At 49.7% G+C, this 70,568-nt stretch overlaps 1 protein-coding gene across 2 annotated transcripts; it reads left to right on the top strand.

Annotated features, from left to right (window-relative positions):
• Positions 1-320: 320 nt before the first annotated feature.
• TBX3 (T-box transcription factor 3) lies at positions 321-15,270 on the top strand. Of its 2 annotated transcripts, XM_082698249.1 has the most exons (8): positions 321-2,958; positions 4,578-4,845; positions 5,828-5,887; positions 6,166-6,312; positions 8,126-8,202; positions 9,299-9,456; positions 10,687-11,360; positions 13,138-15,270. In XM_082698249.1, exons 1-8 carry the CDS (start codon positions 2,570-2,572, stop codon positions 13,597-13,599), a joined length of 2,235 nt encoding a protein of 744 aa, XP_082554375.1. In that variant the 5' UTR covers positions 321-2,569; the 3' UTR covers positions 13,600-15,270. The 2 variants fall into 2 exon arrangements, with proteins under 2 accessions (XP_082554375.1, XP_082554376.1); XM_082698250.1 differs by lacking the exon at positions 5,828-5,887.
• Positions 15,271-70,568: the final 55,298 nt, after the last annotated feature.

Consider the following 70,568-nt stretch of genomic DNA (forward strand, 5'->3'; position numbering starts at 1 on the left):
GGGCCTAACTCACTGCACCTCCCCCCCCCCCAAGCGAGAAATGCGGGTTTGGGGACTCCTCTGACCCAGACAGGGACCTGCCTGCGGTAACAGATATCCGTTCCGCGACAGGTCTGATTCGTGAGTGACCTCCCTCCACTCCACCCTCGCTGACGCCCCCACCCTACCTGAACTGGAACAGCCACCTCGCCTCTGGGGTGGGGGCGTATCACGGTTTGTTTTACAAATTCACCCCCGACTTCTGGTGAGATAAGTCCCCGGGTGCCCGGAGAGATAAGTGGGATGCCTGGAGAAGATACAAAGAGGACGTACCTCCCCCTACCAGCTCGCCCGCGGCCTGGGAGGTGAGGGCAGCGGCTCCGCGGGGGCAGGCCCAGAGCCCAGTAGCTTGCTGCGCTCCTTCTGTCCGGGTCTCCATTCTCTGCTCTACACTCAAGCACACATTCAGGTGGAACTCCCGGGGAGCCCGGATTCAGATAGAAGAGAGACCTAAAAGGGCTGGTAAATCCATTCCAAAAAACCCCCGAGTCCGCCTCCCCGGGGGAGGGGGGAGCGCAGCCAGGGCCAGCGGCGCAGGCTGTGTACGTGTTTGCGTGTACGTGTTTTCCCGCGGGTGGCTGGGTCCCAGGGTGCTGGCGCGAGTCCGCGTGCAGGAGTGCCGGGGTGTTCGGGTCTCCGCCCAGAGTTTCGGGTGGGGACGGGGGAAGAGGGAGCCCCTCCCCCAGCAAGCCTGTGTCCCGGAACCCCACGAGCCCAGATGCCGGGAGCCCGGCGCCGAGAGCCACCCGAGCTCGGGAGCCCTTCAGCGGCGGCCGGGCGGAGCTTGGCTCCACGTGGGGCTAGGGAGCACGCAAGCCCGGAGTCTCGGCGCTCGCCTCTCCGCCGCTGCCGCCTTTTGTGGCGCCCGGCGGCGGAATGGCAGCTCGCGGGGGACTCAGCCGCCCGCCTGGCTCTCCCCGGGCCGCCGTGAGCGGGTGAGCCGCACGCAGAAACGGCGGTGCCGGCCGGGAGAGGAGAGGCGAGCCTTGCGCGCGAGAGGCGAGCGCCCCTGCCCGGCGCCCGGCGCGCTCTCCGCCTTCCTGGCCTGGCTCGCTCGCTCGCTCGCTCGCGCACTCACTCCCTCCTCCTCCCCCTTCCTCCGGGGCCCTGCCTCCTCCCTCGATCCCGGGCTGGATGACTGAGGCATTTCAGACGTGGGCTGAGCCAGCGCCGGCGAGCGAGCTCCGGGGCTGCAGCGATCTCTCGATAAGCCACCTAGAGGCGACTTTGCGCGCGCTCCCCTGTGGCTCCCCGCCCTCCCTCTGATCATGTTGACATATTCACAGGACAGGCAGTAGTACCGATGCGGCGCTGCGACGTTACAGTTTCCGACACCTTCTTTTTATAACTCGGCTCTATCCCCCAGCACTCGACCTGTGAAAACCACGCCTATGCAGCAACACAATTGGTCCGAAAGCGTCAAAGAGCCAATCAAGAGGCCTCCGGCTCCCCGCAGCCCACAGCAGAGCCCGACCTTCTAGAGCCGCCGAGCAGACGCCCGGGGAATTCTAGAGGCGGAGGAGGGTGGCGCGGAGCTCTCGCTCGCTCGCTCTCGCTCCCTCCCTCTGCTCGCGCTCCCTCTCCCACTCCGTCCCCCGCTCTCCACTCTGTTTCTCTCTCTCTCTCTCCCTCTCTCTCTCCCCCTCTCCCCCTTCATTCCCTCCACTAAATCCTCCCTGCCCTGCGCGTCTGGACGCAGATTTAGGAAGCGATTTCGCTCACGTTTTAGGACAAGGAAGACAGGCGCGGGAGGAGAGCACGGCAGGACTCCGATTGCAACCCAGACACCCTCCGGAGGCTCCGGAGCAGAGGAAGGAGGAGGAGGGCGAACGGAAGCCAGTTTGCTGTTCAAGTTTTGATAGCGCTGGTAGAAGAGAGCTTAAATCAGAGAGTTGTTGTTGTTGGCTTTTTTTTTTTTTTTTTTTTTTTTTAAGGCGAGAGACTTTTCCGCTCTCTCGCTCGCTGGGGAAGCCGGGTGTAGCGCAACTGCGGGCGCCTCCAGCGAGAAAAGAGGGAGAGGAAGACAGACAGGGGGGCGGGGAAGAAGAAGGAGAAGACAAGGTAAAAAGTCTCCGAGCGGAGCGGTTCGCATTTGCAACAAAGAACTGGGGGCTGGGGAGCCATTCCCGGGACCTGGGGCTGCGGTGTCTCTTTCGGCGAAGCCGCGGGCTCGGGCGCGGGTGAGACCCTGCTCGCTCCCCTCGCCCCGTGAAACCGACTTCCAGGAGCGGCTTTTTAAAAAAACGCCAGGCACAAGGACAGTCACCCAAGCGACTATGTCTCCTGACTTCTCGCCTTGTCCTCTTTGAAAGCGGCATCCCCCTCCCCAAAAGACACTTTTCCTCCCTCTTCCCTAGAGTGCTAGAGTGGTGGTCCCCCCCGTTTCTTCTTTCTTTTTCTTTTCTTTTCTTTCTTTCTTCTTCTTTTTTTTTTTTTTCAAACTATGTGCTGCTGTTAAAAACCAAAAACAAAACCAAACAGCAGCTGAGGACTTGTCCCCGGCTGGAGCCCAGCGCCCCGCCTGGAGTGGATGAGCCTCTCCATGAGAGATCCGGTCATTCCTGGGACAAGCATGGCCTACCATCCGTTCCTACCTCACCGGGCGCCGGACTTCGCCATGAGCGCGGTGCTGGGTCACCAGCCGCCCTTCTTCCCCGCGCTGACGCTGCCTCCCAACGGCGCGGCGGCGCTCTCGCTGCCGGGCGCCCTGGCCAAGCCGATCATGGATCAATTGGTGGGGGCGGCTGAGACTGGCATCCCTTTCTCGTCCCTGGGGCCCCAGGCGCATCTGAGGCCTCTGAAGACCATGGAGCCCGAAGAAGAAGTGGAGGATGACCCCAAGGTGCACCTCGAGGCCAAAGAACTTTGGGATCAGTTCCACAAGCGGGGCACGGAGATGGTCATTACCAAGTCGGGAAGGTAAGCAAGTGGCAGACCCCCCCCAAACTATTGCACTTCCCCCTCCCTTCCCACCCCTTCCCTTTATCTGTTCCCAGCACGATTGGTTTGCCAGTTAATTTGGGCTTAAAGAAAAACTTAGGTCCTCCGAACTGTGTGTAGACATTCTCCGGCCCTGTTTCTGTGGCAGGAAATTTCGGCTTACCTGGACGTCTGCAGGGGGGGTCGTTTCTCCTACCTAGCTCTGCTCCTGGATTTCCCAACAGGCTGGATAGACTCTCTTCAAGGGAGCACAGACACGATTGCAGGAAGAAAGAAACCCACCCCACTCCAGGAAATTCACTGTGGCAAACCTTTCTATGCCTATATTTTTGTTGATGTTCTGTTTGGTTTGTCTCATTTTGTTCTCAGAGAGAACAACTGGACACCCTTTTCTTTAGTGTGGTCGTGGGAGACCTGACACTAGGCTCTCTACTTGCCCTTTCTGCCCTCCAGCCAGCCTCTGGGTCTGCAGGGGCACCTGAGTGTGCCTCTGGAAGGGTCACAGAGAAATTTGGGTTTGTGTGTCCACACCGATTCACGTGTCTGTAATCCGAGGGAGAGTTGAGGCAATTTTGGATCATTAAGATTATGTTCGCAGATTCAAGGAGCCAGTGGAGACACACATGCTGGTTTTTTACGTGTGAATCTTATCAACCATATTTCATATAACTTTCACAAGGTCCTTGCCTGACCGAAACCTGCCTGTCCCTTAAAATCACTGATTCTTTTTTTATGGCCTTGAAGCCCATATGAAGGCTCAATATTACAAGAATAAAAACAAAATTCCTCTCTTCGTGTCTTGAGCTTTCAGTGTCTATCCTAGCTAAAAAGGAGGCCAGCGTTTGGCAGAAAATTTCTCAAACCCAGGAGACGTTTCCTCAGTTTCACATCAAAGTGCTTCCTTTTCAGCCGAGACTCTAGAAGGCCAACACTCCTGGGAAGTAAAAGTCAGTTTGGGGCCGATCTGAGCCATGGGAGAAACGCGGTTAGCCCGCGTGTTAGGCGAATTAGTTATCAGGCCCAGGAGTCCAGCCCGCGCTACAAAATTCGTTTTGAGAACTCACGAAGGCCGCTTTCATTTTGCCAGCGGCGGGATTCCTGTTCCGTAGGGGAGGGTGGCGGTATATTTCCTTGATAAGTTTAACATATTCTCATCAGTGGAGTGGTGGAAAATTCTAGCCTTGACTGACCTCAACTTTACTAAAATGCTACTCCAAGCTGTTTAGAAGTAGACACTCAAAGGGGAGGAGCACAGGCAAGAATTTGTCTGCAAAGAGGGCCATCTGTGAAGTCCTACAAGAGGAAAAAATTGTGGAGAAAGTATTAGACACTGCAAAGAATTGTAGGGCAATATTCACTTGTTTTGAACCTTGGGGCATTCCCGGATAGAGAAACTGGGCATATGCAATGCTTGGGACGTGGAAGGGATACGATTCTGCACTGAGTAGCCCTCCTCTGACACCAAAGCCTCATCAGTCAATCACAATAGAAAAGTTTTAAGTTTGATTTAAACATTTTAGGGTAAATAAGGAATCTGACCCCAGAGTCTGAGTGATTTCTTTTTCTTTTCTCTTGTTTTCTCTTCCCTCCAATTGTAGGCGAATGTTTCCTCCATTTAAAGTAAGATGTTCTGGGTTGGATAAAAAGGCCAAATATATCTTGTTGATGGACATTATAGCTGCTGATGACTGTCGATATAAATTTCATAATTCTCGGTGGATGGTGGCGGGTAAGGCTGACCCTGAAATGCCAAAGAGAATGTACATTCACCCAGACAGCCCTGCTACGGGGGAACAGTGGATGTCCAAAGTTGTCACTTTCCACAAACTGAAACTCACCAACAACATTTCGGACAAACACGGATTTGTAAGTTTTCACCGCTCCCGCTCTTGTCAGTAAAATTTCCTCTTTCCTCACCCTAGCAAAGGCAGTGCTTCCCCTCTCCTTGCAAAAATCACCAGTTTCTGCTCAGACCTCTCCCTTGCTCTCTGTTGCTAAGCATAGCAAAGTTGTTCGATCCGAAACAGCCAGAGAGAGGATTCCCGAGTGTTTCTCTTCGGATAATGGAAGGCCTGGCGTTCCTTTAAAAAAAAAAAAAAAGAAAAGAAAAGAAAGAAAGAATAGAGGGCCAGAACACTGACGTTCTGTGGTAGTCCCAGATCTCGGTAAATGGCTGACAGTGAAGTTAAAAACCAGTTAAGATAACAAAATCCATTTTAAAGTTCCGTGTTCTCCAGGGATTGGTGCTGAGCTCTCTGAAAACTTCTGTTTTGAACCCAGCCATATTATTTCTCGTGGGAGTTTTAAGGTTAAGGAGTTTTAACCAAGGGCTACAATTGTTAAAGGGGTGACTGCATTTTTTGAGAGATTTCTTTCTTTTGTGAAAAAAAGTATATGGGCCTGAGGTGGAAGTCAGGTTTACTAGAAATGAGGCTGGAGTTCTCCAGGATGAAAATTGCTGTGCGTGTCTGTGTGTATTGGGAGTGTATAGAAACCGATTCCGTGGGAGAGTCCTTAGAAACTTTTAGGAGACCAGAATTGCTTATAAAAATCAAAACACCTTTTGCCCCCAGCCCCCTACCTCTCCCCAACATTTCAGTAAAATAAAGCTGAGTGATAAGGGAGGAATCAGCAGAGAGATTAGGCCCCAGAAGAGTGAATGGCACGGAAGTATCTTCAGCGGGCCAGGATTGCCTTTGAAGCCCTTGATTTGATTAAGGCATAAATATTCCCTCTCTAGAGTTCAACCTTTCAGGGCTTTAAGTGGATTGGGCTCGTCAATTAGTGGGCGCTTAAAGGACTGAATCATTTTGTAAATTAAAATGCATGTTTTTCTCTATCTTTTAAGACTTTGGCCTTCCCAAGTGATCACGCAACGTGGCAGGGGAATTATAGTTTTGGTACTCAGGTAGGCTAGGGTTCAAGGTATGAACGGACCTTAGGTGGTGAGGGTGGGGGGTACCCTTTGGAAATTGAAGAGCAATTTGGATTCTCCAGAAGAGGATGTCTGTGGAGCGGAATGTGCCCAAAGAGGTGCTCCGAGGAGGTGGGCTTGGCCTAAGCCGTCGGTGGGGTAGACGTCAGCCTGGCAGGGGTCCTGAGGTCCCGTTGGTCCTACTAAACCACCCCCCCCTTTTTTTTTCTGATGTCTCCCCTCGTCCCTGCCTCCCCGCTTCCTCCCCGCAGACAATATTGAATTCCATGCACAAATACCAGCCTCGATTCCACATTGTGAGAGCCAATGACATCTTGAAACTTCCTTATAGTACATTTCGGACTTACTTGTTCCCCGAAACCGAATTCATCGCTGTGACGGCATACCAGAACGATAAGGTAACCAAAGGCGCTTTTCTTTTTAAGGGTGGTATTTTTCCCCTCCCGCCAAAGGCCGCTCCGGGGTGAGGTGGAGAAAGTTAGGAAAGATTAGGGATAGCAGTCCGAGGTTTTTCTTCTGTGATTTGGCTCTTCCATGGAGCTTTTGGGGAAAGGGGGTCTGGGCCATCCCAAGAGGCAGGGAAGAAACAGAACAAAGCAAAACAAAAAACTTGACCAGCTAGGAATCCCACACGGAGCGAAAAGAGGTCAGACTAACTTTGCTCCTCTGGGCTGACATCCGCTCCCCCAGGGGGGGGCTTTCTCTTGTTTTGAGGCTCAGCCCCTTCTCCTCCAGGAGGAAGGATCAAATATCAGGTTCCAGGTTCTAAAGGAACCCCTCTAAAAATTGAAGGTAAAAGCCATTTGGGATCTTGGAAGGAGAATCCCATTGGAGAGCAGCTTTTCTCCCCTAGCCAGAAATCCCGAGTAGCTGGTCTGGTTTTTATTACCTTTTATGCTGCTGTGTTTTTTATGGTGTGTGTGTGTGTGTGTGTGTTTGGAAAAACCTCCTCTGATCACCGGGGTCATGCTAATCGAGTTGTCTGAGGCTTTTGAGATGAGATGACCAAAGTCAAAATCACTTCATTGGAAGGCTTTTCCTCCCTTGGGCCTCAGACCCGGGATTAGGAGTACCCCCAAATGGAACAGCAGGCAGCCCCTGGTATATAAAGTTATGGTGGTTTGAAGGTCATGGGCATGTGCACAGAGACACACAGAGAAAGTGACTCTTGGTTATCTGACAACACCTTGTATCTTGAACTCAGGGTCACCGTGGGTGGGTCCTCTGGCTGGCCCTGTGGGGATATTCAGGTATGTTTCCTTAATCCGGAGACTGAGACACCAGCAGTCTTAAATACAGGAGTTTATTCCAAGAAACAAGAATCCATCCAAGGGGCCTTTTTCCCACCTCTGGGGAAATCTGTGTATATCATGTGTTTTTTGACCCCCCCTCAAAGGGAAGGGCTTTGAAAGATTACATACTATGGCATTTTGCCCCAGCATGCAAACAAAATAACATGCTTCCTCTAGACCCAGAACCCTGTGAATGTAAGTTGTTAATGTAATAATAAAATGTACCATTTCTGATCAGACAGAGAAGCCAGAGGCCTTCTCCAACCTAATGGTGGTGGCAGAGCAGATAAATGAAAACAAATGTTTTCAGTGGTCATTCAGTCCTTCGACATCTGTAATTGTCAATATTGTAATTCCTCAACCCTCCCCCCTCCCCACAAAACCCAGCAAAAAAATCAAACCCATTCTGGCACAAGGGTAGTGAAAACCCCATAAATCATTTAATTAGATTTCATAGAAAAAGTTGGTGTGCGTGCTGTGGGATGTGTGTGGGGGGGGTAGGAAATATGCCATAACCTATTTTATGATTAATTGTGCTATATTAAAAAAAAATGAAAGCACAATTTTAAGATCTACAGGTTGTCCTGTGGACAGCTTTTGACAATCTTTCCATTTCTCAGTGCATGCTCTCAAGGCTGCTACAGAACAGAATGAGGCATTTCCTAGACAGTCTCATTTCAGTCTGGAATCCCTGGTTTGGCTTCCTATGGGAGATGCAAGCCATTGGTACAGTTGCTTTGATTTTTCTCTTGGTCCCCTCTGACTGGCAGACTGTGATGTCCTCTTTCTTGTCTTCAGCCCGGCATAGCCGGGTGAGTTCTTCGGGCCGTCAGATCTCTAGTAGAAAGAGTTGGGGGGCAACACCACATTCTGGAAAATGAGGCCAATGTCTCTTGCTTGCTTGTGTCTCCTTCTCTAGATAACCCAGCTAAAAATAGACAACAACCCTTTTGCAAAAGGTTTCCGGGACACTGGAAATGGCAGGAGAGAAAAAAGGTGAGTGGAGACACTCTGTATTATTTTCTCAGATAATTTGGAGAATCACTTTTCTGGGGCCCAGATCTCATCCGTTAGAAGTGGAATTGCAGGCACATCTGTAGTAGTTGGAGGGGTGGGGGCAGTGGGAAATAATTTACTCCCACCCTTCCCCCTGCCTGTGGACCTCAAGACACTGTACTTTTTCCTGCCTCCTACTGGTTACCTTAAAGGAGATGAACTAGGCCACGCCATTCTCGTCTCTGGAAAGAAAAGTGTCAGGGATAACAAATTATATAGAGATGCCTGTTAATTCCTAATTAATTGAGGTTCATCCCAGGCAGGTCCCAGGAAAGGACTAAACCATTCACAAAATACTTGGGAATTTTTGCAGTCTTGTCTTGCAAATACCATCAGACAGAACTGAGGTCCCTTGAGAAGTCTGTGGCTCCCTCCTTCATGGGTTTTTGTATCATTTTGCGTGAAGCAGACAGCTGGAGAGTGTATGGAAGACGCTCTCCCCTCCCCCACCGGCTTTCAAAGAATTTCTAAAATCCAGTAAATCAGTCTAGATCTTTAACCTATCCCCTTGCGGGGTGGGGGTGAGCATGGCAAAAAGAATTTCTAACATCTAAATGGATTTTTTTTTTTTTTTTACTCTGGTTACGATTAATTAATGCGCTGGTAAAACAATTAACGTGCACCATGAAGGAAGCCACTTCCTCCCAGTCTTAGCAAGGAGTCGAGTCAGGAGTGTGTAGGCTCCTGGTGCTCACCAGTTTGGGCACCCAGGTCCCCTCCTTCTCTGTAAGGCCTGCCATTCACCTGTCTCTGGCCCATGGCTTTTCCCTAAAAAAAAGGCACCTTCCTCCAACCCCCACCCCTCCCCATCCTGTGCTACACTCTTCAGCCTAGTTACAGCGTCAAGAACCATGCTTGGGTCTCTGTGGCTGCCTTGGAGCAAGCAGGTGTCCGAGACCACTTGATGTGTTGTCCACAGGTGGTGGGCAGGGTGAGGTGAGCCCAGGCCGGGTCTTTGGAGAGGGTGAGGCAAACAAAGGGGAGGGGTCTAGATGTACCTTTGGTCTGTAATGACGGGTGTGGGCTTCTGCCACAGAAAACAGCTCACCCTACAGTCCATGAGAGTGTTCGATGACAGACACAAAAAGGAGAATGGCACCTCAGACGAGTCCTCCAGCGAACAGGCAGCCTTCAACTGCTTTGCTCAGTCCTCATCTCCCGCTGTCTCCACTGTAGGGACTTCGAACCTCAAAGGTAGGCCTGGTCACCTCTGGTTTCTTCTCCACTCCAGGTCTGTGAGGGGAGGTGCTGGAGTGAGGGGTGGGTATCTGGGAGAGTTGGGGGCAGGGCGCCCACCAGGGAACCGGCCCTTCAAAAATGCCAGGTGCTTCTAGAAGCTTCTAAGCAAGAGCCAAAGTTCCAAAAATGTGGCCAGGTATGTCCCCCTCTGGAAATTGTATACAGGAGAGCTCAGAACCCCTTCCCCCAAACCTTGATTTGGCTGAGGGTGGGGTGTCTGCATGTTTCAACTCTGTGGAGCCAGCCTTGAAAACTTGTGTCAAGCACTTAGGTCTCTGTCCCTCCACTGTCTCCAACCAAGCAACTGCTGACGTCTTGACTATCTTTGAGCTCTAGATTTAAATGTGTTGGGGGGCACATAGGGGGAGAGGCAAGGGATTCTTTGTGCCACCTGGAACAAGGAAGGTGGCTGAGAAAACATCCAGCCCCAGAGCAGCAGTGGGCACTGGGAGAGCAATCAGAGCCCTAGGGATCTGAGGGGGGGGGGGGGGGGACAAGAAGGTTCAAATCCCCAGTTAGTTCCTGTGTTTAAAGAGCAAGCACTATTTATTTCTCTCCCTCTCAAGGGGAGGAAACCTGTTTTTAAGTTAATCAAAATGAAAGCCCATTATGACTGCCATTCTTTTAAACTTTACACATAAAATTGGATCCCTTTTTCTTTCTTTCTTTTCTTTTTTTATTTTTTTTTAATTTTTTTTTCTGGTAGGACACCCACAGAGGGTGTGGTGACAGCAAAAGAGAATCTGTGATTGTGTCTGGGCAGTGAGCAGCAGGCTGCTCCCATCTCTGTCTGCGGGGACAGGGGCACACAGAAGGCTCCGCAGAGTGTGTTAAGAAAAGGAAATACAATGGAGTCGGGAAAGACGGGGGTGGGCGGGGAAGCTTTGACACAGGAGGAGCTCAATGGATGATTGTAAAAAATAGTAAAATCCACTAGCGGTTGGGAGAAGAGGTTCATTCGACCTAAATATTTTAAACTCATTCATTGCTAGTTTATTGATACATCCCACTAAAGTTGGGAGCTATCATCGCTCCCACTTTGCAGATGAGGAAACTGAGGCACAGAGAGCTTAAGGGGTGTGCGGAGGGACCACCCAGCTTGTAAATGGCCGGGCTGGAGTTCCACTAGCCCCGATTGGAGCTCACGTCCTTCCGCTTGGCTTTTGTTCCCGTGTCCTCTGGTAGATCTGTGTCCCAGCGAGGGTGAGAGCGACGCCGAGGCCGACAGCAAAGAGGAGCACGGCCCGGAGGCCTGCGACGCGGCCAAGATCTCCACGACCACGTCGGAGGAGCCTTGCCGCGACAAGGGCAGCCCCGCGGTCAAGGCGCACCTCTTCGCCGCCGAGCCCGGCGGCCGGCCTCGGGACGCCGGGCGGCTGGACAAGGCGTCGCCCGACTCGCGCCACAGCCCGGCCACCATCTCGTCCAGCACACGCGGCCTGGGCGCGGAGGAGCGCCGGAGCCCCGGCCGCGAGGGCGCGGCCACGTCCAAGGCCGAGGAGGCGCGCGCGCTGCCGGGCAAAGAGGCCTTTGCGCCGCTCACGGTGCAGACGGACGCGGCCGCCGCACACCTGGGCCAGGGCCCCCTGCCGGGCCTCGGCTTCGCCCCGGGCCTGGCCGGCCAGCAGTTCTTCAACGGGCACCCGCTCTTCCTGCACCCCGGCCAGTTCGCCATGGGGGGCGCCTTCTCCAGCATGGCAGCGGGCATGGGGCCCCTGCTGGCCACCGTGTCCGGGGCCTCCACCGGCGTCTCGGGCCTGGATTCCACGGCCATGGCCTCCGCCGCGGCGCAGGGACTGTCGGGGGCGTCGGCGGCCACCCTGCCTTTCCACCTCCAGCAGCATGTCCTGGCCTCCCAGGTAATAATGAGGGCTCTACCCCCGCTCTCCATGGTTTCCCAGACCCTCACCCAGAGCCCCTCGGTGAGGAGCTTTGAAGAAGAACAATGATAATACTAGTAATAATTGTTAAGGCCAAGAGTTAACCTCATGGCCTCGGCATAATCTCACACTTTCCCCAAAAGCTTAAAAAAATTCTTTCCTAAGTTCAGGACTGTTTACGGTAGAGTAGCTGGGTAGTAGTAATGATAGTGAAGCTGTACCTAGCACTGAGGTCACATTTGGTCTATTCTGACTTCAGTGGCCCTACCGTCACCTCCACTTAATAGAGGAGGTGGCGGAGGCCCAGAGATGTTGGGTAACTTATCCAAAGTCACACAGCTGGTAAGTGCTGGAGCAGAGACTCTACCCCAGGGCTTTTTTCAGGGTCTCTGATTCTAGCTTCAAAGTGGGAATGTCTCTTATCTCTTAAATGGCTCCTAGCCAACCAGCCACCAGGAATCAGACAAGGGGGGGACCATGGCCTGGGGAGGGGAGCTGACTCTCCTGGGGTGGGAGTTGAGTCCTGAACCTTTCCTGCCAGTGGGAACCTTGTCCCCTGTCCCCCAAAGGGTTAACAGTTTGTGCCTAGTGGGAAATGTCAGGATAGGGGCAGGCCTGGCAGCCTCTGTGTGGTTCAGACAGCTGTGCTGGGGTGCAGGGCAGCTGGGGAAAAGTCCTGGGCCTCTGGAAACGCTCTGAACCCAGCGACGAGGTTCTGTGGGGTTTTCTGCACGTCCTTTCCTTTGTTTTGTCTGAGTACATTCGTCTCCCTTCTCTGAGCCAAGAAGCAATGTTGTCCTCCCCTCTTGGGGGGGATGAGGGAACTGAGAACAGGGTTGGCTGGCTTCTGGCCTTTTCCCATTGCTCTCCTGTCTGTGAGCCCCTCCTGGGTCACCTTGTCCTAAGTGGGCTGTGGACAGGTGGGCGAGAGGCTGCCTGGGCACACAAGTATTAATGGTACCCCAAGGCCAGGGTCAGAGAGAACTAGCCCAGCCCAGGCTGGGGTGCCTACATTTTAAATTCTGCTTCTGCCACCGAGGGAGGGACTTTCTGCTCCTCTGGGGCTCACCTCAGTTTCTCCATCTGAAACACCAATATCAGGCTGGGTGATTTCTTAGTCTTTAGAGCAAATGCCTTTTGCACCCTCGACCCCCAATTTCCTTTAGCTTAACGATCATCTCTAGATTTTTTTTTTCCCCTCATTTGAGAAACTTCTGGAATTAGAGTGGGATGGCTGTGTTGGAGGTGGGGGAGGAAGAATGAAGGAAATGTATGTTCCATAATGTATGCCCTGTGGCAGTTTTCAGTCAGCTACCTTAGCTGTGGCTGACCTAGACTGCCGCCCCATTTAACAGGTGCAACAGCTGACCCCCCAGTGGGAGAATTTCTAGCAGTTCTATTGGCCAGGTGCCCCGTGGAGCACATTGCAGGCCTCAGCTCATTTAATATCCAGAGTCCCAATCACTGCATGAACTATTTAGTATTGCTCTGGATTCCACACCCCCCCCCCCACACCAAGAACGCTGAGGCCTAGGGAGGCAGGTGGACCTAGAGAAGGAAGTTTGAGTGTCCCCCCCCCCCCCACCACCACCACCGTGCAAGAGATCAAGGATTTGCCAGAGGTCCCAGGGTGGAGGTGGTGGGGTTGGGGGTGGGTAGATGGACGGAGGAGATTGGCGATTGGCTCCTCCCCGTCGCGCAACCCCTGCTCACCGCCTGCGTTTCTCTCCTGCCTCCTCCCCACCCTTCCCCGCAGGGCCTGGCCATGTCGCCCTTCGGAAGCCTGTTCCCTTACCCCTACACGTACATGGCAGCCGCCGCGGCTGCGTCTTCGGCCGCGGCCTCCAGCTCCGTGCACCGTCACCCCTTCCTCAACCTGAACACCATGCGCCCGCGGCTGCGCTACAGCCCCTACTCCATCCCCATGCCGGTCCCGGACAGCAGCAGCCTGCTCGCCACCGCCCTGCCGTCCATGGCCGCGGCCGCGGGGCCCCTGGACGGCAAAGCCGCCGCGCTGGCCGCCAGCCCGGCCTCGGTGGCCGTGGACTCAGGCTCAGAACTCAACAGCCGCTCCTCCACGCTCTCCTCCAGCTCTGTGTCCTTGTCGCCCAAACTCTGCCCCGAGAAGGAGGCGGCCACCAGCGAACTGCAGAACATCCAGCGGTTGGTCAGCGGCTTGGAAGCCAAGCCGGACAGGTCCCGCAGCGGGTCCCCGTAAACCCCTCCCTAGAAAAATCTCTTCATTCCAGCCCAGTCCAGTCTGCCGTGCACTTTGTTGGATGTAAAATAAACCACGGGGCGCTCAGGGGGGTTGGCCGCTTCTTTGTGCAGTCCTGCCTGGGAAGGGGTGCCGGACTCCCTCTAGAGAATGTGCTAGAAACAGGCCCTGTCGTCTTGGCGTGGTTTATATATCCGGGATCTGGTTCAGATTCTGGGGCTCAGAAATGTCTGTTTCGTGGAGCTGTTTGGGGTGGGAGCAAAAGCGTTTTATGACCAGAGCACCTCCAGCCAGGCTGGTCTGGGAGCTATGGGAAGGAAGCAAAAGGTAGCCAGGCCCACCAGGAGGGGAGGTGTTGAAAGGCTTCTCCCCCAGTGCAGATTTATATATTTTTTTCCTTCACCGTGTCAAGTAGAAACAAAAAGAAAATTTAAAAAATATATATATAGATATATATACTGGGGACAAATGAATACATAAACATGATTCTGTTTGTGAAGATTAAAAACTTTATAGTGACTTGCGTATCAGTTCTAAATAAATGACTGAGCAGCGTTGTGTGGGGAGGGAAGTCATTGCCACCTTGTTTGGTCTCTATTAAGGAAATCTGTGTCTTTTTAATATTCTTGTGATGTTTAAAGAGCCGCTATAGGTCTCTCCTTGCATGTTCCACAGTAATGTATTTGTGGGTTTTATTTTGAAATGCTTGCTTTTAGAGAGAAAACATGACCCCACACCTTTCTCCCCTCCCCCCCTTCTCTGCCCTCCCAACGGCAACCCCAAGGGGGAGGATTTAAAGGGAAGGGGTGGGGAAAACACAAAAAATGAATTTATTTTATCTAAGCTATGTAGCAGGATTTATGTCCTCTGTCAGTTCGTTCTCTTTCCTGTATATGCAATAACAAGGTTTTAAGAAAAATAATAAAGAAGAAGCGAGACTATTAGACAAAGTATTTATGTAATTATTTGATAACTCTTGTAAATAGGTAGAATATGAATGCTCGGAAAATTAAACCTTTAATTTATTGACGTTGTACATAGCTCTATGTAAATAGGGTCGCAGCTGTCAGGTTTTGTCGTCCTGTTTTGCTTTCGTCAATTTTATTTCAAGGTAAAGGATCGCTTTTAAAACCAGAAAACACTTTCCTGCACCGACACCAACACACTTTCAAGAGTTGCCTGCAAAAAAAAAAAAAAAAAAAAAGGAAAAAAAAGCTGTTTTTTTTTTTTTAAATGTCCAAGAGTGATGGAAGGTGCCATTGCCTATGTCATCCCAAACTGGGGAGGTGATGCCACATCCCAGCTCACCTTAAATTCCTTAAAACACCCCAAGTGTGGTTCTGAGATTGCTTAGGGGTGGGTTTGGGGGGGGGTAGGGAGTGCAGAGGCTGTGGTTTGACTTTCTAATTTTTCTTTTGTATTTGTATTTGCTAGTCTGATTTCTTCAAAACGGAGTGGGATTGACTACTGTCTTCAGTATTGGTGGTGTTTTGAATTGGTGCCTATAGAGAGTCACAGTTCACAAGTCAGGTGCTGAGAGATGGTTTAAAGACAAAAATTCATGAAGGTATATTTTGTGTTATAATTGTGGATGAGTTCTTTGGTTTTCTGTATTTCTTCTTCCCTCTTTAAAACATCATTGAAATTTCAATAAATTTTTATTGAAATGTCTGTGGGCCTCGTGTTAAGTGTTTTCTTGAGAAAACTTTGCTGCTAGAGGAGTCTTTCTGTCGGTGCTTGCTTCGTCTCTCCCCCCTTGCTTTGCCTTTAAGTCATTAAGACCGCCCCCACGGAACCCAAATGAGCTGTCACTCAAGTGGCAAAGCTAAAAACAAAAGTCCCTTACTGGGGCGAAGGGAGCCGCTCCAATCTGAAATTACTTTTCCTTTAAATTAGGGAGCAAAACGAGAGACGGAAAGAGGGCTGATTAGAATTGGGTAGAACAGCAATTTCAGATACTTAAGTTCTAATGGAAAAAGAATGCTCTGCTCCCCTAAGTCCGTGGTTCCCACACGAATCCGACCAAGAATAAGTTTTGAGGACTCTGGACGATTTCGTTTTGGGCTCGCTCTCCCTTCGCACGTCGGTATGGGAAACGCAAGGCAAAGCTATCTTGAACCAGTGTGCAAAAAAAGAAAAAAAAAAAAAAATCTTTTCGCTGCCAGACCTGGCTTGGCAAGGCAGGGACCCTCCGGGTTGTGGGAGAAACGGCCGGGCCCGAACGCCCCCCGAGGTCCCCGGTGTCGGGACTTGGACCCCGCTGACCCTAGGCGCCCCGGCGTGCCTGCGGAGTGCGGTCGGCTCCGCGCAGACTTAGCTGTGTCACGCGAGAGAGGAGGCAAGTTTTCCCCGCAAGGGAAAAGTATAGTTGACACCCCCTCCCAGGGACAAGGCACCCTCCTGCAGCCCTCCAGGCTGTTTGGGCAGTTGCCTTTTGAAGCTCAATTTATTTTTGAAACATTCAATAAAGAAGAGCGCGGCCGTGACCGTCTTTTGGTTTCCTAGCGTCCCCACCCCCGGCGGAGGTGTATTTGTGCGGGGGGAGGGGGCAAGGGAAGGTTCTCGCGGCCTTTTCTGGCCCTGGGGGCCGTGACGTGAGGACCCAGCCGGAGCCTGCCTGGCGGCTGCCTCCCTCCCCCCCCTCCCTGGAGCCCGCCAGCCCGGCCCCAAGTCCCTGTCACCTTCGGGCCTCTTGAATGGCCTGCGAGGAGGATCGCCCTCCCCTCCCTATTCCTGTACTTGGAAGCGGATCGAGGTCGGGACCTTTTGGAGAGGGGGGCCGAGCCCCTTGCTTCTGCATCCAGGCACATGGGGAGCCCCACACCCTCTCCAGGGCTGTCCCCCGGGGTGAGAGGGCAACCAACCAGGGTCGGAGCTGGAGGGTGGGGTTCTTGCAGGAACCGGGGACCTTTGGGACGCTAGGTCCCCCGAGAGCCGGCAGAATGGCAGGGCGCGGGCCCACTGGGGCGGGCCGGGCCCAGGGGTTCCGGGCGGAGCCTGGGGCCCTGAAAGGTGGCCGGGGGCAGGATGGGCCCAGCGCGCTCTGCCTCTGGGGGAGGGGAGCAGAAGCAGAGAGCCTCGGCCTGGGAGAGGGAGGGAAGGCTTTTCTCTAAGCCCATATCTGCTCCCCCCACCCCGAAATTCTCGGACAGTGCTCAGACGTGTGGCGAGCCTTGTCCCCCGCCCCTTAATCTCCTGTGTATCTTATTTGTATGTAGTGATGTTAATGAATAACTCTTGTGGCGCTGATGGACCGGGGGTGAACCGCTCGCAATCTCTCTGGATTTCGTTGCCTATTACTCACCTGGCGCCGGTCGCAATCTCGCCGCGGGCTTTATGGTGGCGGCGGCCGCCACGGAGGCCACTCGGGGCCGGCGCCTTCGGCTTTTTTCCGGGCTTCGAGTGCCACCTATCTGTCTGGCCCACGAATGCGCCCAGGCCGCCGCCGCCGCTGGCTCGGCATTCCAGCGCCTCCCGGGCTCCGGAACTTGGGCTTTTCACCTTTGCCCCTTCTCATCCTCCCCACCCCAGCCGGCGCTCTCCTCCTTCTCGGACCCCTGCTCCCCAGCCCCCCGCATCGGAAGAAGCCGGGCTGTCTTTCCTGGGTATCACTTTCACTCTTCTTTGGGCCCCAGATGAGAAAAACAGTCCTTCCCGTCTTTGGGTTTCCAAACAGTCAGGAAATTCCGGGAGGGGGACCTTCTCATCATTTTCTGGCCAAGCACCCTGCTTCTTGGCGTAGAAATCCCCCGCAGTCCGCCCGGACCCAGCCGGGCGGGGGATAACCTGTGCGATCTCGGTGGGCAGATGGAGCGAGCAAGGACTCCCGCCTCCCCCAAATTACATAATTCACATTCTACCCTGGATGCGGCTTCCCTTTGCCTGGATGCGCTTTCTTTCTTTCTTACTTTAGAACTCTGGAATGTTTCGGTTTTTACCCTGGCCGCGTCTACAGGGACAAAGGCCGCGGCTCGAGGGAGCAGCAGTCCGTAAGGGGCCCGCGCGGGGGTCAGCTGCGGCAGCCTGCAGGGCCGAGCGACTTCGTGATTTGTAGATTTAAGGTGACAAATGCGGGTGCTGGCCGGAGCCCTCCGGCCCCAGCCCCTGGGGGAGGTCGGCTCCAAGCCCGGCTGCGCCCTGGCGTCTGAGGCCGGCCGAGGGGCGGGGGTGGGGTCGCCTTTGCTGTGCTTTGAGCCGCGGGTAAAGGCGTCCGGGTTCCTGCTGACCTCCCGGCGCTAATTGCAAGGGCCGAAGGGCGCGCTCCGGCAGAGGCAGGGGTCACGACCCTGTGCGCTCCCTCCTCCCGGATCGGGCAAGCCTGAAGGAGCGAGGTGTGTGCAAGCGGGCGTGTGTGTCTGTGCACGCGCGCGCGCGCACACACAGCCTCCCTCTGGGTCTCCGCGGTCCGGAACCCACTCTTTCTTTGTGGGGTAAGTTCCCGCGCGTGGGCCCTCAAAAAAAAACAAAACAAACAAACAAAAAAAAACCCACCACCACAACAAAAAAACCTCCATCCAAGAAGGAAAACCCTTGTTCTGACCTTTCCCCTAAGCCAGCAGACAGGCAGCCGCCTTCGGGCGCTGCAAGAGGCTTGACACGCTTGGCGTCCGCGCGCTTTCTGCCTCGCTGGTTTCCAAATTCGACCTCGCGGCAACCAGCCAAGAGAGAGGCCGCGGGGGTGTGGGTGCCGGGCCGCGTCGTGGGCTCTACTATACAGAGCCGTAGATGTGCGTCCCCAGGGGTAGCTCTTTGGGTGCTGGCGCTTCAGGGCGAGGACCTGCAGGTGTGTGTGTGCGTGTGTGCGTGCACTTGTGCGTGCTCCGTCTGCAGACGTCTCTTCCAATTTAGCCCTAGAAGTGCACGCGCCAGACAGTTCCGGATGTCGATGCATTTGGTTGTTTTACAATCAAGATGCGTATAATCAAGATGTATATGTTGCAGATGTCGGCGTTCAAAGTACACGTAACAACGATAATAAAAAGAGCTGGCGTGAAAGAGGCGCGTGCGCGTGCCAGGCACTCGGTTAAGCACCCCACAAAGGTGACCTCTTTTCATGCTCACAATTCACCGGACTTTTATCCCTGTTTGACAGAGGAGGAAACTGAGGCACCGGATCGTTAAGGCGCTTAACCGAGATCAGCCGGGGGAAACCCGGAACCAGAATTCCAGCCGAGATGGGCGCCAAGAAGCCACTTGACCATCGCCATACGTAATTCAGGTGGCGGCGTACGTACCTGTAGTAGGTATGTCCCGGATGTAGAGAAATCTAAGGGCGTGTTCCGGGTTTTTGTGTGTGTCTCGAGCGCTCTGCAAAAGACAACACTGTACTTTCCCGGCCACCCCGGTCGTGCCCTAGAAGAGCGCCGCTCCTATTTTGGCGACCCCGTTCTGGGGCCTTTTCTCCCCCGGAGGACCCGTCGGGGCGAGGACCCAAGGCTTGGGGCCTTTGTTCCCAAGCAGATGAAACTGAGAGGTGGCCTGGGGACAATATGCCAGCGGCGGGACGCTGAGGCCAAGACCGCGTTCTCCTTCGGGATCTGAGTCGGGAGGGAGCGGGAATGACAAAAGGGGCTAGCGCCTGCCAGGGTGGGCAAGGCGACCCCAGCTAACTCCAGAGGGTCCCTTTCCCGCGGGATGGGAGAGCCCCCTTTCCCACCCCACCCCACCCCACCCCACTCCCGGCCTCGGATCCTTCCCCACGTCCCTCCACTCTCGGTGTTCCATCTGTCCAGGAGCAAAGGCCCCGCGGGCAGTGGGGACTCTGCCCGCACAAGGACCATTCATTCTCTCCTCCTTCCACCCTGCCCAGCTTCCAGGACTCTAAGCAAATTTATTTTTTCCTGCCCTCTTCCTCTCAACTGTCTGGCCTCAGCTGGGAGCTGGGCCAGTGGGGAGCCAGATTCTGCTGGGAAGCGGGAAGAAGGGGTGTGGAGAGCACAGCCCTGCGTAGGAAAGGGGATGCCGCTTCTGGTTCGCGGCCCAGTTTCCCGCGGCCTGGGCAGCTGTAGGCCCCACGCACCTGGAGAGCCAAGGCCGGGGTCGGGAGGCAGGCCGGGCAGCGGTGGCACAACGCGCTGCCTGGTGAGGAGCAGGGACCCTTCTTCTCTGCCCCACGCGCTTTCTGCCCGGCCCCCGAGAGGCAGTCAAACTGCCTTTGGGTGTTGCATCGCTCAGCTTGAGCGCGATCCCTGGAACGGGGGACCGGTGAAGGTTTAGCGAGGGGGATATTGGTACCATCCGAGCTGTCCGGTTCTCCTCTCCGCGCCCCCCCCCCACTCCCGCCCAGTCCAACGTCCCCGGTCAGCTAGACTATTGGAGCGTTTGAAATGCGATCCCCGGACCACTTCGGGTTTCCCGCTAATGACCCGGGCTCCGGTTTCGGGTTGGGGAGTCGCATCAGGAGATGAAGATTGCTTCCTCACGCCCCGAGCCAGCCAGCCCTCCCCTAGGCGCTCTTCCCGCTGGCGCTGTGGGCCCAGGAGAGTGCGCCCCTTCACACCGCCCCCGCGAGGTCCCCAAAGCGTCAAGGACACCCAGGCACGGAACTGACGCGCGTGCGCCGACTTCCTTTTCGCCCCTTTGCGGTGCGGTTCGCCCCAGTCCCCAGCGCCGGCACCTTGGCGGTAGCACCCGGACAGCGCCGGCCGTCTTGGGGCTGTTACTTTAGTCCTCCCAATGCCGAGGCTGAGAGCGAAGGCGTGAGCCTGTTAGGGGACCCAGCCGAAAAGTGTCCCCATCATCCCAGTCACCTCCCGGCCTCCAGGCCTTCAGCGTGGCGCCCCACTTGGATAGTCTCTAGGGTGGATGCCCTTAACCGAGGCCAGACCTTCTGGCTTCAGTGAATCGGCAGAAATCCCACACAGAAGTTTGTTACTGTGCATACATTTGGATCTGGGGACAGTGGGGGGAACCCTACAGTTACGCTCAGGTTCTCAGAGATGCGTGAGCCCCACCAGATGAGGGACCTGTCCCTGCTCTGGGGACAAAAAGAAATGACAGGAAGTTCTGGGGTGGTCTCTGGAGACCCTTGTTTTGGCCAGGCCGAATTTAGCTTAGGGACTAACTCCATTTCTCTCACCTTCTAGAAGGACACTGTTTCCTTGATTACTTTGAATCGAAGCTTCCAGACCCCCAGGGTCACAGCCGGATATTGTCTAATTAGTGGACTAATTAATGATATTAACTCATCAGGCAAATGATTATGAACAATCATTATCACCCCTAATGAAGTCTGTGTTCATCTCCTGTTGATAGGCTTACCCCCACTCCATGGGCTCACAGGCAATAAAAGGAAACCACTTTTCATAAAACGATTAGCTTTTACTACATTCCTCCCACCTGGAGATCTAGGGTGGGGGAGCAGTGGGGGGTGCCCTTTGTGGACAGGCTGCTGGGGTCCAGGCTGGGGGCTCCTGGATCTCTGTACCCCCTCCACAGACATCACAATGATACGGAGATATATATATATATATATATATAGTCAGGTTTCATCTTTGTAGGATTTAGTTAGTTTTTCCATTAAAGTCCCATCTGGTGGAATCAGGGGCTTGAATTTTGGAATACAGATGTGTATGTGTTGTTAGGGGGCTCTGGAATCTGAGGGTCCCCTGGACCTTTTTCTCAGGGCAAACATTAACAAGGTGAAGGCTGGGACTTTGGTGGATGCTGAGAATTCTTTTGAACTTGACTGCCCAGCTCAGCCTAGAACAAGGTGGACAGCTACCCAAATCATGTATGCGGGTCAAGTCTAAAGGTGCTCAGGAACCCCACTAGCTTGGAAGGCAGAGGTGGGAGTGGGTCTGTTTTGAAAGCCCCCTGCCTCTCTACCGCGCTTCCCTCTCATGTCTTTCAGTTTTTACTCAGGCAGACGCCTCCACAGCCTGGGAAAATTCACAAGCACTCAAAGGGACATCCTAGACTTCACAAAATCTTCAAGGGGAGAGGGAACCGTCCCTCCTTCCTCTCCTCTGATAAAATGGGATGGGGGGGAAGCCCCCTGTCACCCCTAGTCCTGCCTAAATAAGTCCTCTTTGGTTGACCTTGGCCACTTAGGGAGGGACTTCTTCCTGGCGTCAAGACAAGATTGATTTCAAACAAGATGTTGTAAGCTGAGGCTCCCTACTTCTCTGCGTCGCCACCATCTGGGGGAGGGGGCCCAAATCAGCAAAGCCTCTGCCGGCCTCTACTTCATCCGGACCCCCCCCCCCCACACACACACCCAGGGCTTTCGCAGGCACATCACAAGACAGACGGGAGGATGATGAGGCCCGTGTTTGACCACAACCTGGGTCTGTCTCAGGGACCCGCGGACGTGGCGCTTTTTCTCTGTTTGCTGATAAATGGGCCATTTCTGTGCTGGTTTTATTTGACATGAAAGCCCTTCTGGCCTTATTTCCCGGATTTCTTGATCCATCCTGGTCTCTGAGGTGAGAGAGCGTAAACAGGAAGGGGGAACTGCAGTCCGTCAACAGTAACGCTAGGTTCCTCGCGGGGCGGGGGGGGGGGGGGGGAGTGCAGGGAGGGGGGAGTCAAGCTACCTGTTTTGCAGAGCTCGGGGAAGGGAGGATCCATCCATAAACGCAGCTAAACCCCAACATCCTCCTGCGCCTTTGCTTGGCCGTTCCTTTGCCGCCATCTGCTGGTTGTTCGAGGAAGTGCATGCGCTTTGCAAGATTTCTTTCTCTTTCTTTCTTTCTTTCTTTCTTTCTTTCTTTCTTTCTTTCTTTCTTTCTTTCTTTCTTTCTTTCTTTCTTTCTTTCTTTTTCTTTCTTTCTTCCTTCCTTCCTTCCTTCCTTCCTTCCTTCCTTCCTTCCTTCCTTTCTTTCTTTCTTTCTTTCTTTCTTTCTTTTTCTTTCTTTCTTCCTTCCTTTCTTTCTTTCTTTCTTTATTTCTTTTTCTTTCTTTCTTCCTTTCTTTCTTTCTTTCTTTCTTTCTTTCTTTATTTATTTATTTTTCTTTCTTTCTTTCTTTCTTTCTTTCTTTCTTTCTTTCTTTCTTTCTTTCTTTCTTCTTGCCTTTCTTCCTTTCTTCTTGCCTTCCTGCCTTCCTCTCTTCCTGCCTCTCTCTCTCTTTTTCCTTCCTTCCTTCCCTCCATCCTTCCTTCCTTTGTTCCTTTCTCTCTAATTCGTTCAGCAAATAGTCGTGGCTGAGGTCTCGGTTCTCCTGAGGTTTACATTCCAGTAAAGCGAGCTTCGTGGCCATCCCTTGAAAGTAAGATACAGAGGGAGTGAGGTGTCAGAGAAAAGAGCTGGAATTCAGAGGCGGAGAAGTGGGACTTCTCAGAATTCTGAATTTGCCCTCTATTCGCTAGGTGCCTCTTGGCCAGGCAGCTTAACTTTTCTGAGTCTCAGTTCCTCCAAGTAAAACTGGAATAATGATATGCACAAACAGGTGTGCTGGGCAGAGCAAAGGATCAATCATTTTTGTAAAGCACCTGCTCCACTCATATTCCCATTCTCTTCCCTTTTTGGAATCATGTGACTAAATTTCAACAAAAGCAGGGTTTATTTATATACTTTTTCTCTCTTCTGGGTTGTTCCAGAATACTACTTCCTTACCTCTGCTACATGATCACCAGCAATGGAATTCAACGAGTGTTGACTGAGTGGGGATTCGGGTCTGGGTTTAAAAGAGTCTAAAGGGAATGAGATGAAGCTGGTCTTCCAGCTCCCCATCCTCCTTGTGAGCCCTCCTGCGGGTCACACAGGTATGGAGAGTTGTCCCCAGTGATTATGACAGACCCAGCTGTGGTTTCCATCCTTTCTCACCTGGTGGTAATCCTTATGTCTGCTCCTGCCTGCCTCTCCTCAAATCCACTGGCCACAGGGTCGCAGGACTCATCTCGTGAATGACGCTCAGCAGCTTCAGATTCAGTGACGCCAAGAGGCATGTCTGCCCTGACCCCTACTCATCTCCCCAACTTCACTTTGCCCTGTTCTTGAAAATCAAGCCACACAGGGCCCCTGGGTGGCTCAGTGGGTTAAGCCTCTGCCTTTGGCTCAGGTCATGATCTCAGAGTCCTGGGATCGAAACCTGCATTGGGCTCTCTGCTCAGCAGGGAGCCTGCTTCCTCCTCTCTCTCTGCCTGCCTCTCTGCCTACTTGCAATCCCGTTCTCTGTCAAATAAATAAATAAAATCTTTAGAAAAGAAAATCAAGCTATAATGGTCAAGCCACTCTACTCCTTCTACCCGACTGAAGGTCTTTGCATATACTGTTCCCTAATAGGGAATTCTCTGTTCACTACTGACATTTTTTTTAAAGATTTTATTTATTTATTTGAGAGAGAGAGAGAGCCTGAGCCAGGGTAGGGGTGGGAGGAGGGGCACAGGGAGAGGGAGAAGCAGAGTCCCTGCTGAGCAGGGAGCCCAAAGCCACATGGGGGTCCCATCCCAGGACCCTGGGATCATGACCTGAGCCAAAGGCAGACGCTGAACCGACTGAGCCCCCCAGGCACTCCTCACTACTGACATTTTGAATTGGATAATTCTCTTTCATGGTGGGGGGCTGTCCTGCGCCTTCTGGGATGTCTAGCTGCGTGTGTCCCCAGAGTCTAACCACTAGAAGCTAATAGCATGTCCTCCAGTTGTAACAGTCAAACCACGCAAAAATGTCTCCAGGTGTTGCTAGGTGACCTGGGGGGTGGGTGGTAGGGAGGAAATCACCTCTTGCCAGACACAGCTGCCTTCTCCTGAATGCCTTGGCCCATCTGTCTCCTTGGTTCCTTTTCTTGATACTCAGATCAGTGCCCCTCCTTCCAAAAGCCTTTCCTGACCTCCCACCAGACTAGCCCCCCCACCCCATTGCAGGCGCTCAGAGCCCTTAAGCCCTCTTCCATGGAGCAGAAAACAACGTAGATCACGGATTTTATTTTCCTACTTCTCTCCCCTAAGAGAATGTAAGCAATCAGAGGGGGACCTGGGGGGCCTTACTCACGGAGCTCCTCAGCCCCGTGGAAGCCTTGAAAATGGTAGGCGATTAAAAAAGGCTTTCTGGTACAATCGTGTGCTACTGATAAAGGCTGGCTGGCCTCGAGGTTTGTGTTTGCAGAGTTTCACCTGCTGGGCAATTGGGACCTTTTCCACTTGTCACTCCAGCCTCTCTCTGATGTCCTTTGAGGCTTTGAGGCTTCGATGGTCTAAAGCTGATGTCACCAAGGTCCACAGACTGTGGCCTGCAGGCCCTGTCCAGCCTGCCACCTGTTTTCATACTGCCTGTAAGCATGGAAAGGCATATATATATACACACACACATATATATAATTTATATATATTATACATATAAATAACAGGAAATATATAGAGGAATAATAATATAGGAAATATATATTTATATATATTATATATATATCTTTTAAAGGCATGTGTGTATATATTTATTTATTTTAAGGTTTTATGTTTTTAAATGGTTAGGAGAAAAAATCAGAGGTTTATGACATGTGAAAATGACCTGCTGAGCAAATTTTGGTGTTCATAAATGTAGTTTTATCGGAATCTCTACCCCCGTTCCCACACATAGAAGCCACGGCTTTCTCGCTAGGATGCTGGAGTCAGCGGCGGGAGCTGCAGAAACCAACATGCTTCCTGTCGTCCTTAGGCAGAACAGCTTTCCCCACCCCAAGCCCACGGAGAGGCGTGGCTACTGCGCCCAGTTCTCTGAATGGAGAAGAGCCACCCATCCCCAGAAAGTCTGGGGTCCAGTTTCTGTTCTATGGAGGGGGAAAAGAAAGTAGAGACGGGGGCCCAGTTTCTTGAGGGCTGGACTCCAAACGCATTAAATGAAGCCAATGATCATTGAGAAGTTGCTCTGAAATGCAGACAGCTCCAGGATGCGAAGACATCCAGCGCTCAGTAAAATAGGTGTCCAGGGGTGCCTGGGTGGCTCAGTCGTTTAAGAGTCTGCCTTCCGCTCCGGTGAATCCCATGTCGGGGTCCCTCCTGGGCGGGGAGCCTGCTTCTCCCTGTGTCCCTCCCCCTGCTTGTGTTCCCTCTCTCTCTGACAAATAAATACATAAAATATTTTTTTAAAAATTAAAAAAAAAAAAAAAAAGTTGTTCATTCACAAAAGGTCGCCTCTGAGGGCAGAAGCCCAGGATCTTGAAGAAAAGGCAAGACAGAGGCAGTTTCCATTTAAAATGCCTCCGCCCAAGGTTAAAAAGGACAGACTGCCAGAGTCAGGGGACAGTGAATGGGGGTGGTTCGCCCACGCTCAAGAGGAAGGCAGCTTTGTGCTGGACCCCATTCTCCGCGAAGTAAAAGCAGAAAGCCTAAAGGTGCAGGACGAGGAGGAAAGCAAGCCAAGCCCTCAGGGATGTCGCTCTGGGGGATTCGCTTTTCTTTTGGATGAAAGAAAACATAAAAGTTGTGTTTATTTATTTATTTCCTTTTTTTTTTTTAAGATATTTATTTATTTATTTATTTATTTATTTATTTATTTGACAGACAGAGATCACAAGTAGGCAGAGAGAGAGAGAGAGAGAGAGAGAGGAGGAAGCAGGCTCCCTGCTGAGCAGAGAGCCCGACGTGGGGGGCTCGATCCCAGGACCCCGGGATCATGATCTGAGCCCGGGGCAGAGGTATTTCTTTACTAATGCTTTAGCAATTCACAACACAAAGGAGGCTACAACTATGTTCTTAAATTTTTTTTCTTTTCTCTCTTCCTCCCCACCCCCCCTTCCTTCCTTTCTTCCCTTCCTAGTCCAGATAACTGGCCATCACTCCAGGGAGCTCAGAGAACAGAAGGACTGGCCCAAGGCTCTGCGTCCAAGACGACTGCGTCACAAAGCGGGGTCTCCCCTTCTGTGTCCTTTCTCTAATAATGATGCTTCGCCTCCCTCTCTGCTTCAGCCTACACAAGAGCCTCCTTATTTATCGTCCGAAGCCCCAGGATTTCCAGAGCCGAAATCCAAGCTGAAAATGCAGGCAATTACCCAGATAATTTAGGTAAACGTTGGGGCTGTGTGGTGAGTGTTTTAACATCCGTGTCTGAATTATTGGAGTAATTGTTTCCACTCCTCCTTCTCATTGTGAGGTTGAAGAGGCAATTCTCCCCACGACAACCCCTGTTTGTTTTGTCTGGGTTGAACAAGGCCAGTAGCTGAGGAGAGAGGGCTGAATAAAACTCCTGGAGAACCGGGCGGCCGGGCGAACTCCGGAGGGCCGAGCCAATTTGTGATTGAGGTCAATCACCTTTGTGTTTCCATAAAAACCCCATCCAGTTGGCACACTCAATCCCTAACCAATTCCCCGAACATGCCCCCAACGTAGGAAACATCAAAGAAGCGAGGGCGCGTGTGTATGCATGTGTGTTTGTGTTAAAAAAAAAAAATTAAGGAACTAAAGGAGTTTTTTTTTTTTAAACACTGAAATCAAGTCTTTTATAACTTTTTTTTAGGAAATGAGAGTGAATTTTGGAGTCGGGTACTTAGGATCTCTCCATCCCTGCCCCCACCCCCCCAGACCCATGCTTCCAATTTCCTTATGAGCTCCGTGACCCCAAGAAAAGCTTAAACTCCTGGGGTCTTCACTTCCCTCCTCTTAAAACAGGGCTGATAATGACCCTTGCTTTATAGGGTTGCTGGGAGACAGTACAGACCCCACAGAGAGCCCAGGACTGGTACCCTGTTAAGCTTGATACGTGCCTGCTGTTATTACCGATGGGGTCTGGGGTCCCATCTGCTACCGCGAACGTAATCACAAGCATTTCCAGGAACGAGGCAACCACCCTCCAGACCTCCCAGCCGGCTTCTTTCCCGGTCGGCACGCCCACCGACCAAACAGGAAGGCATGTGCCCCACGGACACCCGAACAATGGGAAATCCGTGCATTAAAGTTTTATAGACGGCAGTAGCCCGGTTCAAATGAAACGGGCTCTGGAGAAAAGCAAACCGGTGTCCGATGACATCAAGGAGAGCCAGGAGCCCAGAGTACACAAGCTTCTTGCCTCTGTTCTCATTTATTGCTGCTGCTCAAGCCAGTCCGGGCTGCAGGAGGTCGGAGGGCTCCTTCCTGATGAGAGATAAGGAAATGAAGGCCCGGGAAGGTCAAGGCTTCATGTCAGAACCAGAGAACTTGGCGCTCAGTAAGCGCGGAGTCAACACAGCAAGCAAAGGGGAGCAGGAAAATGCTGAGCATGAATAAAGACGTTTTGGCGGTAAACTCAAGACAGGTGTACTGTCCCTGATCCTTTCGTGGTCACGCCAACCTCCGATCCAGGACCCACACTCGTATCCCACTTGGGCACGAGATACATCTCCAGGACCCACCCCAGGCTGGGTGCATCGGGGTTCGGGGGATAATCCCTGACCTCAGTATTTTTTTTTTTTTTTTGAAAGCTCTCCAAAGGGTCCCAAAGAATAGCTAAACCATTTGGAGCTATTGGTCATCCCTACAGGTACTCTTTTTTTTTTTTTAAAGATTTTTTTTATTTATTTATTTGACAGAGAGAGATTACAGGTAGGTAGAGAGGTTGGCAGAGAGAGAGAGAGAGAGAGAGAGAGAGAGGGAAGCAGGCTCCCCGCCGAGCAGAGAGCCCGATGTGGGACTCGATCCCAGGACCCTGAGATCATGACCTGAGCCGAAGGCAGCGGCTTAACCCACTGAGCCACCCAGGTGCCCCACCCTACAGGTACTCTTAATGTAAGTCATGTTTAGGAGTGAAAAACAGAAAATTAATCTTTTTTTCGGCTTTTCGAGTCAAAAGATGCACTGAAAACAAGAGAGAAGCCCTGAAATCCTAGCCCTAATGTTTATTAATTTTTCTTCCCTGGGGTCTATCTTCAGTGGGTCCCCGACACCCTGGAGCCTTGCAGTTTGCTGATGAGGCGTAGCTGTCCATTGTTCTAGCAAGGTGGCCCGTGGCATTCAGCAAATGCTCAACGGAAGGGGAAAGCTATGCCCTTCTCCCCAAAAGCTTCAAAGTCAGTGCACCCAGAGGAAGTCAGAGTGAGTATATTCCAGGAGCAGATTGTGGAGGGGGCTCAGACTCTGTCTCCTGCTACCGAATCCACTGCTGACATGCCCAGCACAGGGCCCGAACTGCTCAAGGCCACGGCCTTACCTTCTCTGATCATCCTGGCCCCATGCATCCTTGAAGCCTCTCTGTTCCCTTGATCCCAAGGCCTTCTGGTTCTCCCTCCAACTCCACCGCCTTCCTGCTGAGTGCACCTGTGGGGTCTTCCTCTTCGCCCATCTGTTCCATGATGTAGCCTGGAAAGTTCCACGTTCAGCCAGCCCTCCTCGGCTTTCCTCCTTGTTCCCAGGGCTCCCTAGTCATCCGCATGTCAGCCATTTCAAAACTGGTCCCTCTTTGGGCAGACCCTTCTTCTGAGCTCCGGGCTCGTGGACCTTGTTGGTCTCTACCTAGACATTTCAATCATACTTCCAATGGCAGTAGATTCAACCGGAATCCAATATCCGTGCTGCCCACTGCCCCGAACCGAGCATGTCCACGTCCGTTGGTCAGTATCCCTCCATCCTTCCAGCCCTCCAGCAACTACCTCCCGGGCCCCTCCTCTGTGCTGGGCATTATGCGAAGGGTTAGGAATCTAGCCAGAGTTGCCCCAAGCCGATATAGCTCCACTCCAATGGCATTTACAGCCCGCAGAAGACAGTCCTTAAGCAAGAAAACACACAGATGGCTACAGACCATCACACTGTAAGTTTCTCTGACAGAAGGGTATGAGATCCCAGGTAAAGACACAACAGACTGACTTCACAGTCCCACCTGGGACAAACGTGTGTGCATGAGAAGTCCAAGATCAACGTGGACATCCCGGGAGGATGTGGGAAGGTTTCCTCAAGAAGTCCTTGGGGGGGGGGCACCTGGGTGGCTCAGTGGGTTAAGCCACTGCCTTTGGCTCAGGTCATGATCTCAGGGTCCTGGGATCGAGTCCCACATCGGGCTCTCTGCTCAGCAGGGAGCCTGCTTCCTTCTCTCACTCTCTATCTGCCTGCCTCTCTGCCTACTTGTGATCTCTGTCTGTCAAATAAATAAAATCTTTAAAAAAAAAAAAAAAAAAAGAAGTCCTTGGGGTGGCTCAGTTAAGCATCTGACTCATGATTTTGGCTCAGGTCATGATCTCAGGGTTGTGAGACTGAGTCCTGAATCGGGCTCCATGCTCAGCCGGGAGTCTGCTGGAAATTCTCTTTCTTTCCCCTCCCAACTCTCTTGCTCTCTCTCTCTCAAAATAAATAAATCTTTAAGAAAAAAAGAATAGAATGAAGTTCATTTATCGATTGGTTCTGTAAGTGTTTATTGAGCTTCTACTCTGCGCCTTGCCCTGTTCAGTGATGACCAGACCCTACAGTGATGGGGCTCATTGCCTCTTCAGTTCCTGCTTAAAGGAAGGAATGTTACCCGCCCCCAAAATTCTTAATCTTGTTAAAGCCATAAACACATTGGATACCTTGGGGAAGCTGAAGAACTCCTTCTCAGACAGAGGCTTTTAAGTGGACAAAATGGAATACACAGCGTTTCAAAGGAAATCACATACTTGGTTAAGTATATTGAAATACTTTTCTTGGGTGCCTGGGTGGCTCAGCCGGTTAAGCGTCTGCCTTTGGCTCATGTCATGATCCCGGGGTTCTGAGTTCAAGTCCCGTGTCAGGATCCCTGCTTAGCAGGGAGTCTGCTTCCCTGTTTCTTCCCACTTGTGCTCTCTCTCTCTCTCTCTCTCTCTCTCTCAAATAAAGACTTAAAAAGAAAGAAAAGAAAGAAAGAAAGAAATATGCTTCTTAGAGGATATGTCCAAGGTGAAGGTGATGAACAGGCTGTCAGCCTTGTGAATCCTGGTGCCATCTCAACTCGTCCACCTGACTCCATGCTCTGAGTGTGCGATTACCAGGCAACTTCAACTGTTCAACTCCTTCCCCTAGGAGTTGTGTTTGTTTGTTTGTTTGTTTGTTTGTTTTTCCAAGAAGAGGATGGTTTGCACAGAGGACCTAAGTTCTTTCCTTGGCAACTGTGAAGGTCCTCGTGGATTCATAATTTCTGATGGACACATCTGACTTGGTCACAGTCACCCTTGTGAATGAACACGCTGGGTGTTGGGAGCACCTGTCACACACCCTAACTCTTAGCCTTCCCAGTGACCCCGTGAAGGCGGGAAAGCAGTTAGTTCTCTTGTCTCCAGGAGAAGGCGGGGATTGGAAGAACTAGATCGATTGTCCAAAGCCACATGGTTACAAAACAGCGTCAAATTCAGAGTCCCTGTTTCCACCTTGCTTCCCTCTGTGGCACGGTCACGATTGGACCAAATTTGTTCTGTCCACAGGGAACATGAAGCGTGACAGAGAGCTTTGGGTAGGAAACACCTGTTGACGGAAGCAGGCATTGTGCTTTGGGAAACCAGAATGTACCAAGTGCTGAGCTCTGGGAGGCAGCCTCAAGGAAGCCCTTCTTCTCCTCGGAGCCTCCATTTCTGTCCCTGGGAAATGGGCACACTGGACCAGTGAGATTCCCAAAGCTCTTGGCGACAAGACTCCAGGCCAAGTGTCTTGCCCGTGTCAGTTAGCTACTGCTTCTAGATTTGCCGCAGTGACCCCCAAACTCCGGTCTCACTCACGGAGCTCCGTGTTTCACTGGCTGCCCCGCCATGGGAGCTCTGACAGAAAAAGGAAGGCACACATTTACAGCCAAGGAACCCCGTAACTATCGTGTGCTCTTTCCTCCTGACTTCAAAAACACCCCCGTGCCATTTCCTTTCTGGGGCAGTATTCGTTTTACGAGCCCGGCAAGGACTGCAGGTCCGGGCGGGCGGGAGGGGGGGGTTGCCGGGGGGGTGGGGTGAGGGGGTGGGGGGGTGTCTCCCCCCTCATCAGGAATGCCAGGATGGGCTTTGTTGTTGAATGGTGGGACGGGCGCCCGCACATGGGGGCGTCTTTGGCAGGAGGTTTAATGAGTTTTCCGTCTTCGGGGTGGCGGGTGCTTCCTTGCTTCCCTACCCCCTCTCTCCCAGGCTTGGATTGTGTGCTCTGCCGCCAGGCGGGACCCAGAACAATCCATCCTTTCTGAACTGACATCAGTTAAGGGGAGTGGGGAGGAAGTGCCCGAGAGCAGGGGTGGGGGGCGGCGGGGGGGGGGGCGCAGGGGAGCAGATCCTGCTGACACTGGGAAGGCCACCGAGGCCAGCATTACAATGTCATCCCCCTGCGCCCCAAGGGGCTTGTGTTCAGTCCCTTTTCTGAGGGTCAGGAGAGACACAGGCTGGAGCGGAAGTGGGGTAAGAATGCTGTGCCTTTGTCCATGCTGGGGAGGCTCAAGTGGGCCCCCTGGGACTGCCCCCCTCAACAAGGCTCTTGACATCCACTTCAGACAGACTCCGGAGTCTTCAGAGATGAGTGAAAGGCAAGTGGGAAGTGGGGTGAGAGTTCGGGCCCCGCCTCAGAGCTCCTGAGGGTGCGAGGTTTTGACTTGGAATCAAGAAGCGTTCACACTGCTCACTTTTTTTTTTTTTTAATGACCTCCCTTCCCCACCCTTGAAATCTCAAGACGTGAGGCATTTGGGCCAAGGACCAGACTCAGAAATGATAAATGTCTGGTATTAGGGACAAATCCCACTTCCTGAACACAGAGGGCTAAATGTGCTCTTGGGACAGGACCTGTAGCTAACGAGGGTCTGTATGTTTTAGGGGGGGCAGGGCAGCCAAAATATCCCTCCCCCCAGCTCCCCACCAACCAGCATTAGCACAAGAGTGAAGGTAGCGAGCTCCGGGCATGTGTTCTCAGTGGGGACGAAGACTGATGGATTCCAGGTGAGGTGCCGGGACGGGGGGCAAGAATCTTACTGTTTATGTATAAAGCACAAATATGCATATAGTTCGTCAGGCCACTATCTCCGACAGACGGGCTCCGTACCTCGGGAATGTTCCCCGTGGAAGCTTGAGCACTTCCGGCGAGGGGTTCTCCCCACCTCGCCGATGAGGACACGGTCTGGTAAGCGAGGTGGCAACGCCTCCCCTCCCGCCCCCGGCCCCGCAGTCACGCATCTGGTCCAGCGAACGAGACCTGAACCGCGATGTCCCGGGTTCCCCAGCTCGCTGCACAATGGCATCTTGCATACAGGCTCCGAATGAGCAAGTTGAACCAGAATGACGATAACTCCCCAGGAGCGACACGGGAGGCCCCTGACAGCTCCTGAGGACCGAACCCCTGCGTCTTCAGACACGTGCTGAACACGGGAGCTCTGGGATCGTGAACTCTCAAGGCCAGCCTTTGGGTTTCGTTTTTCAGATGGAGAAACTGAGGCTCAGACAAATTGAAGTCATTCGCCGATGATCACAGAGTCACAGGGAAGCAGGAGTGATGGGGTGTGAGTCTCGGCCGAACCCCTGAGGGCAGACTCCCGGTCATTTCCCTCTGTTGCGTCCTTGGTCCCTTCATCTCCCCTTCAAGCTAGTCTGTCCTGAGCATTTCAGAGACTGTGAGCTTCCCAGAGCTCTCTCTCCCTGAGACTTTTCTTTCTTGGCTCCTCGTGTCTCTCCCCCTCCATCCCGAATGTGGCTGGAAAGTGAGAAGTCCTGTTGCGCGGATCAGAGGAGACAAACATTCTGGAAAAGGTGTCCCCTTCCTCCCTCTGACTTGAGACGCAGGCCAGGCCTGGAGCCCATGTGTTGGTTCCATGAATGGGAACAAAACACTTTGCTATTTTGGGTCTCTGCTTCCTCATCAGTTAAAACAAGTGGGATAATATTGGTCCCCAAGCAGGGAGGGGTGGGTGGCTCAGTCATTGGGCGTCTGCCTTCGGCTCAGGTCATGGTCTCGGGGGTCCTGCGATGGGGCCCCCCATCAGGTTCCCAGCTCGGCGGGAGCCTGCTTCTCCCTAACCCACTCCCTTTGCTTGTGTTCCTTCTCTTGTTGTGTCTTTTTAAAAAAAAAAAAACCATTGGTGCCCAAGAGTCATCATGAAGGGCAGAAGGATGGGGTATGTGCCAAGCACTGGTGAGAGGTTCTTCCTTGGGGACAGAGACCCGCTCCTGCCGGCATTACTCGATCGGAGTCAGCTAAGAAGGTGGAGGGGCCTGGGGAGGTGGGCTCCAGACTCCTGGGATGTCTCTCTGTCCCTCACGTTCTGACTGTCCCCGTACACAGCGACCCGGTCTGGGAGAGCCCCGCATCGCTGAGCGATGTGCAGAGGGTCCCGCCGACGTCCAGTTCCGCTCCCTCTCTCACACACGCTCATTCGTGTCGTCACCCGCTTACTTATCCTAAAATAGTTAATAAACCGCCCTTCATCACTTTATACATGACATATGGTGGCTCAGGACTCTCTGCCGTGAACGCGATGGTCAAGGTCAGTGCTCACACTGCAGAGGGGGCAGGGAGAGCGAAATACCAAGTGAAAAATGCACTTGATAAACACGGATTGTGATAAGTGCAAAGCAGGACGTCAACAGGCAGGCGGGAGGCAGGGAGGGGCCAAATCCCACAGAAGGGCCTCAGGAGATGACGTTGGACATGATGTCGCGCCGCAGGAGATAACCAGGGGAAGGGCTCAGATCAAAATCACAACACCTTACCGATAACTTCCCTCTTCGTTGTCATTAAAATGCCATTCAGGATCTTTCTTTTAAATCTGAAAACAAAAAGGTTTAATAAAATAATGCATCAGCAAGTGCCTAGTACAAGCCTGGCATGGTTTATTTTTAGTAAAAATATTACTGATTTGCAATCAAATTTCTTTCCTTTTTTCTTTTTCTCTTTTAAAGATTTTATTTATTTATTTGACAGAGAGAGAGAGAGAGCACACAAGCAGGGGGAGTGGCAGGCAGAGGGAGAGGGAGAAGCAGGTTGCCTGCTAAGCAAGGAGCCCAACTCAGGGCTCAGACCCCAGGACTCCGGGATCATGACCTGAGTTGAAGGCAGACACCTAACCAACTGAGCTACCCAAGTGCCCTGAATTCTTTAGAATAATAAAATCATTTTTTCCCAAGTCCACACCTGCAAATGCCTCTCCCTCTCCATCATTTTAACACTTGCAAAGCAGGGCAAGATAAGGACTTTTATCTAAGTATTATACCCATATGAATAGTATTTACTTTGCAAGTGAATTCATTTTTCTCCTCTTTAAACCCCTGTCTGCTTCCTTTTGGCAGTTCCACCTAGGGGATCCCTCCAGGGGGATCAATCCCAAGAGGTGGGGGAGAGCAGGAGGTGAGATACTAGGTTTTGGGTTTTTTTTTTAAGGTTTATGACACGTTTCACCCAACTGACCTTCACGGGTTTACCCTCCCAAAGGAAGAGAATGTCCAGAGAGACCTTTCTCCCTTCATTCCCTTTTTCCTACTAAGGAGGGAAGGAGTGAGTTCTTTCCTCGGATCCCAGGATCCCCATCAGTCTGCCTGCTGGGGAGGACTAAATTAGGGCTAATGATCTCCTGTCTTTGTCAGCACAGGCGTTGCTACTGGGTCGGGTCTCCCAGGGTGGAGGGACACCTTCCTTGACATTGAAATGCAACCACCAGTCTTGGAAAACAAGGGTGGGATCCCTTAGTTCCTAAGGGACTGGGGACGACAGCCCCAGAGTCTTAGAAAAACAAAGGTAAGAGGCTGCTGGGGCTAGTGGTGGCTCCTGGGTCCCATCCTGCCAAAGGGCCTCTCATTTACTCATTTGCCACCTCGTGCCTTCCGGAATTTTAAAAGAGGAAGAAACACACATTTGTTTGTATTCATTCTTGTCTCCTGCGATCTCAAACCCAAACCGTGTTTAGGTTTAAGGAGCGGAGGAAGAGACTCACCAAAATAAGAAATACGTCAAACTCCACTAAGCTGAAGGTCATTTGGAGGGAAGAATGGGGAGGGGTTGGAATTTAGGGGACAAGGGTCTTTTAAAATACATTTTGGAAAGTCTGAAACATTCCCAAATAGAATGAATTCCCCAGTGCCTAGCAACCAGATCCTACAGTCATCCTAACTTTGGACGAAGACCTTTTTAGCATTCTGGCTTTGGGTGGGGGGACCCTCACGCCACACCTTAAAATGCACACGTTACATAATAAATACAGTTTTCTGTGGCTAATGAAGTTGAGTTTTGGCGAGTGGACCTAAAGCTCCATCTTCCTCATACCCGAGCATTCATTTCCATTTGGAAAAGGACCCACCCTGTGTCCAGAGGTGAGATGGGCCCCACTTCAGACATACAAAATGACATCCAGATCAACAAAAAGAGAGATTTTACAAACTTAAAACGTCTTATGATAATAGGGCTTTAGGGCCGAGGGGCCTAGAGGAGGAATTGTCAAAGATTCAACCCAGACTTCTAGGACCGATGAAAAAAAATATCAAAGATGGGAGATTTTCACCACCTTTATTCCTTTATTTTTTTAAAGATTTTATTTATTCAACAGACAGAGATCACAAGTAGGCAGAGAAGCAGGCGGTGGCCATGGCCGCGGTGGCAGGGGGGCGTTGGGAAGCAGGTTCCCCGCTGAGCAGAGAGCCCGATGCGGGGCTCCATCCTAGAACCCTGAGATCATGACCCAAGCCGAAGGCAGAGGCTTTAACCCACTGAGCCACCAAGGCACCCACCACCTTTATTTTTGCTATACTATCTTGAGCGCTCGGTGCCATGGATTACGCTAAAGTCCTGGCCATCACCATTTTATAAACAGATGACAATCCCTCACCCCTGCTGCTAGGGGACATTATTACTCTTCCCATTGTGTTTGCTGTTCTTATTAATGAGCCTGCGTCACTATTATGTCGCATCTTCATAAGGAAATATGGGCTCAGAGCATTAGACTAGCCCGTCTAGATCACACAGCATCTGCTGGAGTTGAATCCAAACTCTGGTCTTACCCCCTCACCGATAAGCTCTCATGTGATCTCCGCCGTCAAAAACCCAGCCCCTGGGTTCAGAATTTTGTCTCCTCTGCTTGCAGATAAACCTGTCATTCACCTTCCTGTCTCTGAGTTTTTGTGTTCTTTTTGTTTAAGCAAAGATAAAAGTAAGACCTACAGACGCAGTGGCCCACAGGCTTGCCACAGGTCAAGTAAGTTGCCTGGAGTCCCCTTGTAGTCGTGATGTCTCCCTGAGATGTTACTTATTCTTTGATCTTGGTTGCTGCATTCACAAAGGCGGCCAGAAGTAGGTGAGCAGGGGAGTATGACGGAGAAAAGAATACTGAATGCTAGCAGGTGACCCTCTGATGGGGACTCCGGCACCTGACCTACTCGCGGTCTGGAGCCTACTATGTGCTCAATAAACATTTACCAAGGGAAAAAAAAAAAAGAATTTCTAACTGCGAGCAGGAAGGAGTTCCTCACTTGTGAGCCCCGAGGGGTCAGGGGAGGGTGGTCAGTGGTGGGTTTTGGGGGGTGATAGCTATGAATTTCTGCTGAAGGGGAGGCCCCTATCTTCTGGGCTCTGAGAAAGGGCATTTTCTTGCGAGGAGAATGGCAAACCTTCCTGGGGGTCTTCAAAGGGCCTGCGACGCCCCAAACTGGGGAATGAAGCCATTCCAGCAACATTTTTTCTACAGAATTTGCCCCTTGGCAAACTTCCTCAAAGTGCAAAGTGGTAAGAGCCGTTGGACAAGGTTTCAGAAATAAATACATATACACGCACACACATAGGTCTGCAATTAGAGAGCTGTGTGTGTGTGTGTGTGTGTGTGTGTGCAATTGTTAGACCTTATCCAGCTCATTGATATGTGTGAATCTAAATATTACACATTAATTTCATTTCTTGTAAAAAAAAAAAAAAAAAAACCACCTAACAGCAACCCGAGACCCATAAACAATTTTACCAAAAACTCAGGGGTCTGCCTTTCCATGTTTCCTGTTCTGGCCTTCAGAAATTCGAAGTCCTTGACCTCGAGTACATTGGATTTTGCAATTTACTACTTTTGTCATTTTACTCAGTGTGTGTGTGTCCCTAAACAATGTTCACATCCATCAGGCCATCATTTTAATCACGACACCATTGTCCCCCGCCCCTTCTGTAATGACTCGTTTAATACACGGGTCGTTATGAGACCGAAGGAGAAGTGAGCCGGGAACGGGATCTGGCCTATGTTGACCGCCCCCTAGAGAATATCACTTTTTTAAAAAGATTTTATTTATTTATTTGACAGACAGATCACAAGCAGGCAGAGAGGCAGGCAGAGAGAGAGGGGGAAGCAGGCTCCCTGCTGAGCAGAGAGCCCGATGTGGGGCTCAATTCCAGGATCCTGAGATCATGACCTGAGCCGAGGCTTTAACCCACGGAGCCACCCAGGCGCCCCTGAATCAGCATTTTCAAAAGCCCTCTGTCGATGAGAAACTCTATGAGTTCTCTATGTCCTAGTCTTTTGAACTAGGAAGTTCATGGATTCCAATTCTCTGGTAAAATTCACTTTTCAACTCTTTTCTCCTTCTTTGGCTTTGCGTCTCTTGAACATATTAATCATGGTTATTTATTTACTTATTTATTTAAATTTATTTGACAGACAGAGACACAAGTAGGCAGAGAGGCAGGCAGAGAGAGGAAAGCAGGCTCCCTGCTGAGCAGAGAGCCCAATGTGGGGCTCCATCCCAGGACCCTGGGATCATGACCTGAGCCGAAGGTAGAGGCTTTAACCCACGGAACTACCCAGGCGCCCCAAGAATGTCATTTTAATTTCATTCTCACGACAACTTTAGGAGGTACGTGTTCTGATCGCATTTCGCAGAGGAGAAAAAGAAGGTGTACGGGGGTTGGGGAACTCGTCCCGGGTCACCCTGTGAGTCAAGAGAGAGGCCCAAGAAATCCGCCCAGGAAAACAATTTCTGAATTCCTGAATCTTCCTTCTGGCCTACCTCTCACCTTGGGGCAGGACTCCCTACAGGACAGAGAACCTAGCTTTTGATGTGCTAATCCCATTTGTTTGCCTGGAGATCAGAAGGGGATACTTGGATTTATTTATGTAGAACCTGACTCCTGCAGGCCTCTGGAGATTACAGAGATTAGAGGTTCGAATTGTGTTGTTGGGTTAGATTATTGGCCAGCAAGGTCAAGAATCTCCCGCTCCCTCTGAAGGTTTGACGACCTCAAGGCAACACGTTTAACTTTCTCCGTTTGACTCACCCATTCTTTTTCTCTAAGATGGGTACTTTCTCCCCGGAGGGGCTCCACGGTCACCAGCTACCTGGGTCTGGCTCCCTGTCCCCTCCCCCTTCACCCATCCAGCACCCCAAATTGAAATTCATATCCCAGAAACTCCATACCCTCCCTGCAATGGCTTCCTGTAATCCCAGGAGTAAAATACCCTTTCCTCATCTCTTTGTTGAAGCCAGGAATGCTCCTTCCGGGCAGAAGTTTTGTTTTTTTGTGGGTTTTTGTTGTTGTTGTTGTTGTCTTGTTTTTAAGATTTTATGTATTTGAGGGGCGCCTGGGTGGCTCAGTGGGTTAAAGCCTCTGCCTTCAGCTCCGGTCATGATCCCAGGGTCCTGGGATCGAGCCCCGCATCGGGCTCTCTGCTCCGCGGGGAGTCTGCTTCCTCCTCTCTCTCTACCTGCCTGTTTGCCTGCTTGTGATCTCTCCCTCTCTTTGTGCCAAATCTTTTTTTTAAAGATTTTATTTATTTGAGAGAGACAGCATGAGCCTGATCAGGGAGAGGCAGAGAGAAGGAGCAGCAGTCTCCTTGCTGGGCTCCAGACACAGGCGCTCAAGCCTCCATCCCAGGACCCGGGGATCATGATCTGAGCCGAAGGCAGATGCTTAACGGAGCCACCCAGGCACCCCCCGACAGAAATTTTAATGAGGATAGAATGATAAAATAGATTGAAAGCACAATGTGTTGCACAAAATTGCTACTCAAAGTAAGCGGAGTGCCCTCATTCTAGATGGGGAAGGATTTTCTCTTCTCCTGAGAAAGGACAAGACAGTGGTGGGGGTGGGTGGGAAGGTAGGGGGTCAGGGGGATTAACAGGCCATCCAAAAGTCAAAATCCCGAAGAAAACCACAAGATGGTCCTCCCGAGAGGCATGGCTTCTATAAAAGCCAGCCTTGTTCATCCATGCCTTTCCTTGCCTCCGTCTTAGGATTCTGGGGTCCCCCTCCCCCAGCCTCTCTGTGGCTCTGCCCCCTCAGGTCTGGGCATCTCTTGGGAAATGTTCTGGGGTTTCATGGGCTTTTCTCGATTTCTTGCTGGACAGGCATTTTCAGGGCCCTGACCTCAGACTCTCTAATGTGGGTTGTTTTCCAAATTTCTAGTATGTGCATATGCAGAGGGTGCTCCAGATAGCTAATCACTGCCTCTCACCAGCCCTTTCAAAGATGGAAAGAGATGGAATCCAAGAATCCCCCAGTTGTCCCAAACCTCAAACGCCTGGTGAGCTACGCTGGGGAAGACAGCCTCAACCAGCTCTCTTTTGGGTGTTCCCGGCATTCGGGCTGATAAGGGATTGAGGAGCCTAACCGGCCTGCCCAGAGGGCAAAGTGGGTAGAAGGTGTGACGGTGATCACCTCCTAGCAGGCATTTTCCAGAACTCTCCAGCTTCCTTTGTCTCTCGCTACTTTCACAACAGCCTGCCGGGGCTGACCGTAGACCCCTGGGATAGGGGAAGATACCGAGGCTCAGGGAGGTTAAGAAACACACCCAAGGTCAAGTGGTGGAACCAGGACACACGCCCAGAATTTCTCCACTTAGCCAGTGGGTTCTGACTTCTGGTCCTTAGTCCTCTGTGTGACTGCCCCCACCCCACATCCTGCTGCTCACCATCGTCCCCAAATTGTCTTGTATTTAAAATCTGCTGTTGGAAACCAGGACTTTCAAGAAAGAGCTGTTTCACCTTTCACTGGTTCTAAAGAAAACAGGTCCCAAGCTATGTGCAGATGACAAGGAATTCAGGGACTGTGGTGCTGGCGCCAGCCTCCCTGGCATTGGCGTGCATGCAAAGATTCTGGAGAGATGGGAAAAGCTGTGTAGGATAGGGTCCCTAGTGGTTCCTGTGCTTTGGTGGTTGGCTTACATTGGACGAACCCAACTTGAGAACCACCTAGAAGTAACTAGGGAATATATACTATCTCTCTTCACGCCATCACGGATGGATTCCACAGCAAGAGCCTCTAGATTTTTTTTCTTAAAACAGCAATGCAGTCAATTTAGCCATGGCCAAAACGTGAATGAATGAGCCATGGATTCAGTGGTGGGCAGAGAAAAACCACAGAAGTATAGTCCCGTATTTTTCTTGGAAATACGTTATAAGCAGCCATTAAAGTTAATATGCGTGTGTGTTGTCACTGAACGATTCTAGGATTGATGTCCTTAGCTGTGGCCAAAAGACTTTTGGAAAGATAAGTAAATCGTCTTTAGAGGTTTATTTATTTTATCTTGGCTCTGGATTTTATTTGTAATGCATTTTTTTTTTTTTGGTTTTGCCATTTAAAGATTTTTTCCCCCCATAATTGGATGCTCTCCAAATTATATCCTGTAACTGCAAAAGCAATGTGTGTCTTGTTATTAGAACCCCCCATGTTCCAGTTTCCTTGGAGTAACAGGGGTCCATGTGTGAAGAGGATCTTTTTAAAAATTGGGTGAATTCAGGGGTGCCTAGGTGGCTCAGTCATGAAGCATCTGCCTTTGGCTCAGGTCCTGATCCCAGGGTCCTGGGATTGAACCCTGCATTGGGCTCCCTGCTCGGCGGGAAGCCTGCTTCTCCTTCTCCCACTCCCTCTGCTCGTGTTCCCTCTCTTGCTGTGTCTCTCTCTGTCAAATAAATAAAATCTTTAAAAATAAAATAAAATAAAATTGGGCAAATTTGGGTAACCCTCTCGGGTCTCCTCCCTCTTTGGGAACTTTGTACTGTTGCTCAATAAACTTTACTATCACTCAATAAAATAACATTAAAAAGTGAAATGAAATAAAATAAAATAAGGTGAGTTCTCTTGAATGTAAAATTTTGCAAACATTCAGACACCTTCAACATGCAAACAGAAGTCTAGACTCTTCTCTGGGGCACTTGAAGATCTCACTTTTGGGGTGCCTGGGTGGCTCAGTCATGAAGCATTTGCCTTTGGGTCAGGTCGTGATCCCAGGGTCCTGGGACTGAGCCCCACATGGGGCTCCCTGCTCCACGGGAAGCCTGCTTCTCCTTCTCCCGCTCCCCCTGCTTGTGTTCCCTCTCTCACTGTGTCTCTCTCTGTCAAATAAATAAATAATACACTCTTTTAAAAAAAAAACAAAATCTCGCTTTGATCTTTGTAATCCACACGTCCATCACTTTCACTTTTGAAAAAAAATGCCTAACACCTACCAAGTGCCTACTGTGTGCCAAGCACTAAGTATTTCTCCATATAGTTCATCCTTCCTGCAAGCCTGGGATGTGGGTGCTGGTACTGTGTCCCGTGATACCGAGTGGGAAACTGAGATTTAAAGAAGTGAAGGTTTTCTCAAGATGCTTTAGGGACAACGTGGCCCATCCCAGATTGATCCCATGCATCTGCCCTTGGGAGGACCCTGGCCTCCTAACCTACCTCTCCAGGCCCAGGATTTCTCTGTCTGGATGCTCTTAGCATTTTGGACCAGATCATTTTTGAGCATTGTAGGATGCTGACAGCGCCCCCATCCCCCCATCAAATACCAGCACCAACACCCTCTCCCCAGCATTTGGGAGAACCAAAAATATGACCAGACACAGCCACATATTCCCTGGCTGGGGGTGGGGGTGGGGGCAGGGGTGGTGGTGGGAATCCTCTCACACACAAAAAAACCAGGATGCTACTCCAGGTGAAGATCTCATTCCCAAGGAGCCGTGTGTGATCTGCGGGGTGAGCCAATCACTCATTGAATCTTGAGCTGGTTCATGAGTCTGACCGCTGGGAGGACCTCATCCAGATACCCTGGACCCACTGATAGGCTCCCTCTTACCTACCGGGCAGCAAGACATGTTTCTTTCATTTTCCTTTTATTTTTATCCTTGCTACACTTAATCCATGTTCCTGGGGTTAAGGTCATGTTATGGCCTTGTCTGAACCTTCCCGTCTTGGCCGGACGTGAGAGGCAAAGGCCCTGTGATCCTTACTTTCCTTACACATTTTTGATCCCAAAGTCTAGGGCAGGATCTGGCAATGAACATAGGTAAATATCTGTCTGGTCAATGGAAAGAAAGATACAAGAGGGATAGCCAGTGAGGGCACCCTGTGGGAATAGGGGTGAGGGTCAGGGAACAGTGAGTTTTCTCTTTCACTTGCATATTTTTGCATATTCTTTGACTTGAAGTGGGGGGAGAAAAAGTATTTTTATAACATTAAAAGAACTCCAAAAATATTCAGTAACTCTGAATACACCGTATGGTACCAAACTAATTTTTAAAAGAATGTGTATGCAAAGACACGGGAAAAAATACAGCAAAATGTCACCCGGGGTTGTCATTGGATAGGGTTCATTTTTCTTCTACACGTCTCAGGGATTCTCAGGTGATGCATTCATTGGAGGTCCCTGCCCCTGTTTGGGAATTGGGGGTGGGGGTGGGGCAGATCCTGGCCTTGAGTACGGCGCGGCGGCTCCCTCTGTGGGTGAGCATAGGCAAAGATCATCTTCTGAGCTTGGTTCTATCATCTGCTAAATGAGATGATAATGCAGGGACCCCACCGTGAGGATTTGGAACGATTAAAAGAGGTAAGAAATGGAAAACAAAGCATGTTAATAAAGGCTCCATAAATGGCAACAATCTCATCAAAATGCCTTCTTTCTCGGGGGCCCTTGGATGGCTCAGGCGGGGAAGCATCTGACTCTTGATCCCAGCTCAGGACATGAACTCAGGGTCATGAGTTCAAGACCCGTGTTGGGATCCACATGGAGCCTACTTAAAAAAAAAAAAAAAGGTGTGTGTGGGGGGGAATGTATACTTTTTCTTTTTTTTTTTTTTTTAAATATTTTATTTATTTATTTGACAGAGAGAAATCACAAGCAGACGGAGAGGCAGGTAGAGAGAGAGGAAGGGAAGCAGGCTCCCTGCTGAGCAGAGAGCCCGATGCGGGACTTGATCCCAGGACCCTGAGATCATGACCTGAGCCGAAGGCAGTGGCTTAACCCACTGAGCCACCCAGGCGCCCTATACTTTTTCTTTTTAACAAGAAAAGATCAAAGCCAATAAAATTTGTCTTTTAAAAAATCCTGGAGGAGGGCTATCAGACCAGACATCCCCCTCCCCACTTCCGAGGTTGGGACAGTTGGTCAACCAGTGCCCCAGGGGAGGCCCCTAAGAAGTGGTCAGGGAAGCCTGGGGCCACCGAAAAGCAGCTGGATTTGGCCATTTAGAGCCAATGAAACAAACACCAGGGCTGGCTGCTGTTGGTCAAGTTCTGACGGCCTGACTTAACATGACCCTGGAGCATCCCCACTGAGATCGGTGCTTTTGGCCTCTAGTACCAGTGAGAACAAGGAAGATGAACTTGGCAGTGAGACGACCGAGGCCGTGAGCTGGTAGACAGAGCCAGGGTGTGAATCGAGTTTAGTGGTGCTAGAGACACCTTCAGGATACCCGGCACAGCCTGCCCAGGTCGTGCAGAACCTAGCTGCGACTCTAGGTGTGGTCCCTGGACCAGCAGGAGAGCTCCCCCTGTGCTCCTGCGGGGTCTGTAAAGGTGGGAATTCTCAGCCTGCTTCCCCTGCTGAGTTCGAATTATGTTCAGAACTGGCTTCCTGGGGTGCCTGGGTGGCTCAGTTGTTAAGTGTCTGGCTTCAGCTCAGGTCATGATCGCAGGGAGCTGGATTCGAGCCCCGCATCAGGCTTCCCGCCGAGCAGGCTTCCCCTACTTGCATTCCCTCTCTTGCTATGTCACTCTCTGTCAAATAAATAAATGAAATCTTAAAAAAAGAAAGGAAGAAAAGAACTGGCTTCCTTTGCCTTTTCTTTCCCAGACTCCCCATCTCCTTCTGTGGCCTTAGACCAAGCCATTGTCATCTCTCATCTGAATCACCCCACCACCCTACTTCTTGCTCCTAAACCCATCAGACACCCCTTGCTCTATCACCTGCCATGGCTCCCCATTGCCTTCGCATTAAGCACTTCCTATTCTGGGCCCTCCCTGCCCTCTGCGCTCCCGTCTCTCATGTCGCTCCTCCACTACAGCCCACAGCCGGTGGTCCAGCCTCATCAAATGACCTGCCTTCCCTGCCCTGCACCCCGTCCCTGGAAATTTTGTGCACTGTTATCTCTGCCTGTGGCAGGTTCCATTTTCTCTATCCTGGGATTCACTGCGCTGGCTCTTTCGCTCTCATCGGGTTGTTTCTTCTTCAAGGCTGTGTCCCAGCTCTTTGAACTCGCCCCATCCTAAGTGTCATTGTGTGATACTTTGGTGCCTTGCTTGCCCCTCTAGACGGGAGTCTTCTTGTGGACAGAAGCCGTGTCTTCCTCACTCACGTGGCTTTGGCAACCTTCCGCCAGCCCAGGGGCCCACGGCGTTCCCCGGAGTGGTTGATCAAATTAACTTAAACGAGGTCTGACATTCCGTGTCTTGCAGCTGGCAACGAGCGGGAAAGCTGCACCCGGGATGCTGTGGAAGCCAGGATTCAGGGGCTGCTTTCAGGCTTTTGCACTGTGCTTTGTTTTCTGGGCTTGTTCCAGGAAACATAACTGCATAGGATACACACAGTTTAACCGGTAAGTGGACTTCAGTGTTAACAGCATGCAGGACACAGCGCCTCTGATGTCCCTTAGGACCCCGCTCTCGGTCCTTACAAGTACTGACTACTCTGGCTTTGGGGAGAATCATGTTCTCACTTTTCTTTATAGTTGGAACTCCTCTGTAAGTGTCCCCAAGCAATAGGGAGCCCTATCTAATAGCGTCTCATTTACTTTTGAACTTTCTACAAATGCGACCACGCCCCAGGAGTTCCTTGGGTCTGGCTTCTCCCCTGCTACAAGCTATCTGTGAGGCTCCCGCGGCATGTCTACTGGTGGCTGGACACCCCAGTTTTCCTTGGGCAGAGACTTTCTTTGTATGGATACTATGTGGCTGGGCCTCTGGGCTGTTTCTCGTTTGCACCTTATATAAAAACAACACTCTTGGCTAGCTCTCCTGGCGCAAGTGCCCTTGAGTTTCTCCAGGAAACAACCCAGGCATGGAAGTGTTGGGTTGGAGGGCGCACCTGTCCTCTCCAGTGGTTCTAGAGACTTCGCCCTTGGTCTCCTGGGTGGGAATCGGAGGTACTGGAATTTTCTTCTACATCCTATCTGTCAAAAAAAAGATACTTTATGAGAAGACTTCTATCTAGTCCGTAATCTCAAGTTGCTGGAGGGTCCTTCCATTGACATGCAGAACAGGTGGGCCAAGCTGGAATGCAGGCAGGAATGGGATAGCCTCAGTTTTCCATGTCTCGCTCAGTGAGGTTGGCACAATAGATGGGCTCCTCCTGTGACTGAGCCAAGAAGAAACTTCTCCGCTGAGATCCCTTGCCACCCACCCAAGAAAGGGAGACCAGAAGCTCTCCTGGGCAGGGGTGTGGGCAGGAACAGGGTCTAATGGCCGCCTCTGGTCTCTCTCTCTCTCTCTCTCTCTTTTTTTTCTTTTCTCTTTCTTTCTTTCTTTCCTTTCTTTCTTCTTCTTCTTCTTCTTCTTCTTTTTTTTTTTTTTTTACAAAAACTCCCCTCTCTGAGCTGTATTTCATAATTTTCTCCGAAAGGCAATACCTTTATGGTCCCTTCTAATCCTGAAGGTGATTTTTATGACCTCAGGAAGAAAAGAAACAAAAAATCAGAATTCTAAAAAAGTATAAAAAGGCAAATAAACATTCTCACCATCTAGAAATGTATTTATGTCTGTGAGTAAGCAGCCCTGTGTACACGTGTGGAGGCACTAGTGGAAAATTTGCATGTGAACGGGATATTAGGTAATAGAAAGAGCCGTCCCACGATTATGCAAGAGAATGTTCTTGCCCTTAGGAGCGGCATGCTGGAGAAGTAAGGGGTAAAGGACCCCTATGGCTACAACTTTCCCCCAAAATCACAACTGTAACATGCATATGGGTATAGAGTAAGTATATGGATGTCCAGAGATAGCCATAAGTATAAATTTAGATCTAGATAGAGTAAATGTAGCAAAATGTTGGCAATGCCGAATCTGGCCAAAAGGACTGTGGGAGTCTGTTGTATAACACTTGCAACTTCTCTGTCAAATTTGATTTGTTTCAGCTGTATTGCAAGTAATTGACATGCGGTATTGTGTAAGATTAAGGTGTACAATATAAGGAGGTCATAAGTGTGTATATTGCATAATGATTACCACAGCTGAGTTTGTTAACCTCTCCACTACCTCCTATAATCACATTGTGTATGTGTGTGTGTGTCTGTGGTGAGAACATTTAGGGTCTAGTCATTCAGCAACTTTGAAACATGCCGTCTGGTATTGTTAACTATAACCATGATGCTGCACCGTGGCTCTCCAGAACTTACTCATCTTATAATTGGAAGTTTGAGTCCCTTGACTAATATCTCCCCACTTCCCTCACCCCCAGCACCTGCTAACCACAACCCTAACTCTCTTTGTTTCTAGGAGTCTGACTTCTTTTTTTTTCTTTTTGGATTCCATTTATAAGTGAGATCATAGGGGCACCTGGGTAGCTCAGTTGGTTAAGCCTCTGCCTTCGGCTCGAGTCATGATCTCAGGGTTCTGGGATCGAGCCCCGCATCGGGCTCTCTGCTCAGCGGGGTGTCTGCTTCCCCCCTCTCTCTGCCTGCCTCTCTGCCTACTTGTGATCTCTCTCTCTGTCAAATAAATAAATACAATCTTTAAAAAAAATAAGTGAGATCATATAGTATTTATCTTTTTTTCTCTGACTTAATTTCATTTGGTGTAATGTGCTCTAGGTGAACCCATAGAGTTGCAAAGGGCAGGATTTCCATTGTGTGTAAATCCATTGTCTTTATTTATCTGGTTTTTTAAAAAAGATTTTATTTATTTATTTGAGAGAGAGAGAAAGTGAGAGTGAGCATGAGAGAGGAGAAAGTCAGCGGGAGAAGCAGACTCCCCACAGAGCTGGGAGCCCGATGCGGGACTCGATCCCAGGACTCTGGGATCATGACCTGAGCCGAAGGTAGTGGCTTAACCAACTGAGCCACCCAAGTACCCTATTCATTCATTTGTTAATGGGCAGTGGGGGCATTTCCATATCTTGGCTATTGTGAGTAACACTGCGGTGAGCATTGGGGCGCAGCTCTTTCTTGAAGACAGTGATTTAATTTCCTTCAGATACATACCCACAAGTGGGATCGCCGTATCAGAGGGCCGTTCTATTTTTAATTTTTGAGCAAGCTTGATACTGTTTCCCAGACTGGCTGCACAAATTTCCATCCCCACCAGGATAGCGTGGGGGTTCTCTTTTGTCCACATCCTGGCCTGTTCATCTGTTCTCTTTTATCTTTTTGATTACCGCTGTTCTAATAGCTATGACGTGATTCATCGTTGTGGCTTTGATTTGCAATTCCCAGGTCATGAGTGATGTTGAGCACCTTCTCGTGGACCTGTTGCCCAAGGTATGTCTTCTTTGGAAGAACTGTTCGCTTACCCTGAGCATTGTTAATTAGATTATTTATTTGTTTGTATTGGGTTGTATGAGGTTTTATATCTTTTATTTATTTATTTATTTTAAAAGATTTTTATTTATTTATTTGACAGAGATCACAAGTAGGCAGAGAGGCAGGCAGAGAGAGAGAGGAGGAGGAGGAAGCAGACTCCCCGCCGAGCAGAGAGCCCTATATGGGGCTCAATCCCAGGACCCAGGGATCATGACCTGAGCCGAAGGCAGAAGCACCAACCCACTGAGCCACCCAGGTGCCCCGTTTTTATATATTTTAGATATTAACCTCTTCTCAGATATATGGTTTGCAAATACTTTGTCCAATTTTATAGGTTGCCTCTTCACTTTGTTGAATTTTTTTTCTGAATAAAAAGCTAAAAGTGACCTCTGAATCCCACTACTCAAAAGTAACCACTGTTTATATATGATAAATTCCCACACAACTCCTTAAGAATTCACGTACGAGGGGTGCCTGGGTGGCTCAGTTGTTAAGCATCTACCTTCAACTCAGGTCATGATCCCAAGATCCTGGGATGGAGCCCCGCATCAGGCTCCCTGCTCAGCGGGAAGCCTGCTTTCCCTGTCCCACTCCCCCTGCTTGTGTTCCTGCTCTTGCTGTCTCTCTATCTCTGTCAAATAAATAAATAAAATCTTAAAAAAAAAAGAATTCACATACATATGTGTGTACACACGTAATTCTGTATACATGGGATTGTGCTATGCTTCCTGACTCAAAACAAATTACATTTTTTTATTCATTAATATATTGTGCTCTCCTCATATCAGCGTAAAGGCCAAGGCTGTCCATGTCATGCTTAAAGCTTTCCTAGCATCCTTGATATGAATCCTCTCTCGTATACTTAAATCAATTCCTCTCAATTGGTTTTCCCCTACTGTTGGACTTGTCATTTTTCCAGCATTGGCCCTCTTATAAACAACACCGCCGTGAACATCCTTGTGCGTTGACCTTAGCGTCTATGTTCCAATAACTTCTTCAGCGTAAACAAGCACTTTTTAAGTCCAAAAACTTTTAAATCAAAATTTTCACTGTGTGCTTCTTTCTTTATTTTTGTTGATAAAATTTTTATCGAGTTTTATTGAGACTAATGGACATATAACATTGTATTAGCTTCAGGTACACAACATAATGGTTGGATATCGGTATAGATGGGGACGTGATAAACACCGTACGTTTAGTTGCCGTCCATCGCCTCACACAGTTACAGCTGTGTGTGTGTGTGTGTGTGTGTGTGTGTGTGATAAGAACTTTTAAGCTCTACTCTCTTAACGCCTTTCTAAACATTCCAATATGGTACTGTTAACTATGATTTGTGCCCATTTTTTCTTAATGACTACTATTTTTGGAACCTTACTCTTTCCCCGAAGTGGTTTCTTTGAGGTCCTTTCATTGCATTTTTACAATAATGCCATGGGGCTGGGGGGTAGTCACTGTCATTACCTATGTTTTAAAGATGAAGGAACTTGGCAAGGTTAACGACTTGATCCAAAGACAAACAGCCATCCTGATTCCAGAAGTCTGAGGCTCGTTAAAACAACTGGCCCCGCTTCAAGCACGATGCACCTGCCATTTCCTTTTTCTGACCAAACCCAGCAAAGACAAAGCTGGTTCGGTTACAGAGGATCCCCCAAAAGGGGAGGGGCCAGAACTGGGCCGAGGGTGCCGGGACCTGCCGCTTCTGCTGAAGCTCTGCTGCCCCCTGGTGGCAACGCTCTTGCATTGCTCGGCCGGTCAGTCCCTTGGCAGGGGCCAATTGTCCTTGAAGTCACCACCTTTAGGCATCAAGGACACTAACCACGTAACTGTCATTCTCTAAATATTCTCCCTGAACTGCGAGTCACATGCACTGTCAGCACAAGCCTTGCAACGTGGTGGTCATCCCCATGCCCCGGAGAAGGAACGGGGGCTCGGAGAGGTTAACCCAAGATCCCGTGGCTCGCTAGTGCCAAATACACATTCAATTCTTGCTGGTGCTAAAGTGAGACCAGTATAGTCCCCCTCCCCCCAGCCTGGCACAATGCAACATTCTTGAAACCCTTTGGTAAATTTAGTCTGAGTCCAAAGCAGTATGGCACAGAGACTTGGGGTATGGGTTCCTGGGTTCGACAACCCCATATACTAATCTGCTTCTGCCACTTCCTAGTTACATGGCCTTGAGGAAACCTCTTGCCCTGGTGGTTTTGCAAGGAAAAGGGTTCAGCTTTGGGGGGTGGGGGGGTGGCGTACAAGAAGCAGTCAATAAATTAGAGCTTCAGATCAAGATAGTGTGAAGGGCCCTGGAGAATCAAGGATTCAGGTTCTGGCGCTGATAGTGACAAGATGTGGGCAGGTCCCTTTGCTCTCTGGGACTGTTTGCTCTTCCGTAGGAAACATTCTCTCAAAAGCTGCTTCTTGATCTGCAACCGCTGCTCTTGGCCCTGAACCCAATGCTGAGGCTCCCAGTTTCCTCCCCTCTAAGATGGGGACAAAGAATGCACGGCTTTTCACCGTGTTCTTACAAGGCAGCAAATTCGGGGGTGCTGTGCTGGTGTAGTTCTGTTAATCATGGGATAGATGAGGCTGGTCTCAGCAGCCAAGAAGCTCGAGCTCTCCTATGGGCATATTAGTAGGAATCATACTGAAGACTAATTTGTTACATGCTTAATATTTGCCAAACACCCGACCAAATGTTCAAAAATATCAACCCATTTGATGCTCTCACATCTGCCTATGGAGGGAGGCTATTTTATTGGGCGTTATGGGGGGGGGGAGCGTGTGACCCAGATTTGGCCAATCACAGTTTCCCATTCCCAAGGCTCAATGATTGGCTGGAGGGGGGGGGGCGGGCATAAAACCCAAGCCTAACCAATCAGATTCTTCCCTGGCATTGTGCCTCTAGATGCTGGAGGAAAACGGGTTTGTCTTAGCTCTGGAGAGCTGGGGTAATGTCAGCCCAAGCTGTCTGCGACTGTGCTGTGCCCTCAAGGAAAACAACTAAGGCATGTGAGAATGAGGCTTATGCGAGGTGAGGAGACGTAGAAAGGAGTTGAGACAAGCTAATGTTGCTTGAATCCATGTCCACTTCTTTTCCCAGTACCTGACCTGGACTGGTGAATTTCATGTTTTGTTTTGTTTCGTTTTGTTTTTTAAGATTATTTATTTATTTATTTGACAGACAGAGATCACAAGTAGGCAGAGTGGCAGGCAGAGACAGAGAGAGGGGAGGAAGCAGGCTCCCCACTGAGTAGAGAGCCCGATGTGGACTCGATCCCAGAACCCTGGGATCATGACCTGAGCTGAAGGCAGAGGCTTAACCCACTGAGCCACCCAGGTGCCCCTAAATCCCATCTTTTTCACTTTATAACTCTTTGACCTGCATCCAATCCCTTACCTTCTTGAACCTCAGTGTTCTCATCTGTACAATGGTCATAATAATAAAACAGACAACACAAGATTGACACAATTAGGTTGAATTGGGGTGGCTAGAAGTTCTCAATAATTGTTAGTAAATTCTTCAATAAGAATTTCTCTTGTGAGGGTGTTTCTTGGTAGTATTTGGGGCTGTGGTCAGGGTTCCATGGAGGGGGTGGGTTGGAGGAAATACTGTGTTTGAATTTTCCCATCATAAACCTCAATCTAGGTTAATCAGCTTGTATCTCCAGCAGCTCTGCGTAAGCCTTCATTTATCACCAGGGAGGAAGGAATTCCCATAAAACCTTAGGCTTCCAAACAAACTTCTTCCCACACTCGACACGGCCCATTCCCACAATCGTGGGCCTCTCTGAGGAATACAACAGTGGGAGGCAGGACAGGAATGAGTCCCATTGTGGAGGGACCCTTGCAAGAGGTGAGACGCTGGATTCATTATTTGGGAAAATAAGTCTTAACACAGTGGAGTGTCCAAGGGTCCTTTATCAGTTTTGAGGACAGTCTTTCAAGTACCGTTGCTCTGACAGCTGCTAAGTAATTTTGATTCTCCCCCCCTCATCTCAGGTAGGTGTTCCTTAACAAAAGCATGTGGGTTCTGCAACCAGAGACCCGGGTAGAGATTCGGACTTCTCTGCTTCCTTGCCATGTGACTTTGGTCGAGTCATTTTACCTCTTTGAGTCCCACTCTACAACTGAAACACAAGGATGCCTCCCTTGCATAGATGCTGTTTAAAGATTTTATTTACTTATTTCAGACAGAGAGAGTGAGAAAGAGAGCACGAGGCGCCCCTCATGGGTTGGAAGGCTTGGGGAGAAGCAGGTTCCCTGCTCAGCAGGGAGCCTGACACAGGGTTTGATCCCAAGACCTGGGATCATAACCTGAGCTGAAGACAGATGCTTAAATGACTGAGCCACCCACGGTCCCCCAAAGTTGTTGTTTGAAGAGTAAATTCGACAGTCTCTTTGCCAAATGCCTTGACATCTCACGTCCCTGGTATTGATGTAGTGAAATTTCCCTGAAATTGATTTAATACCTTAAAAGAGCGACACCTGTTTTGCTCACAGATATGTACTACGGGCAGGGGCTCAGTGAGGACATGTCTCTGAGCCACTCAGAATCAGCTGCGGTGGCTTGAAGTCTGGGGGCTGGGATCACCAGATGGCTCGTTCATTCACATGTCTGGTGTTGGCTGTTGGCTGGCGTCCTGAGACCATGGGTCCAGACACTACCTGTGACCTCTCTGTGTGGCTTGGGCCTCCTTACCACATGGCAGCTGGGGTTTCACAGTGAGTGTCTCAAGAGAGAAAGCCCAAGAGGAAACTGTCTCTTCTTGACCGAGCAGCTGCAAAAGTTTACTGAGTTTCAAGTGGAGGGGAAATAGTTCTACGTTTTGTTGGGGGAGTTTCCAGGCTCTGGAAACGAGTGTGGGACAAGAAATATCAGCCTGGCCTTTGGGGGAAAATACATTGCCTCACCTAGTGAGTGCTAAAGAAACAGCAAATCCTAAGATCTCTTTCTCACTCTCTCTCTCTCTGCCTTACATTTCTAACTGGAGACAGGAAATTAATTTCTAGTTTTCTAATCAGAGGCAGGAAAGACTAATAGTTATTTTGTAGAGAAGTTGAAAAAGTTACAAAGCATATAAAGAAGTTCCTGGTATGTGTTATGTGCTTAATAGATAGTTCATTATAATTGCAACTTATATTTTAAAAAAATATTTCATTTATTTGTTTATTTGAGAGAAAGAGAACAAGCATGGGGAGTAGCAGAGGGAGAGAGAGAAGCAGGCTCTCCACTGAGCAAGGAGCCCGACGTGGGGCTCGATCCCAGGACCCTGAGATCATGGCCTGAGCCAAAGGCAGACGCTTCACCAGCTGAGCCACCCAGGTGCCCGCGACTCTTATTTCTTGAGCCATTGCCAAGTAACAGGCATGGCCTCCCGAGCACTTCCTTGTGCTTTGTTCCATTTCATCCTCGCGACAGCCCTGTAATGCAGGTTGTGTTCTTGTGTCTATTTTGAAGATGAAGCAACCATGCTCAGAGAGGATAAGTGACTGGCCTAAGGGCCACACAGCTCGTTAGTGGGGCTTCCAGGATTCACACCCAGGCAGAGGGGCTCAAGCATGAATGCTTTTAAACATTATCCCACAGCATGTCTTGGTGACAGTCGTGATCCTCTCTGCACCAAGGGTACAGTGTCATCCGCTGTTAAACACGAATTCCACAGAGGTGGGGGACAGAATGTCGACAAGGTGAGAAAAGGGCAAGATGTGATGGTCACCTGGTGCCAGGGAGGTGAAGACGGAGCTTTAATGGTTTGTGCTTCCCCAAGGTATGATTGGTAGAGCCCACAGGTCACACCCTGACCTATCGCCTACACCCCCTGCCGATTCACACACCATAAAGCCCTAAAAATGGAGAGCTGCTGAGAAACAATAACTAGCTTCAAAGCAGTGGAGGCTTTCCCATGGGAGCGCAGAGGGTAGCACCAGGTGGAAATAAGCAAACAGAAGAAGAAAGAGCTTTCAAGCAAGTAGCTGCTCGAGAACTGAAAATGGATTTCTGGGGTAGATAATGAGCTCCCCGTCGCTGGAGGCATCCAAGTACTTATTGTGAATAATGTAGCATTATTACATTATTTGGTTGAGGTGAAGTCTTCATTGGAAGACAGGCGCCTTTTAAGACTGGTCTTCTAAGTTTGTTTGTTTGTTTGTTTGTTTTTCTCCCGAAGAAGAAAAACTCCAAATGCTTAGTAGATTTAGTTGAAAATCCCGGAGGAGAGGGAGCAGCCCACCTGTCTGGTCCAGGATATTCTGGCTGACCCATGGTGAAGAAGGTTGGAAACAGAGCCAGGGTTCTCCTACTTTGGATAGCATGCTGGCTCAGGTCTCCCAGCCCAGGGGAGCTCATTGACATTTATTTCCTGTAGACCTCTGCAGCTTCTTATTTTTTAAAAAGATTTTATTTATTTATTTGACAGACAGAGATCTCAAGTAGGGGGAGAGGCAGGCAGAGGGAGAGAGAGAGAGAGAGGAGGAAGCAGGCTCCCTGCTGAGCAGAGAGCCTGGATGCGGGGCTCGATCCCAGGACTCTGAGATCATGACCTGAGCCGAAGGCAGAGGCTTAACCCACTGAGTCATCCAGGTGCCCCTACAGCTTATTATGTTTACAAAGTTCACTCTGTCCTCAAAAGAACAGCTAAGAAACTCCTGTGGCGAGGGTTTCTTTTCTCCAGGTTTCACAGAATAGGAGGTCTTACCATGTAGCTCCCTGCACTTCCTCATAGAACAGAGTACATCAGTGAGATAAATATTTGTGCAAATATGCCCTTGGCGTCCTCTTCTGGGCTTAGGAGGAAGCTCCCCGAGGGCAGGCACGCTTGCCTGTTCCCCTCGAAAACCATTCTAAATCAGTGTCTGGTGTATAGCAGAGGCTTGGGAAAACTTGCCAAATAAAGAGAAAAGTCAGAGACAGCTGAAGATCAGGGGCAAGCAAGCAGCTGGTCACTGCTGGGAGCTTTCAAGCTTCAGTGGCCTGGCAATACAAGAATTTGTCCCACCTGCTTGGGGGCAGAAGTCACCCCACATTCAGCGGGATGTCCGGTGGCCCCTTGCCATTGGCAGCAAGGATAGACACCAGGAAGCCCCTGTTACTTCTTGGACAAACCCTACTAGGCCTTGAAGCCAACCCCTCCTTGGATCCCTGCAGCTATCACCTTGTCCTGCCAAGAAGCTGAGCTTTTATTACATATATAATTTTGTCTTGGTTTTATTACATAGAGTAATACGGGCTTATAGTAAAAGTGCAGAGGCAAAAAGGCATATGTGGAAGACATAGTCTCTAAACCCTGCCCGATGCTCTCAGCATCCTGCTTCTTTTCAGTATTTTTTTTAAAGATTTTATTTATTTATTTGTCAGAGACAGAGGGAGAGAGAGCGAGCAAGCACAGGCGGACAGAGAGGCAGGCAGAGGCAGAGGGAGAAGCAGGCTCCCTGCCGAGCAAGGAGCCCGTTGTGGGACTCGATCCCAGGACCCTGGGATCATAACCTGAGCCGAAGGCAGCGGCTTAACCCACTGAGCCACCCAGGCATCCCTTAAGTATTTTTTTTAAAAGATTTTATTTATTTATTCATCAGAGAGAGAGATCACAAGTAGGCAGAGAGTCAGGCAGAGAGAGAGGGGGAAGCAGGCTCCCCGCTCAGCAGGGGTGCTGAGGCAGATGTGGGGCTCGATCCCAGGACCCCGAGACCATGACCCGAGCCGAAGGCAGTGGCTTAATCCACTGAGCCACCCAGACACCCCAAGTATTTTTTTTTTAAAAACAGAAAACAGGGGCACCTGGGTGGCTCAATGGGTTAAAGCCTCTGCCTTTGGCCCAGGTCATGATCCCAGGGTCCCGGGATTGAGCCCCGCAGCAGGCTCTCTGCTGCTTTCCCTCTCTCTCTCTCTGCCTGTCTCTCTGCCTACTTGTGATCTCTGTTTGTCAAATAAATAAATAGAATCTTTAAAAAATAGAAATTAGATAATACTAACCTTATTTTCTTGCAACTTGTGTTTTCTTCATTGAACAGGGCATCCAGAAACCTTTCTATTGCAGCCCAAACACCTGTTGAACGTCTCCTAATGTGGCTGTGCCACAGTTTTATTTTAGAAACCCCCTGTTGGTGGGCATTGAAGTGGCTTCCATCTCTCATTGGTCAGAGACAGTGCCTCTTCCTACACCATTGCATGCCTGTGCAAGTATATCCGAAGGATAGATTATTTGGAATAACTCAGATTGTGATTTCCAATAAGTCAGTGTTGTCACAGATAACCGATCCTTTCTCTATAAGTTCTTGGCCTTATTGGGGCCTCTGGAGTCTCCCGTTAATTGCACTTGGATTCTGCTGTGAGTAGCAAAAGTTCCTGGTGTCTCATCACATCATCTTGGCACTCCCTGATCTGTGCTTGCTGGGGACGTCCCCCTGTAAGGACTTTCCATCTGATAGCTTCCTCTGATGTGCTCAGCCCACGCTTCTTAAGTGCTGGGGACATGGACTTCTTGGAGAGCAGCCCCAGTCCATGGCAGACAAGAGTCGGAGCATCAATACCCCAGCTTCCTCCCCCAGCAGGTAGCCAACTCTGATGTGTCCTCTACCCCATCTCTTATGGTCTTGCCAGGATTCAGCCTCCAACACCCAAAGGAAACACCTGCTCCTTAACACACCTTCTTCTGGGTTCCTTCTCTTGCCTCCTTGACCTCCCTATTCCCTACAGATGCTTCTTGGGATCACTTCCCGAATAAACCACTTGCCGTCACCTGCTTCTGGGAAAGCCCAACCCACGACAAAGCTCTTCCTGGGTAGTAAACCCTCCTCCCCCACCCAGCGCACAGGGGAGAAGGATGCGTGTCCTGCCCTGCGTCCCGCTGCTTCATCCTGACTCATCTCCAGTGCCAAAGTGCAGATGCTGACATCGGCGGCTTGTCCACCACGGTGGGTGTCGCAGCCTCTAGAAGGTAGCAGAGGGAGCTGCCTGACTGGCTGTGTCCAGAGCACCAGACTCTTTTTTTTTTTTTTTTTAAAGATTTTATTTATTTATCAGAGAGAGAGGGGGGGAGAGAGCGAGCACAGGCAGACAGAATGGCAGGCAGAGGCAGAGGGAGAAGCAGGCTCCCTGCTGAGCAAGGAGCCCGATGTGGGACTCGATCCCAGGACGCTGGGATCATGACCTGAGCCGAAGGCAGCTGCTTAACCAACTGAGCCACCCAGGCATCCCCGGAGCACCAGACTCTTAATCTCACAGTTGTGAGTTCGAGCCCCATTTTGGTCGAGGACCCTACTTAAAAATTTTTTTTGAATGTTTAAAAAATAGAGAACGTAGCAAAGAGGATGTAGGAGTATGTCTGCAGTTCTGGACTCCGATTCTTGCTCCTTTCCCATCAGCTGACTGATCTGGGAGCATTTGCTCATTTCCTCTGAGCCTCAGTTTTCATACCCTCTCGCAGAGGGCTGTGGGGAGTGAAAATAAGATCGTTTTATTTGACATTAAATATATTGAATCAAATATATTTGACATTAAGTATAATGAAAAATTCAGTTCCCCCCAGTCTCAGTAGACATATGTGGCCAGTGGCTAGAGTAGGGGGCATCTCAGCTCTAGAACATTTCCATCCTGGTGGGAGGTTTGATCAGTGCACAGCACTGATAGAGAGCCGTGATTTTTGACCTTTCAAGGGTCATCGACACCTTGGGAATTTAGGGACTTTCTCCCTAAAGACACTTTTCTCCCTCTCCCCTTTCTCACACTGATACAGTTTTATCTCTGGCTCCAACAGTCTTATAAACAATGTGGGGCTCCTCAGGTACCGCCAAAGCTGTGTGTGTTGGAAGTACTGTAGAAAAGAAATGTGGGGCGCCTGGGTGGCTCAGTGGTTTGGGCTGCTGCCTTTGGCTCGGGTCATGATCTCAGGGTCCTGGGATCGAGCCCCGCATCGGGCTCCCTGCTCCGCGGGAAGCCTGCTTCCCTCTCTCTCTCTCTCTGCCTGACTCTCTGCCTACTTGTGATCTCCGTCTTTCAAATAAATAAATAAAATCTTAAAAAAAAAAAAAAGAAAAGAAAAGAAAAGAAATGTGACACGAGACACGGTGAAAAAAACTTACTCAACCCTCAGAGCAATCGTCTGGGTTCAAGTCTGTCTGTCCTTACGTTCCTTTGACAGATGGCGAAACAGACTCAGAGAGCCTCACAGAGAGCCCAAGGTCACACAGCACCTAAGGGCAGAGTAGGGATGGGAAGCCGAGTGGGTCTGATTCTAAACCTCTTTGCGGTCTTCCATGATGGTGAAAGTGATGAGGGCATTTCTCAGACCCCATACCTCTGGTGGGGCCCTGTACCCACAGGCAAGGAGCCTGACCAGGGCAGTCTCCAGACTGTGGCTCCTGGCCGGTCAGAATGTGCATTAGTGTCTCTCCCATCTCTCTGCCCCAGGGAGGGTGAAGCAGGGAGCACACACTTGCTTGCTCCTGCCGGGGGCCCACTCCTGCCCACCAACACTTAGAAAGCTTTCCCGAGGGCACCTGGGTGGCTCAGTCAGTTAAGCGTCTGCCTTTGGCTCAGGTCATGATCCCAGGGCCCTGGGATTGAATCCCGTGTCAGGCTCTCTGCTCATCAGGGAACCTGCTTCTCCCTTTGCCTGCCAGCCCCCCATCCTGCTCGTGCCCTCTCTTGTAAAAAAAAATAAAGAAATAAAATCTTAAAAAAAAAAAAAAAAGAAAAAAGTAAAAGGAAAAGAAAGCTTTCCCAAGGCAAGCTTGTGTTTTTGGCCTTTATGAATTTGCTATTTTCCTCTGCTCCCCCTGATGCTCGAAATGCCTTTTAAATACCTTCCTTTAATTCGTGCTTTTGCTTTTTATTCCTCCAGCTCAGTAAGTTCTTTATTACATGTTGGCCGTCTAGAGGACCGATAGGGTTTTTAAAACCTTGTTAATACGGAACATTTCCAATAAAGAAGCAGAGAGAAGGGCCTTCCTGAGCCTCCACATTCCCGCGCGGCGTCCGTGATCCATTCCTGGCCCATTCACCAAAAGGAAGCCGATCCAGAAGATTCGGAAGCAAATCTGAGCAGATGCTAACTACTGCTACAGCTACCAATAATCGTGGACATGTCCCCCCCCCCGCCCCCCGCCCAGCAGCTGGTGGAGAAGGGGAGAAGCTAGAGCTCCTCTCAGCCCACCAGCCCTGAAATGACCAGCGATGGGCAAGGCATGCTGGAGCTGAGAAGTTTCCATCCGGTAGAGAGATCTCGTGGCAACTGAGCAGAAGTGCCCGGCCTTCTGGTCTTTGCTGTCTGACACCTCTTCTCTCACCCGAGGACTCAGTGCTTCCTGCGGACTGGCGCAGAGGCTTGGCCTCAGCTACGAGGACCGGGAACTTCCGTTGGGAAGATTCTGTGACTCCCCTGCCCTCTCCCGGCCCATGATGTTGAAATGTGTTGCTTTGCATCAGGTTCCGACCGTGGGTGTAATTATTGCCAGGGGGACCAGCAATTAACCTTGCCCAGAGTAACCAGGAGGGGCTCTCTGGCCAAGTGTCCCGTGCCAGGAGGGGACACTCGTCGAGTTCCAGCGGAACTGCCTGGAATGTCTGCTCTGAGACAAGGGGGCGGGTGGTGGCAGGCAAGGGCCACTGGGGCCATGGAGGGGTCATTATTTCCCCACTGGCCTCATCAGAACCGGAACATGGAGGGCATCACTGACCTTAATGAGGGAGTGAGAGCTCCCGCAGTAGTCGGGATGCTGGGTCCAGCTGGAAAACGTTCTTTTCTTAATTGTCTCTTGGTAAGTGCTTTACCCATTAACCCACATGTCTCCATCACATAGGAAACATGCATCTGTCATTTTCTTTTTCATTGTTTTGAAGCCGAACTTATATACAATAAAGGGCTCAAATATTACATGTGTAGCCTGGGGACTTCCTGCAAGTAGATGCCTGTGTAAACGCGACTGGATTCAGCTCCTGCACCATTGCTGGCTCCCATAAACGCCCTCCCAATCGCTTCTCTCCCCATAAAGGCAACCCCTATTCTGCCATCATCATCAATGCTGTTGCCTATTTTTGAATTTTGTATAAGTAGAACCATAGAGTATGTTCTCTCTTGTGTCTGCTTTCGTTCAGTCCTAACACATTCGTGAATTCAGCCCTATGGTTGCAGTTAGAGAGCGTGGCTTCTTTTTCATGACTGTATAGTATTCCACCAGATGAGTTTACCATATGCTGTTTATCCATTCTGTTCCTCCTGGACATTTGATGTATTTACCTTTTGGGCTTATGGCAAATAAATCTGTAAATATTCTCATGCTTGTCTTTTGTTGTACAGAAGCAGTGATTTGGCGGGGAAAGCTTACTTTGAGGGGTGGAAGTTTGGGGGTGGGTGGTGCATGCATAGATCCAACTTTATTAGACACTTCCAAGCAATTTTACAAAGTGATAGCATCCATTTACATTCCCCAAACAATGGGGGAGAGTCTTAATTTTTTTTTAACAACCTTACAGTTCGTAGTGCATACTGTTGCTTTTTTTTTTTTTTTTTAAGATTTTACTTATTTATTTGACAGACAGAGATCACAAGTAGGCAGAGAGAGAGGATGAAGCAGGCTCCCTGCCAAGCAGAGAGCCCAATGCGGGGTTCGATCCCAGGAGCCTGGGATCATGACCCGAGCCAAAGGCAGAGGCTTTAACCCACTGAGCCACCAAGGCACCCCTGCCTACTGCTTTTTAAAAAGTTTTTATTTATTTATTAGAGAGGGGGAGAGTGCATGAGAGCAGTAGGAAGAAGCAGAGAGAGGGGGAGAAACAGACTACACACAGCACACGGTGCGGGGCTCGATCCCAGGACCCCGAGATCACACCCAGAGCCGAAGGCAGACCCTAAACCCACAGAACCAACCAGGCATTCCCCACCCATCTTTTAAATCTTACCTATTCTAGCAGGGGTCTGGGGTAGGGGGAGGCCCATGGCATGAAAATTAAAACCAACAGGCACTAGGTACGATCGAGAAAAATGACAAACACGTCGCCTTCCCACCTCCAAGGAGGTTTTTGGTTCAGGCTTTCTCCTTCTCCCCACTGCCGGGCTCTAGGTTTTGACAACCGTGAGCAGGGAGTCAAAAGGAGGTGAGGAGGGATTAGAGAGATTTACGTCGCTGCCAAGGCTGCAGAAGAGAAAAGGGGCATCCCACTTGCCATCCGCCTCCTCGTGGCTCCCACCTCTGGGCGTTAGTCCTGGCTTCAGAGGCCACATAGAACAAAGCCCAAGCTTCTCCCCACACACAGAAATCTCCACGGTAGCCTGAAATTCCTGTATTTCTCTGGAAAGTCCGGTTGCCTTGTGGTCCAGTACGGCACTGGGCTGCCTGCAAAGCACCAGTGATCTGGCAGGAATGTCAAGGTCCGACGGACACTCTGAACCAAAGTGCCTAGGGTGACGAGCAGTATGTCTGCACGTGTCCTAGACAAGAGTGACCTCTGCCCGTGGTCTTGATCTAGCCAACGTCACCTGAACACTAGTCGACATGCATTTCCACAAACAAGGAACATCTCCCAGTATCCTGTAATTCTGTTTTCGGCGGTAGACATTCCGGAAACATTTCAGGGCAATCTGTCCTTCCATGGCTCTAACCTCTGGCTCCTTCCCATCTCACTGGACAGCGACCACGACCATTGAACTCCATCAGGCACATTGCATTCTTTTTACGCGTATGTTGCTGTTGTTGTTTTGATGAAAGCGGTATTATTTTGAGAAAAAAAATCACAACCAACTGGAGAATTTGAGATATGGAATGGTTGGAATTTCCAACAGTTCTCATGGGAGTGTTAGGGATATGTCCCTGAGCTCCTTCAGAGAGAGGATACGAACTGTGTTTAGTTTCTGACCTGATTTCATAAATATATGAATATGACATATTTAGTTTTTTACCTGATTCTTCATGCATACATCTATGTGGACACAAACTACACACATGTATGTTCTTCATGTACATATATACGTACGTATATGTGTGTTTGTATAGGTATAGATTAAGAATATATATATGAACATATATGTATATATATGAAAAGAATACACAAATGCATGTTCACATATATATATATATATATATATATATATATATGAAGAATTGGGGAAGAACTAAGTAAGTTTACATATACGTATAATGTATGTGTATATATATTATTATGTATATCTGTGATAATGTAATTGGCCTTTTTTAAAAAAGCTTTTATTTATTTATTTATTTGAGCATGAGCAGGGGAGGGGCAGAGGGAGAGGGCGAGAGAGAATATCAGAGATTCCACATGCAGTCCGATGTGGGGCTTGATCCCATGACCCTGAGATCATGACCTGATCTGAAATCAAGAGTGGGATGCTTAACAGACTGAGCCACCCAGGCGCCCGGTTGTTGGCCTTTTTTAATATGACACATGGTAGACATGTGTGGCTTGCTGGGACTGGCTAACAGTCTCTTTAGAAAGTCTAGAAGAGGGGCGCCTGGGTGGCTCAGTGGGTTAAAGCCTCTGCTTTTGATTCAGGTCATGATCCCGAGGTCCTGGGATCGAGCCCCACATCGGGCTCTGTGTTCGGCAGGGAGCCTGCTTCCCCCTCTCTGTCTGCCTGCTTCTCTGCCTATTTGTGATCTCTCTCTCTGTCAAATAAATAAACAAATCTTTAAAAAAGAAGAAGAAGAAGGAGAAGGAGAAGGAGAAGGAGAAGGAGAAGGAGAAGAAGAAGAAGAAGAAGAAGAAGAAGAAGAAGAAGAAGAAGAAGAAGAAGAAGAAGAAAGTCTAGAAGAAGAGTGCCTGGGTGGCTCAGTTAAGCATCTGTTTTTGGCTCGGGCCCTGATCCCAGCATCCTGGGGTCGAGCCCCACATGGGGCTCCCTGCTCAGCCGGAAGTCTGCTTCTCCCACTCCCCCTGCTTGCCCGTGCTCTCTCTCTCTGTCAAATAAATAAATAAAATCTTTAAGAAAAAAAAAAATAGTCTAGAAGATGTTCCTTTGGCTTTTGAAAGAAGCGTGATGAGGCAGTGTTGTCTCCTTCATGGTCAAAGTCGGAGTTCAAAGGGGGCAGAGTCCTATCATAGGTGGGAGCCCTAGGATTTGACGGACACATCGATTAGCTGTGGACTAAGGGAGCTCTCTGAGCCTCAGTTGTTCCTAAGGGAATAGCAAGACTTTCCTCTTAGTATTTTTTTTTTTTAATAGTGGGTTTTCTTTATAAAGATTATTGGCCAGCTGGGGAGGTGGGAAATTTTCTGGTGGGGTGGGAAGGGGTGAGTAGCGGACAGCAAGAGGAGCATGGCAGAGTGATTCAGGGAGAAAGAGAAAATCTGCCTGTTTGTGCATGTTTGTTCTTCCTGTGTGACGCAACCTCAGGGGGCCGTGAGACTCTTCATTATACTTAATATCAGGGGGCACTGACCCGGAGCTGTCCCACGGCACGCTGCTAACTGCCATGAAATGGTAGGTTATCAGTAAATAATGATCCCTTCTCTAGTCTCTGGAAGTCAACAGGTCCCAGCCGGTCTTATCATCTTATGCCTTCTCTTGACCTCCTTATGACTTCCAGTTTTCACGGTGCCCATGAGCCCAGAAAGTGAGGGAGACCTTTCCGAACCCGTGGTGGGGAGCCCCCCAGGGGACCACCGTGCCAAGTCTCAATTCATTCAACCTTTGCATCCCTACAGGGTCCCTGCAGCTCCGCCAGACCTTCTGGAATCCCTGGGGAACAGCAAGAAGACACAAACCATGTAGTAAAGGATTGATTCCATTCACTTAACATGTGCAGGATGGAAGAAAAAAAAAAAAAAAGACCAAAACCCTAAATATCCAGCAGGAGGGGATGAATTGAAGTATTTATAGGGAGATTATAGTTGCACTACAAATAATGTTGTAGACCTGTGTTACAGGCCTGGGAAGACAGCTGTGAGATTTTAAATGTTGAAGTTGGTTAAGAGCTGGTAAATTTAATATTATTATAGAAGATTGTATGTACAGTGGTCTCCCTTACTCCCAGCGGATACCTGGAAACCAGAGAAGAACCCTGTAGATATATAGAGAGACGCTTCTCCTTCTCTCTCTGCCTCTGCCCTGATTGTGTTCCCTCTCTCATTGCTTCTCTCTCTGCCAAATGAGTAACTAAGATCTTTAAAAAAAAAAAAAAAAAAAAAGGAGCCGTCTTTCTCACCAATTTGAATGAAGGATTTTCTTTTTTTCAATGAAGGACTTTGAAGGCTGGAGAAATTTCAAGCAGGTGTAACAAGCAATAAGCTGTCTTCAGAAAGTTCTGGACTGGCCAAACCTGAGACATTTCCAGTCTCTTTGGCAGTCTAAGGAAGCCCGGATTCTACTTCAGAATAATATTTGTCAGCGCATAAAACACACGGGGGGGGGGGGAGGCAGGGCGGGGGATCAGTGACATGACAAAATACCATCACAATTGTTTATTTGTTTATTTAATTTATTTATTTTTAAAGATTTTATGTATTTATTTGAGAGAGAGAGAGAGAGAGAGGGACAGCGAGAGCAGAAACACAAACAGAGGGAGAGGGAGAGGGAGAAGCAGGCTTTCCGCTGAGCTGGGAGCCCGATGTGGGGCTCGATCCCAGGACCCTGGGATCATGACCTGAGCCAACAGCAGATGCTTAACCCACTGAGCCCCCAGGCATCCCTCAAAAAATTTTTTTTTAAATGCAGGGAGCCTCTGGTTGGCTCAGTTAGTGGGGCGTAGGATTCATCATCCTGAGGTCGTGAGTTCCAGCCCCACATCGAGCATAACTGTTACTTAAAAAAAAAAAAATTTAATTGGAATCCTCAAAATTAAAAGAAACTTTATGAGCAGAAGTATGTGAGAAAGAGAACAAAAACACATGTTTATTGGGACCTACTATGTGCCAGAACTTTCTACATGTTATTATTTAATCTTTACAAAATCCTTTTGCAGAGGAAGGAATTATCATTAGGATAATTATTATGGTCGCCTCTTTTGTCTAAATAAGGGAACTAAGGGTCAGGGAAATGAAATGACTTTTTTAAGATCATACAACTCGGAGGTGATGGAATTTGAACCTGGACCTGCTTGACTCCAAAGGCCGAGGAAAATTCAAGAGAGAAAACAGAGAATTGAGAAAACTGGGGGCAAATCCATAACAATGACGATGGTGATACCTAAAACAGCTAAGGTTTTTTAAGGCTCTGCCTCCAAGAGTTTTCTAGGCCAATTTATTTCATTGTCTCAACAGTGCCATGAGCCAGATACTGCGATCAGCCCCATCTTACAGATGAGAAAACTGAGGCGCAGAACATTTCCATCACTTGCCCAAATCCCCAGTTGATCCCAGCACCACTGTGCCTCTGTGCCTCTAGATTAGCACGAACAGGGATCTGAGCTGACTTCCTTTCAGACTCCTGGCCCCTGTGCGTGCATCAGTGGGGATCTTTGGAATGAAAGGATAAAGGGATGATGGGTGGGAAAAGGAACTAGAAGGGAAAGAAGACAGAGGGAAGAATATAAGTCCCAGGGACAGACTTGAGCTAGGCAGGGCCGCGAGTAAACACAGGCAGTATGACATTGCCTAAAATGTCATATCAGAGCTAAGAAGAATCTTGACAGCGTCTAGTCCCCCAGCTACTTTATAAGTGGAGAAACTGAGGCTCAGGGTCCTATCACAGATGAGTGGCACAGTGCAGGCTAGTGTTTGTCTCTGAAGCCTGATGCTTGTGTTCTCAGGTCGATCTCCTGATTCTGTCCTTTGGGGACCGGCTTCATGATAGCCTCCAAACTTGATTATCCTTCAGTGGGAACCACTGAGGCTACAAAGGCCTTTCCAATAACAACTTCATTTGTGCAAATGTCTGTTGTCCAAGCCCACGGTGGTGAGACCTGGGTGCGTGGGTGTGTAGGGGGACCAGGAGAGGAGGGTCAGCCTTCTCACTTTCAGAGCTGGAGAAAGAGAGAGGGGAGGCAGGTGAGGCCCTGTGGCATCATATGCCATGGGCTTCATTTCCTCCCAAATAATTCTCTCAAGCTGTGTAAACTTTCTGCCTGAAAAATAAATGACTCCCCCCTTAAAATAAACATTTACGCCAACCACTTGCCTGCATTCACTGCCCGGGAATGAAGCTTGCCCATGATTATGCCCAAAAGCTTCCATCCAAAGCCTGCAACCTTATATTTTCCTCTGTGACCCTCAGCACCCACCAGTCTTCAATCTCATGCCCCAATTAGCCACCAAAGGAAAACAAAATGTATGCACACGAAATACATAATAATAGACTTGTGCAAAAGCAGGGGGCTGTCTTCATGAATCCTAAAACGGAGCCACATTTCCAACTTGACAGGAGAAAATCAAGAGGAAGTTGGGTGCGTATCAACACCTTTAATAGGACAGGGAGTCTGGTGATCCCTTGAGTGGAGGAGGTAAGAGTAATGGACAATTAAGAATATGAATGCGGTAAGAACCACCTGCGGTGCGGATGGCATTCATTGCTTGGTCTCTTGTGAACTCAGCCGTTACTATGTGGCAGGCGCTGGGTGGGCACAGTTTCATTGTTACCACTCAGAAAGTTGCTCCCACCTTGTTGGAGTCATCATGGCTCTGTCCTAAGATACATCACCAACAAAAATTCCTATCCAGAGAGTTCTTTATCTTACACAATATTTCATTGCATGTTATCCTTCTATGGGCCTTCGAGGAAGGTGGCGGCCATTGTTCTTGTTTTCACAGAGGAGAAAAATGGAATTCCAAGAGGTGTTTTTTTTTTTTTTCCCAAAGATTTTATTTATTCATCAGAGAGAGAGAGCACAAGCAGGCAGAGGCAGAGAGAAGCAGGCTCCCCACCAAGCAAGGAGCCCAACTTGGGACTCGATCCCGGGACCCTGGTATCATGATCCGAGCGGAAGGCAGCGGCTTAACCAACTGAACCACTCACGTGTCCCCAAGAAGTGTTTTTATGTTAAGAAATTAGCATCACGTTGTTTAGTTCCTCTTGTGAACTGTGTGTTGGTATTAAAGTGTTCCGAAAGGGGCGCCTGGGTGGTTCAGCCCTTAAGCGTCTGCCTTCAGCTCAGGTCATGATCCCAGGGTCCTGGGATCGAGCCCTGCATTGGGGGGTCCCTGCTCAGTGGGAAGCCTGCTTTTCCCCTATCACTCCCCTTGCTTGTGTTCCCCCTCTCTCTGTCTCTTGCTCTCTCAAATAAAGAAATAAAATCTTTATAAATAACTAAGTAAACAAATAAGTAAATGAAATGTTCAGAGAAGAAGAGGTTTTATCCCTCCCCAAGCTAAAATGGAGGAAATCTTCACTTTTTCATTCATTTAGTTGTTAATTCATTCACTTATTCAATATACATAAACGGTGATCTTTATTTCCAGGCGATAGGCTCATTATTTATTTATCTGGTCTTATTTTTCCTTCTTCTCTCCTTTCCTTCGTGCTCCTGGGATTCTTAACCCAATCTGCTTGACTCTCAAAACCTCTCTGAAGACTGCTCAGATATCTTTTCCAAATCTCTCTCAGCCCCGCGGGTTTGGGAACCCTCCCCATTTGGACTCCGTCAGAAGCAGACTGGGACACAAAGATTCACCTGTCAAAGTTTATGTGGGAGGGGACCCTAGGAAATGCTCATGGGAAGGGGGTGTGGGATGCAAGTCAGCCAGGGAAGGAAGTCATTAGATGAGGCACAATCATGTCAGTTACTCTGGGGGTGACTGGGGCTCCATCCCACTGTGGGCTCTGGGGAGACAGCATGGAACACTGAGTTACCCCAAGTGAGGACAGAGGAAGTGAGGACATTACCCCCAACTCTCAACCATCACTGGTTAAGGGCTACTTCCAGAAGCACCAGTCCACTGGCTGTCCTGTCTTTCTGCAAAAGCTGAGGACTTCAGCATTCATACTAAAAAGAATTTTCCCATGGAGAGTGATGGGTGTTGGCACCAAGCAGTATCAGCAAGTGGCTAGGGGTGTGGAAGGCCAGCAGCAGCACCCATGGCACACACTAAGGACTACTTTCTGGATATGCTAGAAGTCTGCAAAAAGGTAGAGACATTCCTGCAAATAATCAGACTGATCCATGGGGTTGTGCAATCCCTTTGTTCTGGATTCTGCTTTCAGAGTCCCTCTGAACAATGGTCCACAGATATCCTCCCTACGTCAATATCCCCCGAACTCCTCTGTCACCCGCCTGGCGCTCCTCACTGCTGGAGTGAGCATCCATGGTTGTCCTGATGTCACACCTGCCACTTGGCCCTCAAAACTCTGTCACTGATGCATGGGTAATGTTTTAGAGTAGCTCCGGGCTACTATGATCATAGCAACCCATTCACTGACGGCAGTGATTGGCTCAAGGGATGGACACGTGACCCAACAGGGCCAATCAGAGCTATTCCTTGGGATTTTATCCAGACATGGAGATAGGAGCCTTCCCTTGATCTGGTTGTCCTTATAGTGGACAATTTGGAGCTGCCACCTGAAGAAGTCGGGGATGAGCCTTCCCCCACAGGGAGAAGCGAATTGAAAGAGAAGGACAGAGATCCTCATGCTAGCAGCTGAAACCCTGGACCCACGGTCAGAAATTAGTTCTTGCTTCAACCGGTCTGGCCACACAAGGTTCTCAGTCCCACATTTGCCCAAGCTCACTTGCAAGGGTTTCCTTCCCGTCCCTATTACCAGCAGTCTTGACAAGTAGAGACTTGAGGAAATGGACTCCTTTCCTTGTCTTCTCTTAGACAGCATTCCGCAATAGAGATAGCTAATTATGGACCCTAGTTACATAATTATTTCATTATTTGCCACCTAGCAGAGGCACTTGAGCCACTAGTGACATCTCTCTTCTATTTTTTTTCCACTGCTCTCTCCCTCTAGGGACACAGCGGCTGAGAGGGAGGGGGATGCCAAATCAGTGAGTGGGTGAGCCCCCTTTATGTCGGCAAAGAAATTTCTCTGGCACCGTGGAAATCTGAATTCTCTTGCTTCCCTCCCTGACTCCAGGTCTATGGGCTATGTCTGTATACACCTGAGCCCAATTAAAAAAAATAATAATAATGGGGGCAGCTGGGTGGCTCAGCGGGTTAAAGCCTCTGCCTTCTGCTCAGGTCATGATCTTGGGATCCTGGGATTGAGTCCCTCGTCAGGCTCCCTGCTCAGCAGGGAGCCTGCTTCTCCCTGTCCCTCTGCTCCTATTCCCTGCTCATGCTCATGCTCTGTCTCTCTTGCACTCTCTCAGATAAATAAGTAAAATCTTAAAAATTAAAATGAAATTTAAAAAAATAATGATTACTTTCATTTACTGTAAGTTTACTGTGTCTCTGTCCAAACACAAGGGCTAATTCATCTGGTCATCATGAAACCTTGTGAGATACACACCAAGACTGCATCCATCTTCATCTCAAGAAGATTGAAACTGAGGGGAGTTCTGTGTCCAAGTTCAACGGGAAGTGGTGAAGCCAGACAGGGTGACTTTTTCTTTCTTTTAAATGTATTTTTCCCTTTTTATTATGGCCATGGTTAAGCATATGCAAGACTGGGAACAAAGAACATCAGGAACCCCCAGCTTCCGCAAACACTACAATTGTGAGTCTCATTTAGTCTAGTTCTCCCTCTTTGTTCTTTGGAGGTTTTTTTTTTTTTTTTTTTTTGGATTGTTTGGTTGAATAAACTTTATGCCACATGCAGGGCTCAAACTCACAACCCTGAGATCAAGAGTCCCACACTCCACCAACTGAGCCAGCCAGGTGCCCCTGTTCTTTGGATTATTTTAAAGATAAATCCAGGTAGGGGCACCTGGGTGGCTCAGAGGGTAAAGCCTGCTTTCGGCTCAGGTCATGATCTCAGGGTCTTGGGATCGAGCCCCGCATCAGGGTCTCCACTCAGCAGGGAGCCTGCTTCCCCCTCTCTCTCTGCCTGCCTCTCTGCCTACTTGTGATCTCTCTATATATATTCAATAAATAAATTTTAAAAATCTTTAAAAAAAAGAAGATAAATCCAGGTGTCATTTCATCCATAAACAGTTCTGTATATATCCCTAACCGCAGAAGTACTCACATCCTAACAAAATGAACCATACTTCCTTAATGCCTTTTTTTCCACTGAAGTACGATTTCCTTCAGTAAAACTCACTCTTTTCAGTGTAGAGTTCTGCACGTTTGTACAAAAGCATATGATCATTTGGCCACCACGACCATGAGATCTGGTGTGTTTCCATCATCCCTCAAAGTTCCCTCGTAACCTTTTGTAGTCGGCACCCCCCACTTCACCCCTGGTCCTGGGAACCAGTGATCTCTTCCTGTCTTTCCTAGGACTTACAGAGCTGGAGTCATAAAGCAGGTAGCCTTTTGAATGTGTCCCCTTTTGCTTGGCATTCTGCTTTTGTGATTTATCCTTATTGTCATGTATGTCAGTAACTTTTTCCTTTTTATTGTTGGGTGTTTTTCCATTGCGTGAATGCTGGACGGGTCATGTCTTCATTTCTCTGTCGAGAGACATCTTGTTAGTTTCTGTTTCAACAGTTACGAATCAAGACACTATAA

This window comes from Mustela nivalis (assembly GCF_964662115.1).
Source record: "Mustela nivalis genome assembly, chromosome: 14".
NCBI classification, from domain to species: Eukaryota; Metazoa; Chordata; class Mammalia; order Carnivora; family Mustelidae; genus Mustela; species Mustela nivalis.

Coding starts and splice junctions, on each gene's coding strand:
- TBX3 (XM_082698249.1), top strand. CDS start 2,570: ATGAGCCTCTCCATGAGAGATCCGGTCATTCCTGGGACAAGCATGGCC. Junction 2,959..4,577: donor GTCATTACCAAGTCGGGAAG/GTAAGCAAGTGG, acceptor CTCCAATTGTAG/GCGAATGTTTCCTCCATTTA. Junction 6,313..8,125: donor CGGCATACCAGAACGATAAG/GTAACCAAAGGC, acceptor CTCCTTCTCTAG/ATAACCCAGCTAAAAATAGA.